The 72,089-nt window shown below is 36.4% G+C and overlaps 1 protein-coding gene across 1 annotated transcript; it reads left to right on the forward strand.

Annotated features, from left to right (window-relative positions):
* The first annotated feature begins 4,875 nt into the window (after positions 1-4,875).
* Positions 4,876-34,336, forward strand: LOC145675734 (uncharacterized). The gene is made up of 7 exons (XM_081746363.1): positions 4,876-4,974; positions 15,751-15,904; positions 23,354-23,418; positions 23,777-23,812; positions 25,388-25,553; positions 32,218-32,279; positions 34,249-34,336. The coding sequence occupies exons 1-7, from the start codon at positions 4,918-4,920 to the stop codon at positions 34,327-34,329; spliced, it is 621 nt and encodes a 206-aa protein (XP_081602489.1). The 5' UTR covers positions 4,876-4,917; the 3' UTR covers positions 34,330-34,336.
* The last annotated feature ends 37,753 nt before the right edge of the window (positions 34,337-72,089 follow it).

Here is a 72,089-nt window from a genome sequence, read left to right on the forward strand (position 1 = left end):
TGCCTGCAATCCTCTATAGTGAAAGTGGAGCCGCTAAGCAACACAAACTGTAAATAGCTATTGCATTCTTTGTAACATTTCTCACGGACACACTTCTTCAATGTTTGGCTTTATTCCAATTATCGTTTAACGAAAGTCAATAATTATTAAAGAATTGCAATTGATCGACCCCAGCCCGGCCCGACCTGAAGAGAAATCAGTCTCGGCCAGCCCAAGCCCGGCCCGGCCCAAAGAAATAACAGTGTTAGCCCGCCCAAGCCCGGCCCGGCCCAAAGAAATAACAGAGTCGGCCCGCCCAAGCCCGGCCCTTGAAGGTCTCTAACTACCACACCTAGAACTTAGAATTTTAGATGTCTCGGAAAAGCAGAAATAAACTTACGTTACACCATTGTCATAAGTTGAAATCTAGTCTTTGTTGCGATCTTCAGACACGAAGCTTTCTTTTGCTCTAGATGCCAATTTCAAGACAAATTTAAACCGAATTAAGTATATGACGCAGGCGGCAGCGTTATGATCGAATATTTTTCGTGTTTGCAACTTGGTGCGATAAGTTTTTTTTTTAAATTAAACGTTTAGTTTATTATTATTATTATTATTATTATTATTATTATTATTATTATTATTATTATTATTATTATTATTATTATTATTATTTTATTATTATTATTTTTAATCAGAAGCTATGCAAAAGAGCCATTCCGACCAAACAACATATAAGCACCTTGGAGAACATTTTCGAGGCCAATTTATGGTTGAATTAAGCTCTGATACCAGCGCCGAAGTTAGAGTCGGGTACTATCGGTATACCCATCTAAAACTTTAATTCCAATAATTTCTTTCGATTCGAGGTTTAGGTTTCCCGTCAGGAGCGATTAAAAAAAAAAAAAAAAATCACAAACAACAATTTTTCCGAGAGAAGTAGCTCAAGTGGTAGAGCGTGCCTGGGTTCTGTACCCGCTGCCAACCATCCTGATTGGGGTTTTCCTCAGTCCTACCAGGCAAATGCCGGGTTAGTACCTACTAAACAGGCCCTGGCCGATATCTTCCCAAATCCTTTCTATTATTGTTCTTGTTGTTAGATATACAGTATAAAATGGTCTCTGAGTTATATCTAGTGATTGTTAAATAAATAAAATAAATGCGCACTCTAGGAAAAAACGGAACAATAGATAAACGCAAAAAATGCTCTCCTCCTAAAAGTATTTCCCAAAAGAAATAAAAGATGTAAACTTTTTTTTCTTTTTTCGTTGAAACCGAGGAAGCAAATAAGAAAACCCGCAAGTCTAGCTCTTGTAGTTAGATTATAATTTTCGTGGTCAGACATTTTCTCAGATGGTGAAAGGTGTTTCGACTATACTGTCAGACAAAAAGATTTGAAAAGGATGTTGCCTGGACTTATAAGCTGATGGATGTACTATTCCAGCATTCACTTAATCTGTCAAAAGGTTGGAAAGACCAGTAAGAATGGCTGGCTATTTAACTAATTTTCTAAAGCCTTCTTGGACATCTTGCAAATTGCGAAGCAACTCTTAATTTGTCAACCCACAAAGAAAATTTAAATCTTTTTTGGGATTTCCACTTTTTGAGGTAAATTTTAGACTTTCACTGAAACAGTTACTGTTTCCTTACTATTTATCGTAGGATCATGGTTCATACCTTGTTTTTCTCAGAATAAAGCATCATCCTTTCCAACGGCACTACTTACTTGTCCGTATTATACATCAGAAACGAGAAAAGCAGGAAAAACTGGAAGATTTGTCGATTTTTTAAAAATTTTTTGCGCCTATTTATACATATTCAAAAAAAAATGCATCGTCATTACTACTTGGCCTAACATCATGGCTATTTTCTTCGTATTACGAGCCCTTTCCAACGGTACCATCACATGTCCGTATCGTACACCTGAACCGGAAAATTCGGGAAAGAAACTTTTTTTTTTTAAAAAAAAACACCCCTCTCGGAACATTTCGTCCCTCTGGGCCGGCCTGGGTCCACGTAGGGATTTGAAAATCTCTTGAAAAATACGTTGTTATGTACACAATGCGTGTGCAAAATTTCAATCTGATTGAAAAAAAAGAGAGCAGATTTTTTTTTTTTTTTGAAAATTTGAAGGCGATCCATTTATAGATATACAGGGTTGTCCAAAAGTAGGTATACAACCCTGCATTTATTAGGTATGACAGTTTATTAAGATAATGAGGTTATTTGCTTCGGTCTATTTTGACTTTAGGGTGTAAGTTAAAAGAAATCAAAATAATAATAATAATAATAATAATAATAATAATAATAATAATAATAATAATAATAATAATAATAATAATAATAATAATAATAAACTAGCGTAAGTTAAACCTGTATGGATAATAATAAGTGATTTATATAAAATGTCATAAGTCGATCAGTACGCTAGACTGTATACCTAGTTTTGGACCACTCTATATATACATATAATCTAAAAATTCCTACAACATTACTATTTGGCCTAGGATCATGGTTCAAACGTCATTTTCTTCAGTATTACGCGCCCTTCTCAACGGTACCACTACATGTCTGTATCATACACATGAATGCGAAAATGCGGGGAAAACCGGATTTTTTCTGAAAATCAATCTATCGAAATATTTGCACCCCTCGTGCCTGGTCCCGAATTCAGGTAGGGATCTCAAAAAAAAAAAAAAAAAAGTGAGAAATACTGAAAGGTGCACACAATCCGTATGCGAAATTTTAATCTTGATATCTTGGAAACTAAGGGTGGGATTTTTAAAAATGTCCCTTAAGAAAAAAATAATGCAGCCACACACTTCCGCCCCCACTTGGTACCGCCAAGTTTACCATCCGGTTCCAAAATGCATCTGGGATGTTCTTTGGTCCATGCTTGACTTGACCAATAAAAAAATTGGTTCAATACGTGTTATATGAGCTTAATAAGCGTTTAAACCAAGGATGTGATAAAATAGAGGATCTGTCCACACGTATCTTCATCATATTAATTGAATTAAGCCAAAAGAATAACCGAACATCGTCTAAACAGGCACGTTTGATTGGCTGCTCTCTCTTCCGCTGTGATTGTTAGCTCGAAACATTGCAATCTTAGTGGCGCGGAGTGGGCAGAGTAGGTGTGGCGAAGCAGTGACGTGTGGCTTCACGACTTTGTTGTATGGGCAGATCCTCTATTTTATAACATCCTTGGTACAATACTACCCCATGGTACCGATTCGTACCATAAATCCTCAAAGGGTTAAACACTACTAAGCAAATATTTTCGAAGTGACGACTGTATCGAAATGATCAAGGATTGCTGTGACATGCTCATACGCTACAAATCTTTCCTGACTTTTGTTTTCTACCCCTTCCTGTTAACAAATTTTCTTCAATTTTGTTTTTTCCGAAAGAAAATTACAGAACAAAGAAAAATGTTTATTTTTACCCCGTCTTTTCTTTCAGTAGGTTGAGGAAAAACTACTGCTAGTAGTAGCTGCTGAGTATTTATCGAAGTCAATCGCTCCTTTCTTTGATGTCAATTGCGACTACAAATGAGCAGTACTAATCCGAGGTTCGCTGTTGTATTTGGTGGTATTGGGAACGACGGTAAATGCTTCGAACTAGACCAACGATAGGTCATATGTTTTATTATTTTTGTGGAGGCAAACGATTTCTTGGCGCAAATATATTCATTTAATTTCCTTTTTCTTCCGCGATTAGAAAGGAACTAGTTCCATCCCATATTGCCTTGCTCAAATTGCATCCAAACGACAGACTTTGAATTTGTATTTGGAATTTGGAAGGTAGGGACAACACATGTGACATCTTGAGGAAAAATCACTGGATATTCAGAGCGCTGTTTTCCATTATAGAAGAGATGCTCAGAAAATTTGATTCCTACGCCCCGAAAACGCAAATATTTTAAAAGAATTTAGACATCATTCGCGGCAACAGCCTGACGACCAACTGTTTAGCAAGATTTTTTTTTTGTTTGTTTTGAAATAAAGTACATGAAAAGTAGTTGCTGTTTGTTCCAATGAAGTGAGTATACTATTGATCGAATGCAGTGTATACCCTCGTACTTCGTAAATTTTAGGTGGCTATACGATAGTTTCCAAAAATTAGAGGTGGGTATACGCCGTATACCCGCGTATACTCTCCATTACATCCCTGGATACTACTACTAATGCCATATCTTCCGGTTAAATATTAAGTGCGAAAATATTCGACATACAAACCAAACATCTTTACGTGGTGTACACATGTCATTGCTACTTTTTAATGTTGACATTCTACTATTGTGCTTGCCCACTTGTGATATTACTGCTCTGATGAGCAAACGAGAAGCTGACTCCCTTAAATTGGAATGACTCAACGTCCTTCCGGCCATTATAGTCTCCTAAATCGCAAATCAAGCAAAAAACATTTTTGGGATCTATGGATATTAGTACTGTAATTTGGCTTGTGCACAAGGACCTCTTAAATGACATATATTACAAATTCAATTTCTTCCGCTTAATTTCCGGTCATCAGAAAGGCCACTTGATCACTTTATTTGGCGTTTATCAAGCATGACGATGGTCACACTTTAATAATTTATCGACAGCACTTGCCAACATCAGTATTATTTTATGTCGAATAATGCATTTGGATGATACTGAATGAGTTTGCAACTCTTCGCTTTTACGCGTACATTTTGACAAAAGTGTGTTGAAGAGTTAAATTTCTGAATAGAAATTTTAAGACAAAGTATTCTTCATAGAATGAAATCTGACATGTTTAGCTGATGTAAAATTTGATTATGTTTGTTGATGTGTACTAATGTTCTGATAACCTTGATGTAGCCTGTATATATATGTAAAGCATCCTTTAAAACTTCAGATTTCAGTTGGACGTAGACTTCTGTAAAGTGTGTAGAGGAAAGTTATCGGAAAGATGAAGCAACATTTTATTCTAGGAATTTTTGTCGTATCTGTACTTGTTATTGTAAATGTAAGTACGTTAACATGCTATATTATTTATAAATTCGTTTAAATTCTATAAATACAATTATAAGGGTACGGTGGCTCAGCGTGGCGTAGTCAAGCAATAGCGGTAGCATTGCCGAGTGAAGTCCTCCCCATTGGTCTAGTAGTTAAAGCATATGCCTGTGGTGTACGTGACCCGGTTCGATTCCCGGTAGGAGTGCTTATAGACTTTAATTGTCCTTGAAATGTGAATGTTCCCGTGTTTTCGACTCTCAAATTTATGAACAGTTGAAAAAGAGAAAATAAGAATTAGGAAGTTAATTAAAAAAACAAAACAAAAAAGTGGTATCGGGTGTTCGGCTTCAGATTAGTGGTGAGTGCAAGTCTTGGTCTTGCAGTTTGTGCAAGAGTCTTGCATGCAAGACCAAGACCACGATCAAGAACCCCGATGCAAGACCAAGACCATATCTGCAAGCAGCGACGCAAAATTGTCTTCAAGATTGGGGGGGACGGGTAAGACCGTTCCCATATTTGTTTAAAGAGATCGTCAAAATATTTATAAAGTTGAAAAACAATGCTGTTTCAAGGGAGCAGAGTTGTCTTCAACATTGGGAAGTGGACAGATTTGACTATTTGAGGCTTATTCTATTATAGGGGGACATCAATTTCATCTCACTTTCCTTTGTGGCAATCGGACACAAATCATCACATTTCTCCCCCAAAACACATTTCAAATCAGATTATTGGGGGACAGTCCCCTTCAGTTCCAAGATTGGAAGGGACATGGGCTTGTGTGTAGCCCGCTCCCCCCAGTTCTTTGTCACCGGAACTGAAAGAGTCACTACTACTACTATCTACTACTACTATTACTACTGCTGCTGCTGCTGCTACTACTACTACTACCGGTACTTATATTGAGAACAGAACCCAACCAACCCCTGCGGGGCTTCTAACCCGTCCCTACTACTAGTACTACTACTACTGTTGCTACTAACTACTACTACTACTATTACTACTACTGCCGCTACTACTACCTACTACTACTACGACGACTACTACTACTACTTATACTAAAGCTTCCTTACCACAAGATTTACATCTTAAATCTTTATGAACTAATATGAATCGTTAGAATCACTATGATTCGTTAAAAATCACTGAGGGGAGCGGGCTATACTCAATCCGGGACATGTTCCCCTCATCCGCCTCGGGTTTTGCACCGGTGCCTGCAAGACCAAGACCAAGACTCTTGAGCAAGAGTCTTGGACAAGTATCGGTACTACTATTTGATTTGTTATAGAATGTAAAAAGGAAGTGGGAAAAAATCATTACATCTTTCAATTAAATTTCTTGGCTTCAGTTAAAATGCCACTGGAGTGAACGTGTTCCCGGTAGTTTATGCAATCCGTGTGAATCGATCTGCCTCTGTAGCAGGTAGCTACAGTATGTTGTTTTCTGAATCGGTTGTTCGCGTTTTCTGTAGTTATTACTCGTTTTCAAGCCACACAGGTGTCATCTTGTGCCATGTGAGCTTTTTTGGTGGACAAACACCATTGCGTGGGTTTTCTCGGGATTTTCCTGTTACCACCTACTTTCTTCATTCCACCATTTCATTCATTTCTTATCATCGCCGTCTCCCTTAGCATCGGTGCATAAACATGGGACGTTAAATTAGATATTTCATTTCATTTCATTTCAAAACTTAGTGATGGTGTTCTTCTTCCAAAACTAAAGAGAAAGGTTGTATTGAACATTGGTAATTCCGTAAGCCATATGTGTCGGCTCCAAGGCTCAAGTCCGTTGGAAATTTTTAATGTGTGCTCATAAAATTAATATCCAAATAACATTTTCATGACATTGACAAAAACTTAGTGCATGTGACCTTCAGTTTGATGGTTCATTAGCGGATGGTTATACGCTGAGTAACAGTTTATCAATATAGGTCTAGGTTTTTATCCTCCTTAGGTATTCGGCACATCCAGGGTTGAATGACATAACATTATACAACAATAAATAATTCATATTCACAAGTGAGAGTGTTTTTGTACAGTTATTTCAAATAACTTGGAGTTTAATCCATTATTTTGTATTTCTAATTTAGGTCAAAAGTGTTTATATAAATTGAGTATAGACAAGAGACGTCGGCTAGGCAGTTGAGTCGTTTTCAGTTTTCAGTCAAATTGTTCTAAAACATTAAGAGGTTTGATTATAATCATTATTATTTTAATTTTTCTCTCCCTTTTTGACCAATATAGCTGAACATATCATCATCATCATCATCATGGGACATTATTGGCAGGTAACTTGCTGGAACTGAGAAGCTTCGATGTACGGTGGTCCTCAGCTAGTCTCTTCATCTTGATGTAGCATTTTTCTTTTTTAATGCCTTCCTTCAATTATAATCTCCTTCGCCCCTCCCTCTATTTCCTTCCACCATACTCTCTAGCCCGTCTTGAGCTCCTTACGTTAGTGGCTTAGAGGTTCGCGTACGCGCCTTTGGCGTGGGAGACCCGGATTAGATTTCCGGTGGGAGCTCATGTGGTTCTGATTCTACATGAACCAGTAGGTCTCGTCTCATATAGGCTCGCTGCTGAATGGGATGCGAGCTTAAACTCAAAATCAATTCAACTCAACTCTAGCACGTCCCTCATAATACAGTTCCTCTTCAGCTCATGTCCCGAACAGTTCCCCTTCCTCCCCTTAATTACATCTAAAATTCTTCTTTTCTCCCCTACTGTTACTATTTCTAACACCTCCTCATTCGTCTTCCGTTCAACGCAGCTGATTCTCTTCTTTCTTCTCTACGCCCACGTTTCGAAATCCTCCATTTTTTCACTGCTTTTGCGTAATATCTATGTTTCTGCCCAATAGAGTACATATTGGAATTAGTAAAACAAAATCTCAATAATTGGAAGTTTGTTCAATACAAAGATTAGCTACTCGCGGTTGAAAAGAAAAACAAATCTGATGCCTTTAGTGGGCGGCTATTTGAAGCGATCGCAAAGCGCATTTATTGCTCATGCGTATGCTTGAAATACGCTGACTATGTATTTAAATCTGAGCGGCTAAACATGAACGCGAAAGCAATAAAATCGCTGAGAAAACGCCGGCTCGAGCGTATTTGGTGCAGGTCGGAACAATAGACCGCCTGCTGTTTAAAAGATTTCAAAAGGAAGGACAGAAAGGAAAGACGTGTTGCCAGGCAAGGGGATTGTAACAAGAAACAGCTGCTTGGAAGACGCTTTGTGCTGAGATTGGAACTCTGCTGTTATAAAGTATGTGTGTGTATAACAAAAGAAAATTCACAAAAATAGAAGGAAATTCCGAAAATTAGCCAATCACAGAAAAATCTATGTAACACAATAGGGTGATTTCTCGTGATACACTTGATTGACACTTAGCTGGTGCCATGGTAATCTATAAGCAAAATATTTGGCTTTAGGCAAAAGATGAAACAACGAAATAACTTGAATTTGAGCCCCTATCTCCGAAGCTCGAACTCCACCCCCAAACAGATAACCACAAGTGTAATCACAAAGAGAAATTTTCAGTTGTGTTTGAAAACGTGTCCTGTGTACATATCCAGTCATGGTTAGTGTGTTTAACATAGAGGCGTTTATAATCGAAATACAAAATAGGCCATGCCTATATGATTTAAGAGATCCGAACTACATGAATCGTGACTTAAAAATAAAAATGTGGAGAGAAGTGGCTGCGATATTTGTTCCAGACTGGGAGGGAATGGAACGGAATTCTCAGAATGAAGAAAGTAAGAATATGCTTATTTTATGATTTCATTTAATACTATTAAGTAGAGCTACATCGAGCCAAATTGTATGTTCACTATGAATAATAATAATAATAATAATAATAATAATAATAATAATAATAATAATAATAATAATAATAATAATAATAATAATAATAATAATAATAATAATAAATACTTTGTTAAAGTTGTGCCAACTTCCAATATACCTAATATATACCAAACCTTAAGGCGCAACAGCTCGAAAGGGCCAGGGTCGGCTATGCGTCATTTTATGGGGTGGATATGTTAGATGATGGAACAATTGCCCTTAGATGGTCTAAGCCATAGATGTGTGCACAGTAGAAAGGCGGAAAATGCCACCTCTAATAGTTTGGTACTTAGGTATATCGAAAATGTTTTAAACAGCAAAGACCATAATTTTAAATTGGGATTCAATATATCTTATTCTCTTTCCAATCTTTGAAATGACCGAAAAACTACGTTGCCTAATTATTTCGAAACTTAGTTTTGTAAAACAAACACATAATGTTTCAGTTTCCAGACATTTCTTTCCATGCAGCTTAGAAATATTCCTGGGAAAGATATGTTTATTTTATTTTATTTATTTATTTTAACTGTAACTGCTCGTGTTTTATCAACTTTGTTCTGAAACTGAAAATAAGGTGCTAAAATTGGTAGAGAGTAGGAATTTCAGAAGAAGCCAAAATCATGAGAGGAAAAAAATTAAAAGATTAAACCAGAGAATTGGTTAAAAATATCATGATGTAAATTTTATAGTTGGTGGCTTGGAATTTAGCGGTCCTTTCAGCACCTAAGCTATACAAGATGTGAACCTACAGTTTAAGGTGGAATCTAAACTACCTTTATGCGCTGAAACTTTTCAATGATCTCCCACAGGATTCGAATCCGGAACCCCATTCTCCAAAGGCACGTGCATAGCTAGTAAAGTATAAAGTAGTGTAAATGTTGGAATTTATTGATTGGGGTCTAATATTTGTTTTCGATACAGAGGATATCTTTAAAAACAAATGCCTCTTGCTCCGTCTCTTTCGACTATATCAGCGAGACTATATCAGACGTGAACTACAGCTCAACGTGGGACCCTAACCACATAAGCTCCTGCCTAGAATCGAATCCAAGTCTACCACTTCTGGCGCGGGAAATGAAAAGAAAAGACCTGGAAACCCTGACTGGCTCATAGTATGATTTACAACTTTGGTGAAACTAAAATTACCGTGTAGCCACTTAGGCCGCGTTCGCTGTGGGGGGTAACGCTTTGTCGACTAGCCTAGTACTAAGAGTGTAAAAATAATTTTGCAATTCATGGTATTTCAATAATCTGTGCCGTCTTAATTTTCTTTTATGCATCTCAGAGGTAACCACCCAGTTTGGGAACCAGTGGGGTATTGGATCTGTTAAATACTCTACGAAACGTTGTAATTTATCTTATAGGTAGTGAAGAATGGGCACCCATTAAAAGAAATAAAGGCCATTGCCTATGTTGTACACTATCATTATACTTACACGAAGGTATACTATATTACATGTCATAGGGGGCGCGGTGGCTCAGTAGTAGAGCATTCACCTCCGGTGCTTAGGGTCCCTGGTTCGATCCCAGCTCGCGCCGTGTGAACTTTGTGGTGGACAAGCACCGTGCTTGTGGATTTTCTCGGGGTTCTCCCGTTTCCTCCCACTTTCTTCATTCCACCATTTCACTCATCTCTAATCATCACCGCCTACTTTAGCCTAACCGGCATAACCGTGGGACGTAAAACTTAAAGATTTCATTTTCATTTTATATTACATCTAAAATTCTTGGTACTTTCGTTACTATTGGCGCAGTGTAGAATTTATCCCTTATATCCAGAGTAAAATTTACCTATGAAAAGCATAAGATTTTTAAAAGCAAGACTTCGAAAGCTCTTGCAAGCAAAACCAAGACCACGTCATTGCATTTGCTCATCACTACTTCAGATCATGACGCGCAATCCATTGGACATTCGAAAATGAAATGAAATCTTTAAGTTTTACGTCCCACGGTTATGCCGGTTAGGCTAAAGGAGACGGTGATGATGAGAGATGAGTGAAATGAAGAAAGTGGGAGGAAACGGGAGAACACCGAGAAAACCCACGAGCACGGTGTTTGTCCACCACAAAGTCCATACGGCGCGAGCTGGGATCGAACCAGGGACCCCAAGCACCGGAGGTGAACGCTCTACCACTGAGCCACCGCGCCCTCCCCCATTGGACATTCGAGTTCTTCTGAACAGCATGATTGGATTTTTAACAATCCTCGATATTTCTGTTTGTGTCCTTGTCTTTAAGCTAAATGGTAAAAAGTGAAACCAGCGAAAGAAAGTAAGGTGTTTCGGTAGATATAGTTAGGATGAATACAGTGATGTGAAACCGATTGGAGGTTCGATTCCCTCTCGAAACCATGGGAGTTATATATATATATATATATATATATATATATATATATATATATATATATATATATATATATATATATATATATATATATATCGCAAACGCTCTAGCCTTCGGTGTGAGTGGTCTCGGGTTCGATTCCCAGTGGGAGCACTCAATCATTAATCATCTGCCTCCTGAAGCTTAAAGGACATAACCGTGGGATGTATAACTAGAGATTTTATTTTGAATACAATTATGTCATTTTATGCAAATTTACAGCATAATGAATCGCGTAAAATTAAATAAATGTTATTTTTAAATTTGTTTATTTATTATGCGTTACATTAACCTCATTAAATTTTTGTTATTGAACAGAGTAGTGACAATGATATGTGTCATATAGGACACATTGAAACTCTACCAATGAAAAGTGAAAAACTATGTTCTAGTAGTGGTCTGTCCCCCTTGCCTACAACTACGTACGCCTATGTGCATTACACACTTAATATATCTATGTAATGAAACAACAATATCCACTACCTAAAACACGGGCACATGCACATAAAACCCAAGTGAAGAGATTCAAAACATGAGATATCTGTAGAAAATCATTTCTATCAATCTCCATGCATAATCATTTTTGTAATGGTTGGTTTGATAGTGTCGCATACGACACATGATAAAACAAAAGGTGTCCATTGTCCCCCACAACATAGAAGAGCAAATTATCAACTGCGTACTTATCCCCAAGGCTTTAACAAGATAAACCAATATGCATTACAAAAACTAACGCGTTAAAGAAAGAGAAGTAGACAGGCCCGTAACTATGGTTTCTGTCACCCGGGGCAAACACACAATTCGGCCCCCCCCAGGTTTAGTCGAAAAATATCACTTACTTATGGATTGCAACTGTAAATAACATTCTTAATGAAACCAGTTATATCGATTTTTAAGTACTTTAATCAAACTTACTTTAACCACAAAAATATATTACATTCGTTATGTGCTCACAAGTTTTAAGAATAATTTTGAACATACATTTTGTTTTAATGTTATGTGAAGAAATCAAAACAAAATGAACTAGAAAATATCTGCCACATTATACAGTTATTAATTGAAATAACACATTTAGTTTTAATAACCCGAAGAATAATTATGAACATACGCTTTCATATTAAAATAAGAAACTAATACAAAATAAACTAGAAAATATCTGGTATATTATAAATAGAGCAACCCAAAAGCATAAAAAGCATAATAGCAATTTAGACATATGGTTGGTACCTTGAACATGGGTGTGGTTGTCTAAGGGTTCAGAAGAAACTAATTTTAAAGAATAATAAAGCATAATTTTAGAAAATAAAGCATAATTTAAATTATATAGCATTGTATTTAACTGCAAGTTTAACATATACTATATTAATATTTTTTTAAAAAAATATTTCCAATGCAAAATCATTGAGAACACAACAATGCAACAATGAAAAGCTTATTTTTATTTCTGTTAATTTTTCGGTGTAATCCTTTGATGTGGAGAAAAGAAGAAAACTTTCCATCAACAATGAAGCACACAAGAACTCCACACTATATTGTTAGGTGTACCTCTCGAACTAGAGCACTTTCTGTACTTTTTGTGCACCTTTCTGTCTACTTTCTCTTTCTGTATATATGCACCTCTAAGGTGCACACAAGTGATAGAAAAAACTGATTCGAGCAAAGCATATCTCTTTACAGTGCATTAACTAGAAAGTTCATTAAATATGAAAGAAATTGCTTCATAAAATATTAATAAATAGATCAAGATATTTAGATTATTTAATGTATAGTAAATATTATACATTATACACGATTAATGTAAAACAATGATTGAAATTAACAATAAAGCATAATAAAGCATAAGTTGGACTGATAGATAACAATTCAAAATGCCTCGAAAAGCTCTCAAGCAAAACTAATAAATAAAACTTCATACAGCCTTCACTCGCAAAATCCCTTGGTAGGCGTACAAGAAACAATTAAATACACCGAGGCGTGTAACTTATCTTTTCCGCCACAAAACTGCCCTCTAGTTTAAAAACATTACAGCAATTGCGTAACATTACAGGGGGCGCGTCTGAGCTAAACTCTTCAACCACCAGCAAGCAACAAAAATCGGTAACTTTTCGCCCCCGCCCCTATTGATAACAGCGTTTTAAACTTCAGAGCTGTTCTCAATGGAATTATAGAGCTTCTTCGTGGCTAAGCGGTTAGCGTACGCGCCTTTGGCGTGGGAGACCCGGGTTCGATTCCTGGCGGGAGCTCATGTGGTTCGGATTCCACGTTAATCAGTAAGTCCACGTCTCATATAGCCTTGCTGCTGAAAGGGACGTTAAACTCAAAATCAACTCAACTCAATGGAATTATATAGACAAGCAGCTCCTTGTGGTAGGATAAGGAAAGGGGGCGGATTCTCTGTGGTCGCCCAAGGGAACAAATGCATGCAATATTAGGTTTTTAATGTATGACATTACACCTATTTAGATGAGACTCTCTCTCTCTCTCTAAAAGAGGTCCCATGGAAAAGGCCAAGTAAACTTTTGATTTCTTTTAACCTCTAGAATAAGTTCCTCAAGGGAAAGGGTGCGATTTTTAAAACAATTGATATACTATCTTCGTTCTGGCGCCCCCTTCAACCACGCGCCCGGGGCACATGCCCCCTCTGCCCCCTAGTTGCGGCCCTGGAAGTAGAATATTTAACGTAATCGTGTCATTTTTCGGCTTCTGCGATATTTTCTTCCCTCCAAAAGCATTAGCTAGGACAAACGGAAAGTGTTCTTCAATTGTCCAGCTTCTATCACGTGCAGTGCCCACTCTAGCGACAAGAAAGAGGAGCAAAATACATGTGTCGTATGTGCCATGTTGTCACTGTATCAGGACAAATAATGCTAATTTTTTGTGTCGTATACGATACTGGGCGACCGAGGAAGTTAAATCTAGTGTTAAAAGTGGAAAAATGTAATGTCAATATAGAATAATATTTTTACTAAATATACTATAGCCCTACGCTTTCCATGGGGTCGAGGTGGCTCAGTACTATAGCGCTCACCTCTGGTGGGTAGGGGTCCTGGTTCAACCAAGCTGCCACTAAGTTGTATTAGTTTAACGTCACATGGACAGTGCTAAAGCAAATGGTCAAACAAATCACAGCATGAATTGCTTGATTGTTGTCAAATACAAGAATTCAATTCTCGAAAAGTAGCGAACACCTGTTCCATTTAATTAATTATCACAGTTTTGATATGAAAACTATTATGTTTTTGTCACGAACAAGTTCCTTACTATTGAAGATGGAAACAAGTCTTCTTTTTCTATTTTTTAAACAGATTTAGAAAGAAAATCCAGAAATAAAGATGAAAGAGCTAGTTGGTCTGGAATTGCAAACTGGTATATTGAGATTGAAGCTCGATATTGAGTTTTCTAAAAACGATTACCATCTTTCCTCTGCAGATGTGTTTGCTTTAACTTTCACTAACATAATAGATTATTATTTAAAGAAAGAAAAACAGACACAACGAGATTATATTTGTAGTGTTTAGGCTTTTCTGAGTGCAAATGCTCTTCCCCTCCCCTTCGTTGTTCATGATGGGGTTGCATCAGGCCGGTAGCCAGCCCAAAAATTTAGGGGGGGGGAGGCTGAAGTTTGGGAGGGCCCGACCCAACCATTTATAGTTCATCACCATATTATAGTGCATTTGCAAGTCTACCGTGAAAATTTTAGGGGGGCGAGATAAAATTTAGGGAGGCCCGGCCCCCCTAGACCCCCTGGATACGGGCCTGGGTAGCATACTTAAAATCGTGCCTTTTATGATTGGTTCTTTCTAGATAAAGGGGATGACAAATGATGTCATTGCACAGGGCGGCAAATTGTCTAGGGCCGGCCCTGTTTATACAAACCAAACACCTTTACGTGGTATACATTTGACACTGCTGAATGTAATATTTAATAATAAAACTTAATTTAAGTAAATTAAACTTATATTTCATACAAACTTGTAAAAAGCAAGGAAAATTCATTTAGACTTGTGAAGGAATTCAGTGGAGTCAAACCATTAAAGTTCAGTTCATTTGAAGGAGATGGCGTCAGTACTCCATACCAGGTTAAATGAAAGCTGTACGAATAATGACAACTCATTCTCAAATTAAGAATGGAATGTCCAAAGAAGAATGCTGGAACAGACGATTACTTAAACAATTTTCAGGTATCCTCAAAATGGCTGTTATGTCATTACAACTTGTATAAATTCATTAATAATACTGAACACTATAAAGTTACTCCTAGTGTTTGGATAGTTCTCCTTTTTAAATACGTGTTTTACTTGGTTTTATGGTTCAACATATATATATATATATATATATATATATATATATATATATATATATATATATATATATATATATATCTGTGTATTTTATTACCAAGATTCGATTTGATAACATGTCATCTTTTAATTGACTATAACTTGTGCAACAAAAAGAATTCTGATTTTAATGGAAATCATACGCAAAAATATGTCTGTATGTTTCCTTCCTGTGATAAGCATAATTTTGTGATATAAAATTTCTGCTTCTGTGTTTTAGGGTAGAAAACCTGTTAATAATACACGACCACTACTTAAGATACAAACATTGAATGGATCAATTCCTTTGCAACATGCAAACCATACAATGAACGGTACCAATAATATGGAAAAAGCAGCTGAAGAATGTAATAAGACATATCCTATTCCCAAAGGTAAGTAACAAATACTTTATTAGAATGGTGTAAGGGCCACAAGTAGGACAAGTGAGCGCGGCTCTGCATCGGGCGCAGCGGTTTGGAGGGCGCCATAGCAATGACAACAGCCTTAAACATAATTGTAACTCAAAGAAGTTTTAGTAAATTGAAATTTATTAGAAGAAGCACCATGGCGCAAAAAAGACTTTCAAACTTGAGTATGACTGCTATTGAGGACAGAAGAGTTTTGATTATCTTTCACGATAACATAATCAAGCCTTTCGTTGTCAGAAAAGAAAAAAATCCAAGGTTAGATATTTAAGACAGTTATTACTCTTGCACTAACCCTTTGGGGATCCTATGGTACAATTTGTACCATACGGGGTGTTTCATGGTACATTGCGTTATAACTATCCTATTTGAGCTTTTTCGTCCGGTTTTTTTTTTTCAAGTCCAGAGGCATTGTAAAAGACCTTACGTATGGTTTCACACCTTCCTGCGTCTAGACATATGAGGTGATGACGTCATAAGTCTAAAATTTATATTTTCGTGTAATACCTTTTTTTTTGGGGGGGGGGGTATGTAAAGTATTTTTGGCGGGCTTATTTTCGCACGTAGAAGATTGAAATTTTGCACAAACATGCAGTCCACCGAGTAGTATTTAACAGATTTTTTTTTTTTCAGATTTCTGCATTAAAACAGGGGGGGATCCAGAGGGTCAAAAAGTTGAAAAAAGGGATATTTTTACCAAAAATCCCGTTTTTCCTCATTTTCCCGCCTTAGATACATGATGGAGACAAGTTAATGGTACTGCCTGAAAGGCAGTTATTCTGAAGAGAATGATGTGCGACACAACGCCCTAGGGTAGTTAGGGAAGTGTCAAGGAATTTTTATCAAAATATGCTTCTGTATAGGGGAATTTTGGACATTTTCGGTATTATTTTTTGCGGGCTTATTTTTGCACCTAGAAGATTGAAATAGTGCAAAAACATTCAGCCCACCGAATAGTATTTACCAGATTTTTTCAGATCTCTGCGTTAAAACAGGGGGGTCCAGGGGGGATAAAAGTTGAAAAAGGGAAATTTTTACCAAAAAATCCCGTTCACGGGATTTTCCCGCCTTAGATCCATGATGGGGGCAAGTGAATGGTACCGCCTGAAAGGCAGTTCTATTCTAAAGAGAATGATGGGCGAAACATGACTCTAGGGTAATTAGGAATGTCTCAAAGAATGTTTAAAAATTTCCCTCTGTATACGGGAATATGGGACATTGTCGGTATTTTTTTTTTTTTTTGGCGGGCTTACTTTTGCACCTGGAAAATTGGAATTGTGCATAAACATTCAGCCCACCGAGTAGTATTTACAAGATTTTTTCAGATCTCTGGGTTAAAACAGGGGGGTCCAGGGGGGATAAAAGTTGAAAAAAGGGTATTTAGACCCAAAAAATCCCGTTTTTCCTCATTTTCCCGTCTTAGATACATGATGGAGACACGTGAGTCATACCGCCTGAAAGGCAGTTGTGTTCTGAAGATAATGATGGGCGAAACATGACCCTAGGGTAATTAGGGATGTCTCAGGAAATTTTTTACCTGAGATCATGGTGTTTTACGGTAATTTGGGGCATGGTGGGAATTCTTGATAAAATTTCTCCCGCCCTTGGTATTCAAGATAGAAACTTGAAATTTGGCACACACATTCAGTATACCAAGTACTATTTATCGGATTTTTTTTTAGATGGCTACGTTCACACAGGGCCGCTCCAGAGGGGCCCAAAGTGCGAGAAAAAAATTTTCCCTCCGAAATTTTCCCTTTGACATAATTTTCCCCGCTGCTGGTATATGGTATGAGCACGCAAGTGGTATCATTTGAAAGCCAGCTCCATTCTGAAGAGAATGAGGTATGAACCATGATCCTAGGATAAATAATGACGATGCAGTAGCTGCTTGACTGAAAGTCTAAAAATTAGCCCAAAAACCCCGGATCCCTTAAGGGCTAATGGTTTTATTTGTATTGGATGGAAAACTCTACGTATTTGTGAAATTATAATGATCTAGGCACTTTTCATTTTGTTTCATTAGTGGTACCCATCTTCAATACAAGTATGTGTAGGGTAGAATCGGACATAATCGGGTCGAAAATTGTTTTTATTTCTTTCCTAAGTTAAATATGTGAAAGAAATAGTTAGAATTTGTATTTTGATAATAAACTGATGTGTGGGTGATTAAAAACTCTTTTAACCACAATCGTTTGATTTCTGATGGATGCACTCGGTCGAAAAAGTGTAAAACGCTGTTTCAAGCCAGCCACTCTGAATAAGGTTTTTCTGGGTTTTCCTCATTCATCCCAGGTAAATGACGGGTAGGCAGTGGCGGATCCAGGATATGATCAAGGGAGGGGCTAAACCACAGTTTGCCGCTTTATTCAGAGTAAAGCAAGATTGAAACCCGTTTTATCCAGTATATACTTGAGCGTCAAGGGGGCTATAGTCCCTATAGCCCCTCCCTTGGATCCACGCCTGCGGGTAGGTACCTAACTTACGTGTAGGTCCCAGGCCGCTTCTTCCCTTTTCCCAGATCGTGTGCTCGCCGACGGACGTCATTCCTCAAACGTGACGGGCTAAATGGCAATAGATGCCGAAAGCCCAGAAATCTAACTCCTAAATCATTTAACGACAAACAACCGTATCATGCAGAGTTAAAACTGTTTTCACAAGAATATGCGGGTACACGGTTTGGTCGAATTGGTTGTACAAAACCGGGTACATATATAGAAAAAAATAAAAACGCACTGTTGTGTTATAAATAGATGATAAAGGAGTACATTATTGGTAGTCTATTTACTACACGAAACAAACCATCTATATATATCACACATTTCGAAACGAGTTGTTCTAAACCAAGACTACCAGGCAGTGCCCTACTTTATGGGGGGAAAGAAATTAGGTCCTCTCAAACAATACAAAATAACATGTTTGAAAACCTTAGATTAATCAGCAGAAAGTTTTTACCACATGTTGTACTTATGTATACTCGAAGAAATAAATATTTTCATTTTGACTTAGATAGAGGTTAGCTGAAGACCGTGAAATATGGAAGTTTCTCAGTTGCGGCAAGTCCAATAATGACAGAAGACTGATGAAGATGATGATGATACTGTTTTAAACTATATAGCTCGAAAATTCACCTAAAAGTTAAAACAATCGACTACATATTGCAAAAGACATCGCTTAAAATAGTTGCAATTCCATTGTGGTATTTATTTATTTATTTATTTTTTGTGTGCTTGGAGAGTTAAAAATCTACAGAGAATTTTGACTCCCATATTGTTTCAAAACATATAGGTTGAAAATTCACTTAAGTGCAGCACTAGGAAGGGGAGCGAGCGGGGCGCCCGCCCCGGGCGCTGATAACAAGAGGCGCCGAAGGAGCAAGGAGAAAGAAAAAGTGTTGGAAATGAGTAAAAGACGCGTCGTCGCCAAAAAGTAGAGACGCTCTATTAGATCAATATTGTTGTCGGTTTTCAATGAAATACGTAATTTCTTAAAAAATTGTTGCTCGCTCCACTCGCAATCCAAACGCTTCAATAAGAGCCACAACAAGTTTCTACTTATTACTTGAAGAAAGTTATTATTTATGATTTGTTAATGACCATGTGATATACAAGGTGGCGAGTAATCGCTTATAGTTTACGGCGGAGCATTTTCAAAATCAGAAAGGTCAAAGTCTGAAATACGTGTTCGCCGTTTTGATGGCGATGAATTTGCTTAGTTAATCACGCTTTTCTACACGGATTAATCATGACAATGAGAATGAAGGTATGAAAACGAGAAAAATGAAGAGAGATACCCAACCTGCTGTTTACGCGGGGAATATTAAAAAGTGAAAGTAAAGAAGGGGATATTAACGTTTCCCAACTTAAACAGTTGTAGAATAGGGACTTAAGAAGTCAGAACTCAACGAATTTCGTCTTTTTCAAACACTGATCACTACCAATGATTTATTTTTAAATTCCATTGACACATGAAATGCTTCCAATTTGAAAGATTTATTAAGATCATTTTTCCACCAACTTTTTGTATCGCCAGATTATTTTGTGCATATGTATCTAGTTGTGTGATATTTTTATATATTTACGTACATACAAAACAAATACACACATTCTTTATATATATATATATATATATATATATATATATATATATATATGTGTGTGTGTGTGTGTGTGTGTGTGTGTGTGTGTGTGCTAGTGTATTTCAATATGTTAACCCCTTTCTGCATGATTTTTTTCTTTTAGCGAAAAAAAAATAATCAGTATTGGAAATTCTCATATCGGAACTTGAAAAATGAATTAAAACTTGAATTTTAAATTTTTCACTTAATTCCGACGAGAAGTAAATAAGTGCCATATATGACACACTTACGACTCACAAAGAACATGCCAGATAACACCAAAATCTCTTATTCATACACGTCAATATCTCACACAGCAGACAAAACAGTCATTTGGTGCCTTCGATAAATCACACAAAAGCTAAAGTAAAAAAAAGGCATGTGTCATATATGGCACGGCAAGCGGTAAAGTGTTAATTAATAATAAATAACCTTAAATTAAGAACTTTTATTCATTAAGAAATTAAGTCATTACTATAATTTGAAACATAAGTTGTAGCAAACTATATTTTGGATTTTAACTACAAACATTAAACATATTCTTCACCTCCATCGATCAATATTGAGAAATTCACGAAGAAGGTTCCTTCTGAATTTCCGTTACATTTCACAAAATATTTTTATCGTAAAAAAATGAAATTGAAATGCTATTGATGTGATCATATACATAATAAAATTTTAAAAGTGTACAATTATTACTGGAAATTAATGCTGTCACTCATTTCTAACAATTTAAAAGCATATAGTTTCTATAAAATATATTTCACTAAAAAATCTGTTCTCCGGACAGTGGTATATTGTACAAATATACGGAATCCTCTTGCTTACTGTAGAAATCAGTATGGAGCATACGTTATCCATATCCTACATACGCAGTCCTTAGATGTTACATCATGCCGTTGCAGGATGTCTGACATCTAACAATTTCCCGTATGTCACATGCATATACTTATGTTACACTCTGCAGCTATATGTTATATACACGTCCATTTGTATGTGAGGTCCTGACAGCTTATATTGTTTCATATGGAAAGTACGTATGGATGGAACACTTATACAGAAAGTATTATAAGACATACGTTTTCAGTTATACGTCTGTTGTACGTTAAGTCGAAAAACTACAAGAATTACGCATATAGACTACTTTTTTAAGTACGCCACCTACATGTTTTTTCAGTGTGTAATTTCATTTCTTATCGATAGTATGAAACGTTGTAAATAGTAGTAATTTTCCATAACTGTTCTCCAAGTGGATCTGCATACAACCAAAGGTAGCTTTGTCAACTTTAACAAAAGTCCAAAATAGTCTAAGACTCTTGTAAATAGCTCTTATTTGTAAAAGAATACATAATGATCCGTTTTTCGTTGTTGCAATGATCTTTCCAAGCAGATTAATAAAAATACAGCGTAGCATAACAACAAAAGCTGCTTTTCTTATATGTTAAAAAAAAAAAAAAAAAAAAAAAGCTTGTTAAGATGAGTGTAGAGGTACCGAAATCTCCAGCTACGGCTCTGCTTAAATGATATTAATCTACACCTATTGTAGAAGTTATATCTTAAGACATTGACATTCCATTGTGTGTGTGTGTTTTATTTATTTATTTATTTATTTATTTATTTATTTTGATGCGACTGGGTTAGTCAAAAATTTCCGTAGATCCTTAACTCTCATACTATTTTAAAAGATATAAGTTGAAAAATCACTTAAGTGATATCAATCGACTCCAAATTGCGGAAGACATCTCTTAAGATAGTTTATATTCCATTGTGGTTATTTTTCTTTCATCTAACCAGGAAAGCCAATAATTCCCGTAAATGTTTCACCCCTGCCCCCCCACTATCTTAAAATATATAGGCTGAAAATTCACTTGAGTAACATCAATCTACTCCACATTTTTCTGTAGATTTGAAAACAGTGTGTGGGATGTGAGTAAAAGTTAACGAAGATATTTAACTCCCACCGCAAGGTCAAAGGAAAATCCAGAGTGGGATTGGAATTAGCAATGTGGAGCAAGGGTGCCGATTTCTCTGTAAATTTGGGGGTCCCATTCAGATGCAGAAGGTATGTATATGGAGATTTTAAGACAAATTGCACTCAAATCATGCCAAATATTGTATATGCATAAATATAATAGGAAGCCCCGGCGCCCTTGATGTGGAGTCGTTTGATATTATTTAAGAGGTTGTTTTAGATAGTACATTTTAAATAGTATAGAATTCAAAAATCACCATAGACTTTTGACTCTCCCGGCTAGATCAAAGGAAAATAGCATTGATGTGATCGCGATTTTTTAAAAGGGGGATGCCTTTTTGGAATGGGGAATCGATTGATATCATTTAAGTGAATTTTCAACCTATTTATTTTAAAACAGCATGGAGGTTAAAGATCTAAGGGAATCTTTGACTATCCGGCTAGATAAAAGAAAAATAATCATAATGGAAACGCAACTAAGATATATCTTCTGCAATATGCAGTCGATTAATATTGTAGAGCGAAAAATCCATGATATTAATTTAAAAACGACAACAATGGCCTTACAGCTATTCAAGCACGTCTTGTGAAATGTGGAGTAGATTTATATAATTTAAGTATATATTCAATCTATATACTTTGAAATGATAGATAGGTTAAAAATCCTCAGCGATTTCTTACCGGGGGATAAAAAATCTTCGTAGATTTTTTTTTATCAGAGGGTCAAAAATTTCCAGTAATTTTACATTCTCCGGCATTGTTTTTTTCACGATGCAGATTTTTCCTTTGATACCGGCAAAAACATTTTCTTAAAAGTATCATCGGAGAGATGCTAATAGTTTTCTTTTGACAAACATTTGAGAAGCAAAGAGTTTTTTTTTTCTTATTGAGATTAATACTTATGGTAAACACATTTTTGAGTTGTGTATATTTTGTTAGTGCGATTTTCGCAATGTAATAGAAGTTAAATAGACGTTCAAACACGATATATCTCAACACACCTTTTATTCAGGTACTGAGAGACCAAAACTTCTGGTCTTTCTCTGGCTGTATGGTTAGCGTATATGTCTTAGGATCAGGGAACCAGGATTCGATTTTTAGAGGGAGCTCATGCGTTTCGGATTCCATGTTAAGCTGTAGGTTCACGTTTCAGATAGCCTCGCTGCTAAAAGGGATACTTAACTTAATTCAGCCAACCAAACCAAAACTTTTGATCAATTGCTGTACAATTATAGTTTGGTTGTCAGTGCCCAAACTAAGATCTGTATTTTATATCTTTTTTATGAAACGTTTTAAAATTTCCAATAAATTTGTGTTTTCTTTTCAGGGACCTTGACGAAGTTCTTTTGGAAGAACTTGACAGTAGAAGATGAAATCTTTGAAAATGAGAGGGTAAAGTAATATTTATCCATGTAATACATACATTAATTTATAAATTATTCTTGATAAAATCATTTGTTAAAATGTTTAAGTTTTAAAACTAATTCATTTCTGGCTTCGGAATTGAATATGTAATAACGATGCCATTTAACAGATGCTGTCATGAACTTCTTTACGGATACTAATCCATAATTTGCGTGATTAAATACTTATTTCCCTACAAGTGAATTTCTTGTTTAGAATAACAATTCAATAATCTGAAGAAATAAACCCAACATGATTCAAACGGTTGAAGTAATGATGGAATAGTATCTCATAAAGTAATAATTATTAAATATATTTAATTAATCCTATGTACTTTATTTTGCAGTGTTTTGTAGAGTGTGTGGCTACAAAATTGAATCTAGTAAGTACTATTTTAATTAATTTATTTATTTAGATTTCGAAATATTGAAAGTTTGTTTCGCGACGAATCTGTGTGGTTCCGTGCGGTCCGGTTAATGTAGTATTTATACATCAAAGTCGGCGTTAAGGAGTTATGGTCGGCAGGACGGGATTCTAATTCAGTTGGTTGGTTGTTTTAGAACGTTCCGGGTATCGTGCTAGAAAGTCCTTTTTCTTATTTAGTTTAATGTAGGGTGTTAACACATCTGATACTGTTATTTCTGGCATTTTAAAGCAGAGTTTACATCCTCTTAATATTAAGTATCTCCCTAATTTACTGAAGGTGTTGGTCTGCTAATCAATGTAAATTCTTACAGGTAATAGAAAACAAAGCTAACCCTAATCATGTGTTCAAGACACATGTTCACACAGTAGAACTTTATTATCATCGAAAGTTATGTATGTGCAAATTTCATTGAACACTGTCTATAAAATAACAGAGGAAGCATGTACTGTAATATCCAATTTCATACTTTTACGTTTATATTTATGACTCGAATTGGAGGAGTGTCAACAATCAGATAAAGACATTTGAACACATAACAACAGTCCGTTAATAGGAAATCCAAAAATAGAAATTGGCTGGTTCCAGTGAATAACCGGGTAAGTCGACTTTTCTTTTTTTATTTTTGAAAATTGAAATATTACAGGTATAGTCTTCTTTTGGTGGGTTCTGCATTGTGTAGAACTGACTAAGATGAATTCTTAAAATTGAGAAAGTTACAGCATTTTGCATAACCAGTTATGTCAAAATTAACTGCTGTAAAATTTATCTTTAAACTGCTCTCCTGTAAAATTTACTTTCCACGACTTAGCCGGTTATTCACTGCAACCAGCGAATTAGAGCATATAGGTTTTAGTGATTACAGTCGAAATATTGGTTTGGGTTTCATTAAATATCCACTATATGTACACATGGATATTCTGCTAAAGACAATTATTGATGTCGAACAAATGTCCATAAAACATTCTTAACTAGTGATTAATACGTCACATAGTTGTCCATTAAACAAACAAACAAACAAACAAAAAAAAATCATTGAACATACAAGTGTCCTTGTTGCTGCCTAGATTAAATAATTGAAGTTTTCACTGGAATGTAGGTAATAATTACTTGCAAAATTAAGGTCAGTATGATATATGTACGCACATTATGTCATTCAAAATGTCATTCATTTTTCACTTTATGTATTTGGGATGGAACTATTTGTATTATCTTCCTTATGGCTGTTGTTTGATTGGTTGGTCAATTGTTTTGGAGTTTAGTATTCATTTACAACATCAAGGATTACGAGACAATAACTCAGAGCTCAACACGGGATTCGAATCATTGAGCTACCATAGGGAATAGAATCTTGGTTTTCCGCATCAAGTCATTTATCTACCAAGGAGCTCAAGCGCATTTGAAATTCTGTTAATTTTAATTCAGGTTAACGCGTTATTTACAATTGTTCGTTAAGAATTTTTTCCTAGTTTTATTTACATTATTTATACGATTAATGATTTTTGATAATTATTTAAATTGTAATTGTTACAGCTTAAAGACGGAAATCTCAATATTGACGTAGTGAAAGAAACATTGGAAACTATAGGAAAACACCTCAAACGCCCAATGGGCAAAGCGACATTCGATATATTACCTGGAAATCCATCTTTTAACGTAACTGAGGAGCTCAGCAAGTTTAATGCTTGCACTTCCCAAGGTAAGTAATATCAAAATTCCTGTCAGGGAAAATAATGTAGTTTCTTTCTTTCTTTTTTCTTTAAATGTGAAAAGTACTCACATATAGCCATTAATATAAATTATTGTAACCAGCTTGGAAATTATTTATGTGCATGTTAACCTCCTCAGTGGATTTGTACGGTACAATATACTTTACTTCGAACTCAGGTATGATTTAGGGACACTTATTGATTTAATTGAGATAAAATTATAATTATTGGTCAGCAATATTTATTTTGGACCCTTAAGGCACTTTATAATGAAAATTTTAAAAAATATATACATCTACATATATTTTTCAAAATGTACACTATAATGTACATTTTCCCTGTAGCATTTGTATATAGCCTAGTACACATAAAATGACAAATTTCAGAATAGTGTACTAGATTTTCAAGTACCGGTATGAAAAAGCGTACCATAGAAAGGTCTCTTATGTGATTACACACCATAAGAAATCACTTTTGATGGAATTCATAGAAACTTTTTTTTTGGGGGGGGGGGGGTTAGAAACAAGTGTACTTGGTACTTTGACAAAGAAAGTGAGACCTGGATTTTCCATATGTCTGATATTTGCAACGGGTTGGTTCATCCTGACTATCATGATGTTTAATAAAATGAAAGAATTTTATAGTATCAGTAGTGATGAGTATCCGCCGCTGCTAATTTAAATTTTTTGATTTTTATTATTATTTTTTTTATGGAAGTAAGTAAAAGAACCGGAAGGATTATTTAAGTTAGCAAATTTTATTTACACTGAGAAAAATTATTGAGAAATAAAAGAAAAAGATTATATTGAAATAACGTAAATTTTGTAATTAAAAAATATTTTATATGAGTATAAGATGTCCTCTCACCCACATGACTCTGAATTCTCCTCTCTTCTTTGGCTGCTTCCGTCCTCCCCCTTTTGCCAGCCTGTATCCTCCTTATATCCCTCGTGTTTATTACACTTTAATTATGTTTCTAATAATTAAGAAGTCTCTCTTGTCCCTTAGGCAAGATTGTTTTCTTTAAAAAAAAAACATTTTAATAGTTTTTCTTAGTACATATTAGATTATTTTATCCATTTTTTTCTTACAAAATTTGTTTTCCAACACAATGAGTAGGAGGATGGTCTCTACTTTCTCCACTTTTACACTTCGTCAGTGAACTTAGTGGTGGACAGACACTGTGTGCCTGGGTTTTCTAAGGGGTTTTCCGTTTCCTTCTGCTTTTCATTCGACCATTTCCTCCATTTCTTATCATCACTGTCTCCTTTAACCTAGCCAGCATAATCGTGGGATGTAAAACTGAAAGATTTAACTTTTTCATCTTTACCTGCGTTTGCAACAACAACAACAATAATAATAATAATAATAATAATAATAATAATAATAATAATAATAATAATAATAATAATAATAATAATAATAATAATAATAATAATAATAATAATAATAAACACTGCACTGAGTAGAACTTCTATAGGTAAAATGTACAGTATACTGTACATGGTTTTTCTTAAATACGTTTTAACGCAAATAAAAATAATGTGAATGTTATTTGGCATATACCATTCAAAATTAGTCTTCTGCAGTGCACAAACCAGCAATTCTTTATTTTCATCATCCCTGAACACATAAATTGGGTCCGCGGTGGCTCAGTGGTAGAGGACTTGGACTTCTGTTGCATGGGGTCCCGGGTTCAAACCCTGCTCCCGCCATGTGAACTTTGTGGTGGACAAACATCGTGTGTGTGGGTTTCCTCGGGGTTCTCCCGTTTCCTACCACTTTCTTCATTCAACAATTTCATTCATTTCTCATCTTCACCGACTCTTTTAGCCTAACCGACATAAGCGTGGGACGTAAAACAAAAAAAATCATTTCACTTTTCATTTTCAATAGAAACAGTTTTAAAAGACAAGGAAAGCACATTTTTCACAAAGTACAGACAGTGCCACATTAGTAGTTCAATGATTGACCAACAAGTAGCAACACTGTCTATGCAAAATCTTCAATGAACACCGAGTAGGTATTGCAATTAAATCAGCACAAATTCATTTGAGTGACTGTTGGGCGGTTTTTCTTTGTTAAAACTAATAGTTGAAAGCAGTGCTTAAAGTGAGCCCGTATGAGCCGGTTATGCATCCGAAAGTTAGAAAATCAGCTGGTATGGCATACCGGTAAAAATAATTGATTTAAATTGTAATATAAAAAAAAAAAAAATACACATAGAAATGAGTACGACGTTAGCATTGAGTCAAAAAATATGTTTGTAATATCAAATACTTCGTTGCTGCTGCTTCAAAAGAAATAACAGTTTCCTATCACCCTATTCATTGGCAGAATTTGTGCTTTTGGTCTTTTCAACATTTGTGCGAGCAACTCCAACCCCGTCCCCCACACTAAAAAAAAAAAAAAAAAAAAAAAAAAAAAAAAAAAATTAACTACCATACCTTCCGCTTAAATTTTTAAATCAGGATCTGCCTTTGGGATTGACAGGACTTTTTTTTTAAATTCAAAATTTTAACATTGACGGGATTGACCACTAGACCAGAAGAATCTTTTGAAAATGGAAATGAGATTGGGAAGCTAATAGATACTAGAGACGAGACAAGAGTGCCTACAAAGCCTTGAAAAACAGATGAAAAAGCATATGGACATATATGTGTTTTCTTGTTTTAATCCAATTAAAGGCCGCGTTGGATCACTATGTTATTGTAAATGCGATGTTTAAACAAACGTACCATCCCTGTTCTTTCACATTTAGATCGCCGATATGTTCAAGCAAAATCTTAGGAAAGCAAAATCGTTTTATAAATATTTCTGTTAGGCTGATGATAGTGGGGAGTAAAAAATTTACTATATTAGTCCTCCCTTTCTCTCTCTCTGTCTCTCTTTCTATAGACTTTTCATGTCAAAAACGGTGCAAAAATTTCAGGAATAGCTATACTCTTTAGCGTTCTGTCAAAATTGCTGCTCTAAGTGGTCATATTTGTTCCATACCGTCATCTCATCTGATGTCACTTTAAGCACTGGTTGAAAGCTATGTACAGCACACTGTACATTTTCCTTCAATGAGTGTGAAAAGAAAACGCAAATTTTCCTCGGAGGAGGTTAAAACACAGTGGAATAGCCTAGTTGCAAACCTAGTAGTGATAGCATATTTCCCCAGATCATGCAAATTTTCGTAGTTTGTTGCAGCTACGGTTTTCCACAGCTGGATTTTGGTGTTTACTTTCATTGCAGATTTCACAGATTTCATTAACGTGAAGGTTGGCACATACTTGGCGTAACAGCTAACATGTAAAAGTTATCAGATATCACTATTTTTGATTCCCTGTGATTAAGTGCAACCGTTCTCGTCTTTGAGATCAGAGGTTCCGTGCCTATCATATAAAATTTCGTTCCTGAACAGAAAACTCCAAATGTACAAAGACCTCTCGCTAGGTTAAAGACTAGTGTGCGCGCCTTTGTGTAGAGAGTCCACGGTTGGACTCCTGGTGAGACTTGAAAAATCAGACCGTATTACCGCGGCTCGGATTCCACCCTTAACTGTAGGTCCAAATCTCATATAGGCCGGATGCTGAAATAGGCCGCAAAATTCCAATCCAAATGAACCAATGCAAAACGTCCCTGATTTCACGATTAGTGGTTACTCTTGAGTATTTAAACTCAACTTGAATCAGCTTAGCTATGGCGTTAACGGCGAAGCAATGCAGAGCATCTTTTCGTCTGAACCTATTTTGGCAATCCTTTGTTTCTGCGTCAAATACTGTTCGTATACATTTTCACGATAATGAGATCAATCAAATAAGCAATAATTCTACGACAAAAAGCATCTGTGGTTAACGTAGATAAATACAACGGAAAATAATAAAATTTTCACTATATTACTTCTAGCGATAAAATGAAATGTGAATGAGAAATAAAAGGAAGAATGGGAATTATAAAAGAAGCATTTAGGAAAAAGAGAAATATATTTTCTCAGTCTTTGGGTAGAAAGTTACAAAAAGGACATTAAATATTTCGTGTGAACTACAAAGCAGAGGGGACACTATGCAAAAGCGACGAAAAGTAATTGGAAATTTTCGAAATGTAAATAGTAGGGAAAAAGTGAAGAAAATTATGAATCAATGAAACCAATGAAAAAAGTGTTGGAAATAGTAGGAGAGAAAAGAACAATATTACATAAAACTATAAAGCGGAAAAGAAACCGGTGGGCGGAAAGAATCTGTATCTGAAGGAAGATGACAGAAGGTATCGAAGAAAAAAAAAAAAAAAAGGAAAGTGCAGGCTAAAGAGGCTACCATTTTTGGAGAGTATTAAAACAGAAAAGTGTCACGTCATGATAAAGAGATTAGCTGTTAACTCAATTACATGGAAGCTTTTCAGTTTGCCGGCAAATGATTCGAAGTGATGGAAGAATACACACACATGATGATGATGATAACCGAAGACATGATGGTAGAATATCTGTGATTCAACCCTTTATTTTTACATTCTATTAGATACCTAGTAAGACATTTCTTTCTCAAATAATGTCCAACGAAATTATTTCTTTTCCTCTTTTTAGCTCTCTCTCATAATCTGATTGAACCTCTAATTAGCCAGCATTTCCTCTTGTATTTTCTTGCTGTAATAAAATTCAAGAGGGTAAGCAAAGAATCTATTTTGGTTTAGAAATTGTATTTGAATTATCCATAAACATACATTTACTCATCAGTGATTTTTAGTTAAAGCAAAGGAAAAAGATGAAAATGACATGCTAATCATTGATTTGAAATACAATTTTAGCCCTACTTGTCCATCATATCATAATACTGCGTAGTCTTGAAAGCATTTATTCCCAAAGAATTTTAGCAGTACTGAATTTGAGGGGAAAAACCCCCTAAAATAATGTAGGGATAGTGCTTAACACTGTAAGAGAATTTAATCTGGGAGTGGATTAGTATTGCAATTTTATAAGTGAAATTTGGGATGACAATAAATAAGGCACGCTAAATTCGTTAATGGAAAAGATCCAAGAGACACAAGTAAGTTAAAGGATTTACTATAGCTCAGCCACAAGGTGTGAAACACAATCCTGCAACAGGGTTTTTAGTTTCATGTATTTCTGGTGTCCACTTGACAAATACTCAAATCTGAACCTCTAGTATGGTTGTTCATTTCTACCTCCTTCACGACACCATGAAAGAGCTATGTTCTTTGAGAATGGTGATGGTTTCTAGTCAGTATGACAACTCTGTCATAAAAGTGGTATGAGTTTATGGTTGGCCTCACGTCTTTGATGAAGGTGCCTTCTCTAGAATTATCCTTCTTGTTTCTTCAATGTGAAAAGTGTCTCTCGTGATCCCTGTCCAGTAGTTTTTTCTAAGTTACTTTTCTGTTTCTTCTGAGCTGTTCACATTTCTTGTTCACATCAACATGAAATTGTAAGAATTGAAAAAGAGGAAGAAAAGAGTTATGGCGAGATAATCATGACTGAGATTGTTTTCAAGAAGCAAACAGAAACTAGAAAGGAAAAGATCAAGAACTTAGCAATTTGAGAAAGGTGGAAGTTTCTTGTGCTTTTATAGATTGATGATTCAGTACATGAAGATTGCGTGCAGGTAGAATCCAAAATAGGCTTAATGCTTCGTTATGATATAATTCCGCTACAGAACATACTCATTCTTTTTTTAAATTAAAGCCTCGAATATCTGAAGGGAATTGAACTGGCTTTACTAGAACCAAAAATAATTTATTCAGAGCAGTTGTCTGAGTAGTAATAGGGTTGATAAATTAAGTCGAATGAAGTTCTAGTGAATTTTACATTATGTTAGAAGGAGATGGAGTATGCACAAACAAGGCCATCGTTCTTCTTTCGCCTTTCCTTCTTAACTTCTATAATCATGACAATGGAATTATTGCACCGATAAAAGAAGTTAATGCACGAATAAGAGAGTCGATTTGAACAGCAGTGTGGAAAGAGAGAAATATTAGAATTCAACTTCATTTAACCAAAAGAATGGAAAGGAATTCTTATTTGGAAACGGTTGAGAAAAAGACTGATTTTAAGGTGAGGTGATTTTGAGTTTAACTTTCCATTCACCAGCAAGGCTGACTTGGACCTACTGATTAACTGGAATCCGAACCACATAAGCTCCCGCCGGGAATCAAACCCGGATCTCCCACGCTAAAGGCGCGTACACTAACCGCTTAGCCACGAATGAGCTCTGAGTAATTTTAAGGGAAAATAAACGAATACGAGATGTTATGGAATAGGTCATGTCAATGTCCCTGTTACATCACATAATTTTATAGCTTGAAACCTGCTATTAGCATTTGCTCTTTCACAAAGCGTTGTGACACCTACATAAATAGTATTACGAATCTATGGAAAAGTACTAACGTCTGAAAAAGTTAATTGTATTTATATGTTTTACATTTCTCCTTTAACTGTTTCATCTTTCTTTTTATTTTGCACTTTAGATTTAAACATTTTACTATAATGCATTTCAAGTGTACATAGTACTGTAATATCAAATTGGGCTCTATTACTCTACCATTTTATTTTATGTTATTGTTGATACCTGGAACAAGCATTAAAAATCTAGATTATCCTTTGACTTCTGAGATGTTAGAAGTTAAATATTTAAGAAATACGTTTCTTTTTTGCAGAAGGCACAGAAAAATGTGAGAAGGGATACAATATTGCAAAATGTTTTTATAATAAAATGGCGGTAAGTAAATAGCTTTCATATCTTATTTTTAGTATTTAAGACCAATGGTTAAAAACTTCTAAGATGGCTTTACTTTTATTTTCAACTCGTTTGACTATGTAATAAAATCGTTATTAAACAAAAGATACAGTTCTTAAATTGTTTATTGCAGTAAATTGAGGGCTCAAAAATAGCAACCACACATGCACCAACTATTAGTTTCGGCACTACATAAGATTCACTACTGTCTGTGTTCAAACTGAAATTTTACTCGCATCTGTGAAGAACGACCCTGCGTGGTTAAAGAGAAAAGTTCATAGAATAAGTTGACACAATAAAGTAAAAAATTATCATGTTGACAAACAAGTCGTTGGTATTCTAGAGGCCTCAGTTTATTTATCCTCAGCGCCAGAACCGTGTTTAACATTTTGCCGGCTGATGCTTTTAAAAGAAAAACAAAAGCCCTCTCAATAACCACGGCCGTGCTCTTAGGTTAGTGTTTTCGGCTCCAGAACGAATTTCATTTTGATTTTTTTTTAATCTTACAATCAGGGTTTCCCAGAAGGAAATTTCACCATTTTTTCTCTAACACAGTATGTTAGACTTAGTAAAAAAAAAAAATTATGTAGAGGTACAGAGAGATCAGCCACCAATAATACCGTGTCAGATCGAAAATGAAATGAAATCTTTCAATTTAATATCCTACGATTATGCCCTTTAGGCTAAGGGAAATGATGATTAGGGCAAGCTAATGATGATAGAATAATTGATGGAATGAGAATGGAGGAGGATACAGAAGTACCCCGAGAAAACTTACAGACACGAAAACTTACTAAGAAATGACTGCTAATAATAAGAAAATACTTCTCCTCATGATGCTGGGGGGAAAAGTAGAGGAAGCATTCTATGTTGTCAATCAGGATGGGAACAGGACTTTGAAATGAAATGAAATCTTTGAGTTTTACGTCCCACGGTTATGCCGGTTAGGCTAAAGGAGACGGTGATGATGAGTAATGAATGAAAATGGTGAAATGAAGAAAGTGGGAGGAAACGCAAGAACCACGAGAAAACCCACGCATACGGTGTTTGTCCACCACAAAGTTCACTTGGCGGGGGCTGGGATCGAACCCGGGACCCCAAGCACCAGAGGTGAACGTTCTACCACTGAGCCACCGCGGTCCCCCCGGAACAGGACTTTATCATACATTGTACCGTGAAGTGTGTACAGAGGACTACGTTCATATGTCAAAACCATCATTTGATGATGAACTTCTCGAGATAATACGGGCAGATATTACAAGGATTGACACACCAATGAGAACAATTATTACTCCAAAAGGGAAGCTAGCTAAATGAATATTTTCACACATCTTCATACCTCGACCATTTCTTTCATAATCATTCATTTTCATCCCAATCATGATAACGATGATCCTTCCTTTAACTTAAATTAAAGCTAAAGGAAGGATCCTTTAGCCTAAAGGAAATAACCATGAGACATTAAAGTAGAAATTTAATTTCATTTTATTTTGTTTTGATAGATAAATTAGTTACTTAAAGGGGATAATTTACCATACAATTACTATAAGCATACGTTTATGCTTTGTTTCCTGCCTTGAATTTTAATGTTCCTTTAACCTCGAGGCTATGTGAGACGTGAACTTACACCTTTATGTAGAATCCCAAGAATATGAAATCCAATCCCATAGGGAATTGAACCCTGGTCTGTGCGATAACTATATATTCAATGTTTCGCGTGCTATGTAGATGAGGATAGAAATCAAAATAATAATAATAATAATAATATAATAATAATAATAATAATAATAATAATAATAATAATAATAATAATAATAATAATAATAATAATAATAATAAATAGAATAATTTACTTGATAAACAACGCATTTTGGTAATGCAACATGCATTTTCTTTTCATTAGTGAGTTTTTTGGTGGTATAATATTCTATTTTTCTCATTATATTTGTAGGAATTATACAAGAAGTTTTTGCAGAACAATAAAGGAAAACATCACAACTTCGGCAGGCATTTCACTACACCATCTCCTTAACAAGGTAAAATCAACTAGATCTTCTCAGTCTCAAGGAGCAAAGGTCTTCAAACAGTTATGGGATCGCTTATAAGTCCCATGACAAATATGCATTTGAAAGGAATTTACTGCGAAAGGAATTTACTATTTATTTACTACGAAACTAAGAAATTATTATAACTTGTATAACACCATTAAGTTAGTTACCTAAATCAACCTTTCAATTCACAAATTACATTTTTTAAGCACAGAAGAATATATTACATCAAGAATGTTGTTAGATGATAATATATCAGATTCAGATATAAAGCGTTCTTTTACATATTCTCATGAGATCCTTATGTGCTTAAGCCTTAGGGAAAAGATGACCGCTTGAAGGGGTGCCGCTATGTGCTTAAAAGATATTCGTAGGAGCAAAGCAAAAACATTTATAATATCGTTTCGTGACAGTATGGTGGCATCTTTTCTCTCTAAGGCTAGTTTTAGACGGAAACATTGTAACCATATGGTCCAGCTCATCGAATATTAATGAAGAAAATTTTAACTTTTTAAGTGAACCTCGTATAAAAGCACTTTTAAGAATTTTTCTCTCAGCAAACAGACGAATATGCATATGTATGTGTGCGTTGCGTCTGCGACGGAAGTCTTGGTGGACCCTCTCTTTTCTCCAAATACGGTGCTAAAATTCGGCACAGGGAGCAAACTTTGTCTCCAAAAATTCCTGCCTATAGGTTGTCATAGTTATTTTTAGCTCTGACATCAACAGTTTGCATCGCAAGCCTCTCTGTTGAGTAGAAACACGAAGAGGCGGGGAGAAAAGCCAAACCAGTTTGACGATTGTTTCTGGTGTGACAACATCATGTAATCAAGGAGTCAGCTCCGGATGAGCAGACGAACAACAGTGCGCGAACTATGTTAAAAATGTAATGCATACAATTACAGTGTTTAGCACACAATGAAAAAAAAAAAAAAAACTTTAAGACCACCCAAAAGAGGATGAAATGGAAAGTAAGGGAATTCACCCCCAACCTTAAGGACATCCCCCTGGAACTGCCAGAAATCATTTTTCTCCAGCATCAAAGTGAGTGAAAAGTGACAGTGCGAAATTGCGGAAACTAACGATGTAGTGAAGTTCAACCGGTAGCCCGCGACTACCGCCTTCCGCGATTGTAGTAAGAATAATTGAGTCAAGTGTTAAATTTTATAATATTCAATTATTTAAATCGAAGTGCCAAAATGTAATGTAACATGAGTTTGTGCAGTTTCAGTGTTGTTTATTAAAGTGAAAAGTGAAATTTCGCATATCCTTTATCAAAATAATTATCACGGTATAAATTTATATTTTTTAGTTTAAGAGATAACTTAATTTACTTTCCTTTCCAGCATGAATAACTAATGCCTATGCAACATAATAATTTTTGCATTATTAAATTGTATCGGCATTGAGAATACGATTAGAATCAGCTTTTATGTCAAAACCGTGTTGTCCATTGGTTATGTGGTCGGCTTTGGTAAAAAGTCCGAACTGCTATTGAAGTCTAAAGGAGACGTCCAAAACATAGAGAATCAAATCCCGGTCTATTGTAAATGCCTAAGCCCTCCTAGGGAACTGCAGGACACGAACCACATACACTCATAAAATGGCTTAGCCCGAACAGGATCGAACCCTGATACAGTAATAGAATGGCTGTTCCTTCACAGGGACTTGAGCCACTACTCTCATAGCATTTATCGTGGCATTTTTCGTAGCAGTTGTGCTGCCAAAAATCTCGTTCTATGGCATCAAAAGTATATGGTGCTTTTACACGGTAGCATTTTGATAAGCATCTTGTCGTGACGTAGCAAACAAGTTACTGGAAAAGAACGCAGTTATGGCTCCGAAACTAAAAATAGAGATTTCAATAGCTATTTCTTCTAAAGCCCTTTGTCGCATATGCTTATTATGATACAAATGACTTTTAACTTTGTGCAGACAAGGATGTTCCTCATGTTTTTCAATCAGCTTAATAATAGCATTCCTACTCCAACTCATTTTTCTTTGCTACAATTCAATTTCTCACACAAAATAAAGAGCATGGATATTTGGCACAAAATCCTTCGCTCCCTTTTAACACATCACGGCGCTGCAATCGGACCAGAAATGCTGGGGAAAATGCTGCGAAATAGAACAGGTTCTATCGACAAGAAATACCATAGTATATGCCATGGCATGGAAGATGCTATAGGACTTGCTACTTTACACGGTAGGATATTGATGATACGATTTTTGCTACGACAAATGCTACGATAAATGCTTCCATCTGAAACTAACCTAAGACCGGACATGTAGCAACTATATAGTTAGATGATCGACGTACTGTGACAGCACAGTTGTACTTTACTTATTGCTTTCCGAATGTCTGAAAGTCTCTACTGTTTCACTTTCTTTTTCATCAGGACAATGCATGGTTACACACAGCGGCGAAAACTTTGGGGTTTCTACAGGAAAGCGGAGTCCATATTCTACCTCACCTGGCTTATTCTTCAGATTTAGCTCCTTGTGACCTTGCCTTCTCAAAACTCAAGAAAAAAGCTTCGAAGACACCGCTTTCAAACAAAGAAATAAATATAAGCTATCACGGCCTATAATAATGAAATTCCCGACATTAAAAAAAAAACTATATTTGACTCGTGATTTTTAAGAATGTAAACGTTTATTGACGCTTGTGGGGACTATATTAAGAAATTGTAAAAGATTTTATGTAAGATAATTTTGTCACTTTGCTTAAAAGGAGTACGTATGATGAAATTGGTAAATCTGGGTCAAACTTCACGAATCCTCTTACGATCACTTTAATTAATTTTCACTAGATAATCGAGAAAATAATGTAACTGCCGATTTTCACCCCTCCCCACAGAAAATTGAAATGTTTAAACAGTTTTCTTTTTTATTTTAGGTATCTTGTGACGATGCCAATGACCGAGGATGACGAAATATATATGTACTTCACCTAACTATGCTAGTTTTATAGTGAATATAGCTGTAGTAATATATTGAAGTGAAATAAAGTATATGGTTTACAAATATAAGTTTCTTTTAATGTTTTAAACAACTGAAGCATTCACTCAAATCACGTTGTGTGGCACATAGTGGCTCTCAAAATCTATATAGGCTATAATGATGCAACGTCCATAACATTACTATTTCTCAAAACCCAAGATAATAATCATTATTATATAGAAATAATATATTCGATAGTTTAAACCGAGTATAATATCCAGACAAGTAGAAATTTGCTACTAGATAATTTGATGTTCACTCTTAAAATAAGGCTGTTGGTTTGTTATTCTAAACCAGTGGCGAAGGGTGGTAAGAGGCTCTGAGGCCCGGCCTACCCATTTATTTTCAGAAATTATGATTTATAATTAATTCATTTTCCTTACACAGAATATATGATATTTTCAAAGTTGAGAAAATATGGTTTTGTCCAATAAAGAAATTGTGGTTAGCACCACTGCTGGGAGGCTCAGCAAGCAGTGTCCCAAGCCAATGTCACCTGGACAGATGGCATTGCTGAAGCGACAGTAGAACGACTGCCAAGGTACTCAGAAAATCCCGCGACAGAACGTGTTGGTATTAAGCTGCGAAAGAGACCGGCCTCAGCGCTTATCGACATTCGTTTCTACATAAAGCATTTCTCTCGAGACTTTCGATTCGATATGTCAAACAAATAAAGAGCAAGAGAACGTATGTTTTTGTGAAACTCAGGTAATGTGATAGTCCATCTTCCCCATTCGATCACACCTAACTGAAACAATTAAATTGCATTACGGCGAATTAAGATCAGCTATCAGTCATGTAGATGTGAATTTCATTACGAAAATTGAGATCCGGATCGAATAAGAGCTGTCGACGGTCTAGAATTATGTTAAATTCATGTGAATTTGTCTTGTATTTCTGTAGTAAAATATTTTCGCCTTATGCAGAGGCGTTTTGACGTTTGATTAGCGTCATACTAAAGGCCTGACTATGCAGGAAACATATGTTAGTCAAACTCTTTAATATGGTACTAATAACACGTCAAAACCACTCTGCATAAGGACCTTTATGTCTATCGATGATCTGTTTTATATATTGCAAAAGAAAATATACTTCCAGTATGTCACGCTTAGCTATAAATGAGTGATGCAAACATTGAGTACGTTCACAAGAAACTGTGCATGATTTGTTAAAATATTAGTTAGTTGCAGTTCGGTGATAAGGAAAAGCAAAGCTTAAAAACTACTTTCCTACGAAATTTTGGATATACCTGAAGCTCGGGTGGATGTGATTTATTCTCTTTGGAATCTTCAGAACTACCTGACTGTGAACAGTTTCAGGATTACAAAGCGATTTTGCTAGGACGAAACTAGAGAATCTTCTTAAACTGTGTCCCACGTTCGATGGTAATCAGCTGCGGAATGAACAGACAGTCATCTTTTGCGACGGAAAGCATTATCTTCGACCTGTTAATTTTGTTCAATACATCTCATCAAACGGCCTGCAAGAAGTGTACCTATAATGACTTTGTTTGTTACATGTGTACTCAAGCATTCCAGTTATTACAATACCATGTAAGACAAGCGCATAGGTGCCCCGAAGAAAATCAAAACATTTTGGATGAATATAATGAGTAACAACAGACTTAGTGTGTTAGCTTCAATCGCTACAGAAATGAACTCTGAAGGATGTTAGTCAACGATACAGCTTTCAAGAATAAAGTAATTGATACATTTAATGAGAAGAAAAACTGGCATTTGGAATTAATTTACAAGATGATATAAGTAATGCAGATATTATTATTATAACATTGGGCCTACCCTATTGTAACTATCACCCTTCGCCATTGTTCTAAACATGGGTGGTTCAAGCATACACTGTAAAAAATTGTGTTATTTCAACGACATGCCTAAGTGTTAACACGATTGTGTTAAAATATAACACAAACAGGTGGTTAGAACAACTTGCTCTCCATTTGGAGTTATGTGTCGAATGCCGATAGTTGAAATGACACACAGCCTGTATGTTAAATTAACACAAGTGTAGAATCTTAGGTGTTGTTTTCTGCGTGATTGCCAAATATGTTGGACATTTAATTATAAAGGCTTATGTACTTAAGCTACAAACACAGTAGAAAGAAGTACTTAAACAAATCCAGGTATTCACAAAATTTCAATATCCAAACCGCGCAATGTGTTCTCAATTGTTTTACCTCTGAATAAATATGTCAACAGCGAAAAACAACACCGTATTATTGTGTCATTTCTACACTGCACTAGAGCTCACCAGTCAACACTGGGGATTATGTTTAAAAAATGGTGGAAAACGAGTAGAAACACGATTAAGAGGCAAACATACTATAAGGATATTTCTACCTAGGTATAGGTAAGAGTTTCCGATCATTCTTGAACAAGGTGTTGGGAAGGTTATGTTTCGTACCATCAAGAAATACTTCACAATAAATTTTGGGGAGGACGATAAAAAAGTTATGAAGATTTTCTAAATGAAGTGTTTTCTAGTTATTCTTATTTTAAAATTAGAATCTTCGGTAATTGTAAACATGCACACCACAAGCTTTTCCAACACAGAAAAATTGTTACATCATCAGAGCACACGGAGTTATTTCAACACCGAAATGGGTGTCATAGTAACACAGAAGTGAAGTCGAACTAACACCAAAGACGGTGTTTGTGCTGTGGTCTCACCTTGAATGTTAACACATGGGGTGTTTAATTAACACCAAAACGGTGTTACGTATATGGCTTTGACCTTGAATTATGACACAGATGGTGTGTTGAAATAACACAGGGGCTGTGTTATATTGATACATGACATGGTGTAATGTTAACACAAAATAATTACCACATTATACACTGTTATACTTTTTTCGTGTTGGTGCAACACCGCCACAAAGTAACACTCGACACTTTTCCCCACACTACTGACACTGACATGGTGTCGAATCAACACCGAAAATACTAACGCAAATCCGAATTTAACACCGCCCAACACCGGTTGTGTGTTAAAAATGCTACACACACCCTATGTTAAACGCCAACACCGCGGGTCTGTGTCGAATTAACACCGCATAGTGATAGTAACGCTGGAACCACTGCCCTGTGTTAAAATTGAGTTGAATTAATACAACAATTTTTTACTGTGTATTAATGAAATTTAATTCTTTCTACTGGTTTTATTCAGATTATTACAAGAGAAAAGTCAGCATGTTAACCGCTCATGATTACAGTACAAGAGAAATTTTGTGTAATATAATATTTAACTTCTAGAAAAGAATAACTCCCAAGCTTTATCTATTATACAAGAAATATGACATGTGGTTTACCATCAGTTTAATTTAATCCAATTTTAAAATATCATAAATCTCTAGTTTTGACTTGTCTTTTACTGCATTGTAATAATTAATGCATGAGCTTTGAATGTTTGTAAAAACCCTAAAATTAATCCACAACTGATGCAGTGAATTTTTAGTGCATAAGTAACGACGAGATCCGTGGGATCTCTTATTAATTAATTATTAAATATAAAAAGGAGCACAATTAATTTTGAAAGAAAAACTTGTTTTAATTATACATTATAGCTACAGGATATAGGGCACCATAGATGTAATAAAGAAAATAAAATTAAAAAATATAATCTAGTAAAAGTTAATTTTTAAGTTGTCCTAAAACTTCGATCTAGATTTTTAAAACTGGCTTCGTTACTGTACGTAAACCATGGGCTACAGAATCAAGTAATGGGAATTGGACCCGAGACTACAGCACTGAAAGCACGAAGGCAAATCATTGGGCAAAGCAGGAATTTGAAATAACAACAACTACAAAGTAAAAAATGGTTGTGTTAATTCAACTCAAATTTAACACAGGACAGTGGTTCCAGCGTAACTACCACTATGCGGTGTTAATTCAACAAGACCCCGCCGTATTGCTGATTAACACAAGGGGTGTGTTACATTTTTAATACACAACCGGTGTTGAGCGGTGTTAAATTCGGATCTGTGCTAGTATTTTCGGTGTTGATTCACCTTGTCAGGGTCGGTAGTGTGGGGAAAAGTGTTGAGTGTTACTTGTAGCGGTGTTACACCAACACGAAGAAAGTAACACAATGTGTAGTGTGTTAACTATTTTGTGTTAATATTACACCATGCCAATAGCAATATAACATAGTCCCTGTGTTATTTCAACATTATTTTCGTATTATGTCAACACACAATCTATGTCATTATTCAAGGTCAAAGCCATACAAGTAACACCGTTTTGGCGTTAATTCAACAGTCCCTGTGTTAAAATTCAAGGTCGGACTACCAGATTAACACTACCTTTGGTGTTAATTCGACTCCACTTCTATGTTATTATGACACCTATTTCGGTGTTGAAATAACTCCGTGTGCGGTGTTGAACTAACCATTTTTCTGTGTTGGAAAAGCTTGTAGTGTGCATGCTTAAGATTAGTGAAGATTCTAATTTTAAAACAAGAATAGTAAACTACAGAACACTTCATTTAGAAAACCTTCATAAACTTTTCTGTCGTCCTCCTCAACATTTATTGTGAAGTATTTTTTAATGGTGCGAAACTCAACCTTCATCAATATCTTGTTTAAGAATGATAGAAACTCTTACCTATATCCTTATAGTATGTTTGCCTCTCAATCGTGATTCTACTTGTTTTCTGCCATTTTTGAAATACAATACCCGCTGTTGACTAGTGAGTTCTAGTGCAGTGTAGAAGTGACACAGTAATACGGTGTTGTTTCTCACTGTTGACATATTTCTTCAGAAACATTATGTAAAACAATTGAAAACAGATTGCGCGGTTTGCACATTGAAATTTGGCGAATACCTGGATTTGTTTAAGTATTTCTTTCTACTGTGTTTGTCTGTAGCTTCAGTACATAAACCTTTATAATTAGATGTCCAACATATTTGACAATCACGCAGAAAACAACACCGAAGATTCTACACTTGTGTTAATGTAGCACACAGGCTGTGTGTCATTTCAACTATCGGTATTCGACACATAACTCCAAATGGAGAGCGAGTTGTTCTAACCACCTGTTTGTGTTATATTTTAACACAATCGTGTTAACACATAGACATGTTGAAATAACACAACGATTTTTTACAGTGTATCATCAAAAATAGCTAATAGTCCAGGAGCATATGTCAATATTTCCTAGTCCGTGGGATTTTGAATGAAGGGATGTTGCGGGTAGGTGGAATATCTTCATTAGAAGGTACCTAATCATGTGGTACCAGGTGGCAAGCCGAAAACCGTGGCAGGGGACCGGAAGGGGAGGAAAAATGGCCGCCAGTGACAGTTGTCTCTCTGGCTTTAAAGTGCTATAACTTCTACAACTTTTATACTAAAACCTTGAAGGTTGTGCAAATATGTAAATAAATCATCAAACATTCCATTTTAGAACAATTTGCTGCAATAGCAACGCCATATTTTAAATATGGCGCCCTTAAATTCCAAAATTCGGTATTATTTATTTCTTTTCTTTATATTCAAACGAAAATAACTCGTAAACTGCCACAGATACGCGAAATCACCTTGAAACAAATGTTGTGGGTCCATGTAAGGGTTTTCCAACGAGGTATACGCCATTTCTGTATCTTTAAAACTAACGGAGCTAGACTAGTTTATGTTACAGAATGTGTATACCTTATAGCTTTTAATATATAGCTAGTAAAATTAGGCGAAACCTGCAATTGTAAGTTCGTGAGTTTTGTGTGAAGGATCTTTACGGGTTGAGGGAATGCCTTCACTAGAAGGTACCTAATCATGTGGTACCAGGTGGCAAGTCGAAAAACGAGGCAGGGGACCGGGAGGGGGAAAGAATATGGCCGCCGGTGAAATTCGTCTCTCTAGTTTTAGAGTGCTATAACTTCTACAAATTATATATTAAAATTTTCGTGATTGTGCAAAAATATAAATAATATATTATAAATTTTATTTTATAACAATTTGGTGCCATAGCGACTCCATATTTTAAATATTGGCGTGCTTCAGTATCAAAATTAGATTATTATTTGTCCATTTCTTTATATTCAAAGGTAAACAACTTGTAAACAGCCACAGGTAGTCGGAATTGGCGTGAAATAAACTTGTAGGCCAGATAGGTGGCTTTGAAATGAGAGATTGATGTCGTATCTTTAAAACTAACACAAAATAACTAGTTAATGTAATGGTAGCTGTCAGAATTTGTGGGTTTAATAGCGAAAGCACAACACGAACATAAACTGAAAAGAAATGCAACATAATTTACCTTGGCTTTACGTACTTATATCTAATATCTCTAATATGATGCTCTGTGATACAATTAGTTTAGAAATATATCCTTGAATTACACAGTTTCGGATGTAAAAGAGTTACACCTACAGAAAATATTTATTCTTGTGAGAATTTTTTGTAACTAATAAGTATATACTATTGTTTATAATATGGATGATTTACTTCATTTAAATTAACCTTGGGGTTTGATTTACTTCATTTATCTATTGTTTAGAGAATCCACTTTCTATCTGACCCAATCGGTACTATAAAAAAACACTCAGTTCGTTAGTGGGTTTTTACTACTTGGTTTCTCACCTTAGCATTCCTTACACTGTATTTCTAAGGTCTCTCCCCTAAGATGTCACACCTATGATTTCTCACCTGAGCATTCCTTACACAATATTTTAAAGATGTCTACCCTATAATGTAACACTGATGTTTTCACACCTGAGCATTCCTTACATCATATTTTTAAGGATTCTCCCCTACGATGTCACACTTATGGTTTCTCACCTCAGCATTCCTTACACTATACTTTTAAGGTTTCTCTCCTATGATGTCACACCGATAGTTTTTCACCTGAGCATTCCTTATATACTATTTCTAAGGTTTCTCCCTTACGATGTAACTCGTATGTTTTCTCACTAGTCATCGTGAGTCTCATCACTGTCATCTTCTGAATCTTCCCATCGTAAGTCATGGTTTGCACACTGATCTTCATCTCCTCCACAAAGACACAGTTCTGTACATCGCATGGTCCGAGATCGACATTTGCATGTCAAAGAACATTTACTTACTGTGCAACCGCAGCGAAGCAACTGCAATACAGTCTCTGGAGCGCAAGGTAGTGTGCACATCACAGGAACAATATTATTTTCGTCACTGGTTTCTTCTTCCCATCCACAATCTAGTGGGCTTGGCAGATTTGGATGTGATTTTCCACAATAGTACTTGGAAGTTCAGCCTTTTAATGAAAGGTGTAAGAGCCGCTCTGGTTGGAGGAAGACCTGAGCCTTGAATGTCCCTTTTCGTGAATAGCCACCATCGTAGTTTCCCAATATCTTGAATTTTAGTGTTCGGCACATAAACATTGCAAATGAACTTCTCAATTAGCCTTTCATCATCGTTATTGAACTTACTAGAACCGAGGTTTCCAAGAGATGCAAGTATGTCAACTCCAGCGTTGTAAAATGCTTTCCAAAACATCTTCTTTGACTTCCTTGAAAATGCCCAGTAATATCACACCCTGAAATAGCATGGAATCCAAGTAAGACTTCTAATCTAGAAGATCCAAGAGAGATACGGATAGTATGAATATCTATCATTCTCTTATTAACTCCAACTCCAGTGACAAACTTCGTATTGGCAGGTAAGTGTCTAGACCACCACACACAAAGAACAAATATATCAGTATCTTGGGACATTATGTGGATGGTCTGAGCCTCTTGAGACGCTGCATAAAGACTGTGAAGTATTATTTTTGTATCTGCTTCTTCATGAATACTTTTAACTCATTGATGTCCTTCAATTCTGAAGATTTTGCTTCCGTCCTCCAGCTGGCAACTAAGCGTTTTCCCAATTTACTCGCATGAAGAATTTTTTCTGAAAGATAAGCAGTAAATGCATCTTTGGTTTTTGGATGAGATAAAAGATTTTTCATAGTGACATTTTTTATATTGGCAGAGTCAGATATCTTGTATTCGATTGTTGGGCTGTCTCTTGCTCTTTTCTTCCACATTGACATCTTTAATGACTTATTTCCATACGTATTGAAAACAAGGCGATTTTCATCGTATTTCAACATTGTTGACTTTAATCTTTTGCAGAATTCTGTAGACAAATCGAGACATGTGTTAACATGCGCTGGCTTTTTCAACGCTTGGAGTTCCGCCATGCTATCAAGAACAGCAACAGAGTAAGAAGTACTTGATTTGTGATTGAAGCTTCAGTGCAAGTAATTACGGGTGTTGTTGTATCTCTTTCTTCCAGTTCTACTCTTTGGTCAAGTCTTTTCATAAACGTAAGCAGAGTTGAAGCATTGGTAGGACTGCTATCAATCAAAGGTAGTCGACAAACTCTCGTTTTGGGCATGGTCTTGTTAAGAATCGAATTGTAAGCCGACCATGTCGGCACCACAGGAGATTCAGAGTTTGTTGTAGTTCTTCCAGAAGATTTCTTATACTGTTCTTCTGAATCTTCAAAATCATCAGTGTGCGATCGGAGAAATTGCAAACTTGCCATCATCCAGACTATGTCATCTCGTTCGTATCTTTGAATTAACTCAGAACTTTCCTCTGGAGACTTTGCTGAACTTACCAGAGAGGGATTTGACGGTCTTAATGATCCTGAGATGACGCAAGGTAGCATTTTAGACATTGATTCGGGTATCTTCTCGAGTGATCTAGTCGTAGGTTTTCCTGACAAACTGATTTGAGAAGATACATCTTCCTCCTGTTTCTCTTGATAAATAACCATAACAGTACCATGTAGAGTCCCTTTACCATATGGCAAGTATTCTTGGAAGTCAATATTATCTGCCGCACAATACACAAACCTTCCTGGAACAAGTTCTGATGGTATATAATGTCCACCTGAGGAATCCATACTCTTGATAATTTCATTTGCTATTTGAGTCTCGATACGAAGAATTTTGTTATATTAGATAGACACACCTGCGTGATGTAAAAACTGTACAATAAATTTACTTCGTGTTGCTGAGTGCATAGTGAGCCCAACTGCCACTTGTAATAGTAGATCATGAGTGTATCGTACATTGACTTTAGAGCTTTCTTTTATATATGCTGCTTGATGAGGAGACAATATTTCATACATGAACGTCTATGATAGTCTTTGACTTCTTTCATTGATTGCAAAATCTGCGTTTTCACATCCGATTTTATTCTCTCCTTTGCAACACCATTTGAACAAATGAAAGATCTCCTCTGGAATAGACTTCTTTACATCACTTTCACCCACAGTCCCAGTAAACGACCACTTTTCACTTTGGAAAGCATATTTTCTTAAAACGTCTGCTGCTTTAAAAAGAATCTTCGTATTTCTTCCAACATCATCAGAATCCTGTTCAGTGTTAGCTGGAGCAATATCGTTTGTAATCTTTAAAGAAATTCTTTGAGGCTCGTTCTTTCTCTTCGGATGGGAAAAAACATTTTCCAATTCTTCCTCTATCAAGGCTTTCAACTGTTTTCTAGTCAGAAGTTTATCGTCACTCAAATTATTGCTTTTAGCAATGGAATTATAAAGTTTCTCTACCTCACCCATTGACGTAACACGACCTTCATGAAGGAATTTGCTTAGTGAATAAATAAATTCTGTTTTGGTAGTCTCTTCACTCACAGAGCTAAGACCAGAATCCCTCTTGCCTTCGCTTTTCCGCAACACGTTAACAACATGAGTATTCCAGCAAGACTTGTGTGATCCTGTGCATGAGCACCTACAGGATCAATGCAGTTATTTTGAACACTTCATCCTATGACAAACTTACTGCTTCTTTCAAACGACTGCCGGATCGATCGTAGGCGATGACATACAGCGGGTTTCATCGTTTTCCTTCTTCGTCACAGAAGAAACATTTTGTTTTCTCATAAGTTGGTGTTTGTGATCTTGTAATATATGAGTTTGAACCCTCCGAGTCTTCATAATGTGTAATGGGGATTTCCTGCTGCTCTTTTTCAAACGATCTTCTAGTTCTTTCCATCATCTCCTTGTGTGTGCAGTTCTTATCAAGCAATCAGCATGCCATGGTGCATTTTTATTTCTTAGATCTTCACTTGTTACTTCACCCAAACGTCTATACAGTTCAATGTATTCTTTGTCCATCCATTCTGCTCTCAATTTTATACATTGTAGCGCTTTTTCATAATTGGAGGATTTCACAAGTGGTTCCTGTGTTTCCTCTTGACAAAAAATACACATGGAATAGTTTGTACTTAATTTTATTTTCTTCGCCGAAGGAGGTAGCTGCACTTGCAGATGACTTTTGATATTTTTCTCATGCTCTTCCATTTTCCTATTTCATTCTACTATACTGTTCATGCGTCCAACAAAGAAAAAATCTTTCAATGCCAAAGAACTAATAATAATAAAAACAAAAAACTATTATAAAGCTTCACACACACACACACACACACACACACAGAGAGAGAGAGAGAGAGAGAGAGAGAGAGAGCGGCGGCCATATTGTTTTCCCCCTCCCGGTCCCCTGCCACGGTATTCGGTTTGCCACCTGGTACCACATGATTAGGTACCTTCTAGTGAAGGCATTCCCTCAACCCGTAAAGATCCTTCACACAAAACTCACGAACTTACAAATGTAGGTTTCGCCTCATTTTACTAGCCATATATTAAAAGCTATAAGGTATACACATACTGTAACATAAACTAGTCTAGCTCCGTTAGTTTTAAAGATACAGAAATGGCATATACCTCGTTGGAAAACCCTTACATGGACCCACAACATTTGTTTCAAGGTGATTTCGCGTACCTGTGGCAGTTTACGAGTTATTTTCGTTTAAATATAAAGGAAAGAAATAAATAATACCGAATTTTGGGATTTAAGGGCGCCATATTTAAAATATGGCGTTGCTATTGCAGCAAATTGTTCTAAAATGGAATGTTTGATGATTTATTTACATATTTGCACAACCTTCAAGGTTTTAGTATAAAAGTTGTAGAAGTTATAGCACTTTAAAGCCAGAGAGACAACTGTCACTGGCGGCCATTTTGTTTCCTCCCCTTCCGGTCCCCTGCTACGGTTTTCGGCTTGCCACCTGGTACCACATGATTAGGTACCTCCTAATGAAGATATTCCACCTACCCGCAACATCCCTTCATTCAAAATCCCACGGACTTACAAATGCGCCTGGGCTATAATTATTATTAAGCATATCTTTTATCAGAAACGATCAGCACGAATTGGATCAAGGATGTTATAAAATAGAGTTTGTGCCCGTACTTCAAATTCATGAAGTCGTACATCACAGCTTCACCTCGCGATCTTTGTTGGCTCAACTTACAATCAATGCCTCGTAAGTTAAGGTTAGAAACTGCAATATTTTACAAGGTATTTCTTGAATGATAATGCCAAGTTCTAGCGCACGTGAATGATAATGCAAGAATTGGTTTAATAAGATTGTGAGAGAAAACTGGAGTACCCCGATAAAATCCATGGACACGATGTTGTCTACCACAAGCTTACTTAGCCGGTGTTAAAACCAAGGACCCTAAAGCATCAAAACTAAACGTTCTATCACTGAACTACCATGACCCTCTCAACGAGAATCACGAGCACGAACTCCACTATAGGTAATGAACCCAAACCTATTAATGCAAGCTCCACTGGGATCAGTAAGTTCAAGGTCCATTGACGGTAGTGAGCTCGAGCCTAGTTGACGGAAGTGAGCCAGTGCGAGTAAGCACGAGTTTAATTGAGATTAGTGAGTCTCAGTCCAAGTAGGCTCATGTTCGAAGAAGAAGGGAGCAGAAGCTCCAAGCACCTAGTGAGTGCGAGCCTCATTGAAGGATGTTAGACCGAGGCCAAGTAAGCGCGAGCCTCAACGAGAATATTGAGCGCGAGCTCCACTAAAGGTAATGAACCCGAATGTACATTAACGCACGCTCCACTGCTGTCAGTAAGTTCGAGTCCCATTGATGATAGTGAGCTCGAGCACAGCTGACGAAAGTGAGCTTACGCGAGTGAACATAAGCAGAGTGGGCGTGGGTCAATGAAAACTTGACCCACGACCCACTGACCCACCACCCACCGTGACCCACGATCCACTGACCTACCACCCACCGTGACCCACTCTGACCCACGACCCACCATGATCCACCACCCACGGTGACCCACTCTGACCCACCATCCACCATGACCCACTCTGACCCACCACCCACCATGACCCACTGTGACCCACCGTGACCCACCACCCACCATGAACCACTCTCACCCACTGTGACCTATTCTGACTAACCAAAATCCATCGTCATCAACTCTGAACACAATCCACGGCCTCTTCTGTACTGACAAAGAGTTTACACTTGAAATAAAACAAGACTAGGAAATAGTCACTAATCGGAGTTTGAATTTCTAGTCAATCGCTCAAGCACCACTCTGTTAGAATGACGGTGGATCTGACCTTTATGATATAAAATGGTAAAGTGTTTGTCAGTGAGAAAATTTAAATAGTTCGAGGTGGGGGGAAATTAGTGTGTGCCTAATATATACTTGTACTAAGAGAGTATTCTTGCAAGTGTTAATTTCTGAACGCATTCCAAAAGAAACTTCTATTCGCAGGAAAATACCCCTGTACAATTTGGAAAAGGTTATGGTTTCTCAGTTCACAGTATTTTTCTCACAAAAAACTTGAAAAATCAGTTTTTCATAGTTTATAAAGGTGCTCGGGTACTCTAAAGTATGCTCATAATTGTAATTTGTGTAATCACTAAAACACCACGTTAAATTTAAGTTATTAATTAAATTTAAATTATTAATTAAAAATAAGTTAAATTTAAGTTGTAATTATTATGAATATTTATTCAAAGTAGTTTACCTAAAGCAAAGAAGAGACTTACTAAAAATAGGTACAAAGTTGAATAACAGAAATAAGCCATTACTAATACAAGTATACATTTTCTATAACTTGAGATTTTCCACCTTAAAACAAATCTGAAATCGGGTTTATTTCCCGTTGGTAACTTTTTCGTGGTAAATCATCCGCAGTGGAATGATGTCCATCCTTCAGCCAAGAAATAACTAGCTCGTGTACTTTGAGCTTGTCTAGCGGTAGGCCATTAACATTGATGAACAACAAGTTAGACAATGTTTGAGCACTTAGTCTATTTCTAATATCAGTCATCTGTAAATTCATAAGGGGAAATCCCGTTCGCACTCTGTCGTGGAAATTGATAATACTTCTACCCGATTTCTGCAACTCCTCATCGACAATCTGCTTGTTAGACTTAAGTCAGATAACGATTTTTCTTAGTCAGTTTTGAAATATTCAGCAAGAAGTATAATCTCTATATCAGCAAGGTGCATTTCGCCAGCCCCCCCACCTTGGAGTTTCGAAAAAAAACCTATGCCAATCGTTTGTGCTACGTTTGTGCCGGAATGTACCGCAAAAATTTTCGTTTGTACCACTTCCGGTACGAAGTTATAATAGTTTTAAAGTGGGGGGGCTGGGGAAACGGCAGCCCCCCCACCTTGGAATTTCGAAACGAAACCTATGCCAATCGTTTGTGCTACGTTTGTGCCCGAATGTACCGCAAAAATTTTCGTTTGTACAACTTCCGGTACGAAGTTATAAGGGTTTTAAGGTGGGGGGGCTGGGGAAACGGCAGCCCCCCCACCTAGGAAATTCAAAACAAAACCTATGCCAATCGTTTGTGCTACGTTTGTGCCGGAATGTACCGCAAAAATTTTCGTTTGTACCACTTCCGGTACGAAGTTATAAGGGTTTTAAAGTGGGAGGGGGGGCTGGAGAAACGGCAGCCTCCAACTTGGAATTTCGAAACAAAACCTATGGCAATCGTTTGTGCTACGTTTGTGCCGGAATGTACCGCAAAAATTTTTGTTTGTACCACTTCCGGTACGAGTTATAAGGGTTTTAAAGTGGAAGGGCTGGAGAAACGGCAGCCTCCAAACTTGGAATTTCGAAACAAAAACTATGGCATTCGTTTTTGCTACGTTTGTGCCGGAATGTACCGCAAAAATTTTCGTTTGTACCACTTCCGGTACGAAGTTATAAGGGTTTTAAAGTGGGGGGCTGGAGAAGCGGCAGCCTCCAAACTTGGAATTTCGAAACAAAACCTATGCCAATCGTTTGTGCTACGTTTGTGCCGGAATGTACCGCAAAAATTTTCGTTTGTACCACTTCCGGTACGAAGTTATAAGGGTTTCAAAGTGGAAGGGCTGGAGAAACGGCAGCCTCCAAACTTGGAATTTCGAAACAAAAACTATGGCATTCGTTTTTGCTACGTTTGTGCCGGAATGTACCGCAAAAATTTTCGTTTGTACCACTTCCGGTACGAAGTTATAAGGGTTTTAAAGTGGGGGGCTGGAGAAGCGGCAGCCTCCAAACTTGGAATTTCGAAACGAAACCTATGCCAATCGTTTGTGCTACGTTTGTGCCGGAATGTACCGAAAAAATTTTCGTTTGTACCACTTCCGGTACGAAGTTATAAGGGTTTTAAAGTGGAGGGGCTGGAGAAACGGCAGCCTCCAACTTGGAATTTCGAAACAAAACCTATGCCAATCGTTTGTGCTACCTTTGTGCCGGAAAGTACCGTAAACATTTTCGTTTGTACCACTTCCGGTACGAAGTTATAAGGGTTTTAAAGTGGGGGGCAGGGCTGGAGAAACGGCAGCCTCAAAACTTGGAATTTCGAAACAAAAACTATGGCATTTGTTTTTGCTACGTTTGTGCCGGAATGTACCGCAAAGTTTTCGTTTGTACCACTTCCGGTACGAAGTTATAAGGGTTTAAAAGTGGGGGGGGGGGGCTGGAGAAACGGCAGCCTCAAAACTTGGAATTTCGAAACAAAACCTATGGCAATCGTTTGTGCTACGTTTGTGCCGGAATGTACCGCAAAAATTTTCGTTTGTACCACTTCTGGTACGAAGTTATAAGGGTTTTAATGTGGGGGGTCTGGGGAAACGGCAGCCCCCCACCATGGAATTTCGAAACGAAACCTATGCCAATCGTTTGTGCTACGTTTGTGCCGGAATGTACCGCAAACATTTTCGTTTGTACCACTTCCGGTACAAAGTTATAAGGGTTTTAAAGTGGGGGGGCTGGGGAAACGGCAGCCCTCCCACCTACGAATTTCAAAACAAAACCTATGCCAATCGTTTGTGCTACGTTTGTGCCGGAATGTACCGCAAAAATTTTCGTTTGTACCACTTCCGGTACGAAGTTATAAGGGTTTTAAAGTGGGGGGCTGGGGAAACGGCAGCCCCCCCACATAGGAATTTCGAAACAAAAGGTATGCCAATCGTTTGTGCTTCGTTTGTGCCGGAATGTACCGCAAAAATTTTCGTTTGTACCACTTCCGGTACGAAGTTATAAGGGTTTCAAAGTGGGGGGGCTGGAGAAACGGCAGCCTCAAAACTTGGAATTTCGAAACAAAACCTATGGCAATCGTTTGTGCTACGTTTGTGCCGGAATTTACCGCAAAAATTTTCGTTTGTACCACTTCCGGTACGAAGTTATAATAGTTTTAAAGTGGGGGGGCTGGGGAAACGGCAGCCCCCACCTTGGAATTTCGAAACGAAACCTATGCCAATCGTTTGTGCTACGTTCGTGCCGGAATGTACCGCAAAAATTTTCGTTTGTACCACTTCCGGTACGAAGTTATAAGGGTTTTAAAGTGGGGGGCTGGAGAAAAGGCAGCCTCCAAACTTGGAATTTCGAAACAAAAACTATGCCAATCGTTTGTGCTACCTTTGTGCCGGAATGTACCGCAAAAATTTTCGGTTGTACCACTTCCGGTACGAAGTTATAAGGGTTTTAAAGTGGGAGGGGGCTGGAGAAACGGCAGCCTCCAACCTTGGAATTTCGAAACAAAACCTATGCCAATCGTGTGTGCTACGTTTGTGCCGGAATGTACCGCAAACATTTTCGTTTGTACCACTTCCGGTACGTAGTTGTAAGGGTTTTAAAGTGGGGGGCAGGGCTGGAGAAACGGCAGCCTCCAACCTTGGAATTTCGAAACAAAACCTGTGCCAATCGTATGTGCTACGTTTGTGCCGGAATATACCGCAAGAATTTTCGTTTGTTCCAGTTCCGGTACGAAGTTATATGAGTTTTCAAGAGGGGCTGTGGTAACGGCAGCCCCGCACCCAGTAATTTCGAAATGAAACCTATGCCCACTCTTTGCACTACTTTTGAACAGGAACGTTTCGCTAAACTCTTTTCTGTATCACTTCCGATACAAAGATACGAGAGTTTCAAGCTACGGGGCTGCCGTTTTGATGCCCCTGTAACGGGATAGACGTACCTCCCGTAAAACATACCCCCGGTAAAAAAGTACTAGGATAGATATACCCCCCGGTAAAACAGTCCTGGGACAAACGTACCCCCGGTAAAAAAATCCTAGGACAAATGTACCTCCCCGGTAAAATAGTCCCACAGATAAACATACTCCCGGGTAAAACTGTCCTAGGACAGATATACCCCCCGGTAAATGTATCCTAGGATAGATATACCCCCCGGTAAAACTATCCTAGGACAGATATACCCCCGGTAAAACATCTCGCCAAAAGAGACAACAATCAAATTTTTCGATGAATCTTATTCACAAAAGGAAAAATTGTTCACTCACAATAGGGGGTAAATCTATCCTAGGATATTCTTACCCCCCTGTCGGTTTTCCTTAAACTCAAAGAAAATGAAGACAAAAAATATAATATTAATACCATATTGAAGTGTACATCTACATCAGTGAACATATACCGGGGGGTAAATCTATCCTAGGATATTCTTACCCCTTGTTGGTTTTCCTTAAACTCAAAGAAAATGAGGACAAAAGATATAATATTAATACCATATTGAAGTGTACATCTACATCAGTGAACATATACCGGGCGTAAATCTACCCTAGGATATTCTTACCCCCCGTCGGTTTTCCTTAAACTCAAAGAAAATGAAGACAAAAGATATAATATTAATACCATATTGAAGTGTACATCTACTTCAACGTTTAGCACTTCAGCCATGTCTAATCGGTCAGATACGCTGCCAAAACATTCACCAACAAATAAGCACTTTATATTCTTCTTCTCGTTAACAATATGAAGTTTTTACGGGAAACGTTACTCAGTATGCCATAAACAAACCTATTATTGGCGCAGCTCACAGTTATTCCACAAGACTGACGTAAACGGACGGGTTGGGTCTCACAGACCGAAAGCAATTTCAATCCTCACTCGTACACAGACTAATTGCAACTGAAGTAACATATGCATATTCCTGACATCTAGTGACATTACCTGAAAGGTATAGAGAAGGACTTAACAATAGCTTAAAATCGTTCAGAAATGCAGTACTTTTAAATATGCTTGGGTCTGTGAGACCCAACCCGTCCGTTGTAGGGTTAATACCATATTGAAGTGTACATCTACATCAGTGAACATATACAGGGGGGTAAATCTATCCTAGGATATTCTTACCCCCTGTCGGTTTTCCTTAAACTCAAAGAAAATGAAGACAAAAGATATAATATTAATACCATATTGAAGTGTACATCTACATCAGTGAACATATACCGGGGGGTAAATGTATCCTAGGATATTCTTACCCCCCTGTCGGTTGTCCTTAAACTCAAAGAAAATGAAGACAAAAGATATAATATTAATACCATATTGAAGTGTACATCTACATCAGTGAACATATACCGGGGGGTAAATCTATCCTAGGATATACTTACCCCCTGTCAGTTTTCCTTAAACTGAAAGAAAATGAAGACAAAAGATATAATATTAATACCATATTGAAGTGTACATCTACATCAGTGAACATATACCGGGGGGTAAATCTATCCTAGGATATTCTTACCCCCCTGTCGGTTTTCCTTAAACTGAAAGAAAATGAAGACAAAAGATATAATATAAATACCATATTGAAGTGTACATCTACATCAGTGAACATATACCGGGGGGTAAATCTATTTTAGGATATTCTTACCCCCTGTCGGTTTTCCTTAAACTCAAAGAAAATGAAGACAAAAAATATAATATTAATACCATATTGAAGTGTACATCTACATCAGTGAACATATACCGGGGGGTAAATCTATCCTAGGATATTCTTACCCCCTGTCGGTTTTCCTTAAACTCAAAGAAAATGAGGACAAAAGATATAATATTAATACCATATTGAAGTGTACATCTACATCAGTGAACATATACCGGGGGTAAATCTACCCTAGGATATTCTTACCCCCCGTCGGTTTTCCTTAAACTCAAAGAAAATGAAGACAAAAGATATAATATTAATACCATATTGAAGTGTACATCTACATCAGTGAACATATACCGGGGGGTAAATCTATCCTAGGATATTCTTACCCCCTGTCGGTTTTTCTTAAACTCAAAGAAAATGAAGACAAAAGATATAATATTAATATCATATTGAAGTGTACATCTACATCAGTGAACATATACCGGGGGGTAAATCTATCCTAGGATATTCTTACCCCCCTGTCGGTTTTTTTTAAACTCAAAGAAAATGAAGACAAAAGTTATAATATTAATACCATATTGAAGTGTACACCTACATCAGTGAACATATACCGGGGGGTAAATCTATCCTAGGATATTCTTACCCCCCTGTCGGTTTTCCTTAAACTCAAAGAAAATGAAGACAAAAGATATAATATTAATACTATATTGAAGTGTACATCTACATCAGTGACCATATACCGGGGGTTAATCTATTCTAGGATATTCTTACCCCCTGTCGGTTTTTCTTAAACTCAAAGAAAATGAAGACAAAAGATATAATATTAATATCATATTGAAGTGTACATCTACATCAGTGAATATATACCGGGGGGTAAATCTATCCTAGGATATTCTTACCCTCTGTCGGTTTTCCTTAAACTCAAAGAAAATGAAGACAAAAGATATAATATTAATTCCATATTGAAGTGTACACCTACATCAGTGAACATATACCGGGGGGTAAATCTATCCTAGGATATTCTTACCCCCCTGTCGGTTTTCCTTAAACTCAAAGAAAATGAAGACAAAAGATATAATATTAATACCATATTGAAGTGTACATCTACATCAGTGAACATATACCGGGGGGTAAATTTATCCTAGGATATTCTTACCCCCGTCGGTTTTCCTTAAACTCAAAGAAAATGAAGACAAAAGATATAATATTAATACCATATTGAAGTGTACATGTACATCAGTGAACATATACCGGGGGGTAAATCTATCCTAGGATATTCTTACCCCCCTGTCGGTTTTTCTTAAACTCAAAGAAAATGAAGACAAAAGATATAATATTAATATCATATTGAAGTGTACACCTACATCAGTGAACATATACCGAGGGGTAAATCTATCCTAGGATATTCTTACCCCCTGTCGGTTTTTCTTAACCTCAAAGAAAATTAAGACAAAAGTTATAATATTAATACCATATTGAAGTGTACACCTACATCAGTGAACATATACCGGGGGGTAAATCTATCCTAGGATATTCTTACCCCGCTGTCGGTTTTCCTTAAACTCAAAGAAAATGAAGACAAAAGATATAATATTAATACCATATTGAAGTGTACATCTACATCAGTGAACATATACCGGGGGGTAAATCTATCCTATTATATTCTTACCCCCCTGTCGGTTTTTCTTAAACTCAAAGAAAATGAAGACAAAAAAATATAATATTAATATCATATTGAAGTGTACATCTACAGCAGTGAACATATACCGGAGGGTAAATCTATCCTAGGATATTCTTACCCCCCTGTCGGTTTTCCTTAAACTCAAAGAAAATGAAGACAAAAGATATAATATTAATTCCATATTGAAGTGTACACCTACATCAGTGAACATATACCGGGGGGTAAATCTATCCTAGGATATTCTTACCCCCCTGTCGGTTTTCCTTAAACTCAAAGAAAATGAAGACAAAAGATATAATATTAATACCATATTGAAGTGTACATCTACATCAGAGAACATATACCGGGGGGTAAATCTATCCTAGGATATTCTTACCCCGCTTTCGGTTTTTTTTAAACTCAAAGAAAATGAAGACAAAAGATATAATATTAATATCAAAAGTAAGTGAACATCTACCTCAATGAACATACCGGGGGGTAAATCTACCCTAGGATATTCTTACCCCCCTGTCGGTTTTCCTTAGACCCAAAGAAAATGAGGACAAATGATATAATATTAATACCATATTGATGTGTACATCTACATCAGTGAACATATACCGGGGGTAAATCTATTCTAGGATATTCTTACCCCCTGTCGGTTTTTCTTCAGCTCAAAGAAAATGAAGACAAAACATATAATATTAATAGCATAGTAAGGTGTACCAGCCCAATTGGAAATATTTATTACCATTTAATTTTACGGCTAAACAACGTTGTTGGAATAAATAGATATTTTTTTATGAATCGTTAAATATTGATCACTTTTAATAAATTTAAATTTTAAATAATAGAGCGTGATATTTGTACTCTACGAACTCGGTGTGTTTTCCCTGCACTTTACACACACACGCACAAACAGACTCACACACACATACACAGAGGGAGAGAGAGAGAGAGGAAGAGGAGAGAGAGAGAGGGAGAAAATGAGAAACACTGTAAATTTTTCCTTCCCAACTTGAAATTTTAGAACATGTTCTGGTTCCTGAAATCTTATTTTAGAATTATAATTTCTTGCTAACTAACTTTACTGTACAAAAATTCAAATTTCTAGCTGAATGTGCAGTTAAATATAGTGGAAAATTTTCTACCTAACATCACTGTACAAAATGTCCAAAATTGTCCGGCTTGTGAAGAGTTTTTTCAGTTGTTTGTATATCAGAATTAAAATTTTCCGATCTATGAAAATTCCTTTCACTTGTTACTTCAAAGCAATAAAACTTTTCGATTTACTTGTTGCTTCAAAATGATGGCAATTTTCCGACCCATAAAAGGTTTTACAATTTTTTCATTAGTGATGTGCGCAAGAGTCTTGGTCTTGCAGTTTTTGCAAGAGTCTTGCATGCAAGACCAAGACCAAGACCAGGAATCCCGATGCAAGACCAAGACCAAGACCAAGGGGTGCAGGACCAAGACCAAGACCAAGACCATACCTGCAAGACCAAGACCAAGACCAAGACTCTTGCGCAAGAGTCTTGCACAAGTACCGGTTCGGTGGTAAGGGAGTCACGTGTTGTTATACGGGTCCCTGGTTGGATTCTAGCTTGTGCCATGGGAACTTTTTGGTGGGTAAACACCGTGTGCGTGGGTTTTGTCGGGGTTTTGATGTTTCCTCCTACTTTCTTCATTCCACCATTTCAGTCATTTTTCGTCATTACCGTCTCCCTTAGCCTGGATGCATAATCGTGGGACGTTAAACTAGATATTTCGTTTCGTTTCAAAACATAGTATTGTTTTTCTTCCAAAACTAAAGAGAAATGTAGTATTGAACATTGGTAATACCATATACCATAGGTGTCGACTACATGGGTATGGCCTTGGCTCCGAGACTCAAGCATCCGTTGGAAATTTTAATGTGTGCTCATAAAGTTAATATCGAAACAATATTTTCATGACATTGACAACAACTTAGTACATGTGACCGCAAGTTTGATTTCATGAACGGATGCTTATACGTTGAATAATTGTTTATCAATATAACTTTTAGCCTCCTTAGGTATACGACACATCGAGGATTGAGCGATATAACATTATACTACAACAATAAATCTATATTATAAAATTAAAACTGACTATTTTTGTGACTCATAATCTCTTGAACCACCCGACCGATCCTGATCAAATTTTCAACATAGATAGAGTTTGGGCCTCTAAATGTTTTCATCATTTCACTTTGACGGTAAAACTTAGGGGAGGGGAGAAGGAGTTATAAAATAATAAATAAAACTTAATAACTTAAACCAAACGAGCAATCTCGATCAAATTTTTAACACAGATGAGGTTCAAGCCTGGCATGTTATATCAGTTCACTTTGACGGAGCAACGTAGGGGAGGGGGAGATGTACAAAAATCAATATGAATAAAAATAAAAGTGACTAACTTTGTGACTCACTAACTCTTTAACCGATCTCAATCAAATTTTTTAACATGTATGAGGTTCTTTCCTGGAAAGTTTTTTAGAGTTTGTTTCACTTTGATGGTAGAACCTAGGGGAGGAGGAGGGGAAGGGGATATATATATATATATATATATATATATATATATATATATATATATATATATATATATATATATATATATATATATATATATTTGGTCTAGGAATTAATTCGTGCGGGTGGACAAAAGATGGCGCAACGAACGGAGCGTCCCACAGTTCCGTGTATCCACACATGTGTTGCAAACCCCTGTCATCGCGTATCGTTCATAGTATAGGGCAGTGGATTAAAGCGTCAACAACACCAGTTTGTAGTTAAGTGAACATGGCGCAATTTGTGCCTGATAAAGTGTTTTTGCGGGGTGTCCTGCTGCATTACTTTAACATGCAGAAAAGTGCGACTGAAAGTCATCGTATTTTGGTGGAAGTGTATGGTGACCATGCTCTAGCTGAGCGAACGTGTCAGAAGTGGTTTGCACGGTTTAGAAGTGGTGATTTCGGCTTGGCAGACCAAGAGCGAGCTGGACAGCCAAAAAAATTTCAAGACGAAGAATTGACAGCATTGCTCGAGCAGGATTCGTGTCAAACGCAGGAACAACTTGCAGCAGCATTAGGCGTTGATCAAACAACAGTCTCCAAACGCTTGAAAGCCATGGGAATGATTCAAAAGATGTCACATTGGGTTCCACATGAATTGAAAGACAGAGACGTTGAAAGACGAAAAACCATGTGCGAATTGCTGCTTCAACGACAGAGCAGAAAGGGGTTTCTGCATCGAATTATTACGGGTGATGAGAAGTGGATCCATTACGAGAACCCTAAACGAAAAAAGGCCTGGGTGAAACCAGGTGAACCAGGTCCATCACAACCAAAACGAGATATTCACTGTGCAAAGGTTATGCTGTGCATATGGTGGGATATGAAAGGTGTGGTGTACTATGAGCTGCTGCAACCGGGTGAAACTATGAATGGAGAATGTTATCGACGACAATTAATGCGTTTGAAGCAAGCTCTGGCTAGAACACGACCAGAATGGGAGAACAGACATGATAAACTTATTGTTCAACATGATAACGCTCGCCCACATGTCGCAAAACCGGTCAAAACCTATTTAGAAAATGTCGGATGGGAAGTTTTACCCCACCCGCCGTATTCACCAGACGTTGCTCCTTCGGACTACTACTTGTTCGATTGCATGAACAACGATTTGATTGGACAGCGGTTTACTTCTTCAGAAGATATCGAAACATGGGTCTCTGACTGGATCGCTTCCAAGGATGAGGACTTCTTTCGCCACGGAATCCGTACATTGCCTGACAGATGGGCGAAAGTGGTGGCTAGCGATAGACAATATTTTTCTTAAGGTATTTATGTATTTTGTGTTTGTACTACAGCTTCAATGTGTGCGTACCAACCGCACGAATTAATTCCTAGACCAAAATATATATATATATATATATATATATATATATATATATATATATATATATATATATATAAAATAAATAAAACTTAATAACTCTTGAACCACCCGACCGAACTCGATCTTATTTTCAACATAGATGAGGTTCGGACCTGAGATGGTTTCTGTCATATGACTTTGACAGTGCAGTTTAGGGGAGAGGGAGAGAAAAGATATTTAAAAATGATCTAAAATGACCGACATTAGAATGGAAACTATAGTTTTGGGGATCGCTGAGATAAACAATGATACTTCCGATGCTGTTTAAATCAAAATTCATCCCCGTAGCTTGGCGGAGGGGAGGGGAGAAATATAAAAATGATCGAAAATGATGAATATTAGAGTCTAATTCATAGTTTTTGAGGTCGCTGAGTTGAATACTGAGACTTCCTATACCGTTTACGACCAAATTCAGCCCCGTAACTTGGGGGAGAGGGAGATACATAATAATGATCAAATATGACCAAATATTAGTGCCGAATCCATAGTTTTCGGGGTCTCTAGCACGAACAGTGACACTTGTGATGCCGTTTAAATCCAAATTCAGCCCCGCAACTTGAGGAGGAGGAGGAGAGAGAAACATAAAAATAATCGAAAATGACCGATATTAGAGAGCGCTTTACTAATAGTAAAAAAGTGATTATTATACTAACAATATCTAAAATTCTTCTTTTTTGCTCCTACTGCTAATATTTCTAACACCTTCTGATTCGTTTTCGTTCAACACAGCTAATTCTCTCCTTTTCTCTCCATGTCCATGTTTCGAAAGTCTGCAATTTTTTCATCGCTTTTGCGTAATGTGAATATTTCTGTCTCATAGAGTACATATTGGAATCAGTAAAACAAAGTTTCAATACTTAATTGGAAGTTTGTTTAATACAAGGATGAGCTAATCGTGGTTGAAAAGGACATACTGACGTCTTTAGAGTGTAAAAATAATTTTGCAATTCATGGTATTTCAATAATGTGTGCCGTCTGATTTTCTTTCATGCGTCTCAGGGATAGCCTCCCCAGTTTGGAAACCAGTGGATGTTTGATCTGTTAAAAAATATAAACAGATTACGAAATGCAATGATTTAGGCATATCTTATAAGTAGTGAAACGTGGGCACCCATTAAAAAAATAAAGGTCATCAGCTATGTTGTACACTATCATCATACTTACACGACGTTAAATTATATTACATTTAGAAACATACATTGTATTTCCGTTACTACTGGTGCATTGTAGAGTTTATTATCCCTTATATCCATAGTAAAATTTACCTATGAAAAGCTTGAGATTTCTTAAATGCAAGACTTGCAAGACTCTTGCATGCAAGACCAAGACCAAGACCAAGACTGGGTGTGCAAGACCAAGACCAAGACCAAGCGTTCCAATGCAAGACCAAGACCAAGACTGGATGTGCAAGACCAAGACCAAGACCAAGACCACCCCGGTCTTGGTCTTGGTCTTGCATTTGCTCATCACTATTTTTCATACAGGCTACCAATTTTTCTATTCATGAAAAATTGTTTCACTTGTTCCTACATAGTACTGAATATTCTCTGAGCCATGAAAATTTTCAGATTCTTTAAACGATCTTTCACTTTTTACCATTTCTACTCATGAATTCTATCAATTTTATGATTACTGAGGAATCGTTACTTGATCACTGCTGCTTTTTAGAACGGAAAATTTTCCGGAAAAATATGGAAGAAAGCTTTCCAGCTCACATCACGGCTAAACAACGATGTAGGAATAAGTGCAGTATGTTTTTTATGAATCGGAAAATTTTCATCACTGTTCACAACATTAAAACTCTAGATGTCATATTAGCACTTATTGCAGCAACATACTTCACACTCCAACCTTTTCCTCATTTCTGTTGTTCGGACATTTGTTCTCAGGCGTTTACGTTTTTGTGAATATCTCAGATTATATTTGTTCTATCGAAATGAAAATTGCGGAATAAATCTCTATTTCAAATTTCCTTTAGATATAAGAAGCTACTGAGTCATAATGTTATAGGCATCACTTTTTTACTTTTCTAATAGAAAGAAACCCCAGACCCCCAAGCGTTACCGGACCAAATGTCCTTTGGACGAAATGTGCTTTGAACTAAACATCTCTGGACGAAATGTCCCTTGGACCAATTATCTTTTGGACGAAATATCCTTTGGAGCAAATGTTTTTGGACGAATTGGCCTTTGGACCAATTACCAATTGTCCTTTGGACGAAATGTTCTTTGGACCAATTGCCTTTTGGGCGAAATGTCATTTGGACCAATTGCCTTTTGGAGCAAATGTCTTTGGTTGAAATGTCCTTTGGACCAATTGTCTTTGGGCGAAATGTTCTTTGGACGAATTGTCTTTTGGACGAAATGTCATTTGGACCAAATGTCTTTTGGACCAAATGTCTTTGGACGAAATGTCCTTTGGACCAATTGTCCTTTGGATAAAATGTCCTTCGGTCCAATTGTCTTTTAGATGAAATGTCCTTTGGACCAATTGTCTTTTCGACGAAATGTCCTTTGGACCAATTGTCTTTTGTACGAAATATCCTTTGTACCAATTGTCTTTTGGACAACTCTAAGCGGCAAAATACTTTTTATATCTCGAATTTGTCTTTAAATCTTGATATATATATCTTCTACATCTGAATGCCCCCCCAAATTTACAGAGAAATCGGCGCTTTTTTATAAGGGGCTGAGCCCCCTAGGATATCAATACACGTGCATTGAATTATTTGCTTTCTCTGTTTATTTTTCGGAAATAAAAGTTTTAAGAGCAAAGATTTTTGATTTTCGAAGAAAATTTGTTTTTTTCATTTGCTCAACCTAATTGTTCTAATTAATAAACCGCGTTCTCCTGATATTTTTGTGGCATAATTATTAATGACGTATTTTCTCTTCATATCGTACCCATTCTTTCCTTATTCTGTGATTTTATTTTCGTATATATAGCACGAAGAGAGAAAGGAGCGCTGGGATTGGTATAAAATGTTGATATAAAAAGGTTGGGAGGTGAAGCACTATAGTAAGGACTTGGTAAACAAAATAAAAGAGCCCCGAATAAGATTCAAATCAGCCGTCATCCTCTTGACTCATTCTTCACATAGTGTCTTACTAATAATGTTATGTACAGGGAAAGTCAAAATGATGGATTTTGTTTCAGAAATTTATAATGTATTTATATATATATATATTAGGTTCATAAATAACCATATAGCATATATTCAAAGTCCCCAACATGGCGATATTTATAGCTGAAAAAGAAAGACTAGATATACCTGTATAAAGGGCCTCATTACTTTCAACAGCTTAGGGCCCCATGAATCCTAAATCCGGCACTGAGCACACTTGAGATTAGTTTTTATTTCTAAACGGTTGAAGTGGTTTAATTTTATTGTGGACAGAGTTGGACCATTTCCATGGAAAGGGAGATAGCACAGGTATTTTGAGTGAGCCATACCAGTTGGTCAGAGGGGGTGTATTGCGCCATTCATAGACATTTGCTGCTATAGACATCTCATATTATGTCTGCAACTACTTTTGATTTTACTAGTAGTAACTATAGCATAAGAACTCTTCCATCCGTACGTAGATATAAAAGAGGACAATTGAATGACCCATTATCGTTCAGGCAAAATTACTATAAGTACAGTAGAATTTACCACTCTTTATTCAGATAATGTAAACTGTAAGGATTCGTGTGGTCCCGCGTAGCGTAGTTACTAACTCTCTCGCCTTTGGTGCGAAGGTCACGGGTTTGATATTCATAGGGTTGGTTTATAACAGCTTTGTCGGGCCAGCCATCATGATGGACGTTTTTCCTGGTTTTTCCTCATTTACACAAGGCAAATAGCTGGATAATACCTAACATTCAGGTCCCTGGCTGCTTCCTTCCTTCCTCAATCCTTTCTTCCTTTCCCCGGATATTGCGCTCGCCTAGAGGCGTCGTCTCTCATACTTGACGGGCTTAAGGCCGTAGATGAGAGTAATGCTCATAAATATGTATAAATAAATAAATAATGTAAGGATTCATTTAAGTTGGAGATGTGAAATTAGGCATTTACTCTCTTACCTAAAATTATAGTTTCAACATTTTTTAAGGTGTCGCACCTAAAATTATAAAGCATATATTTTCTTGAATATTAAAATTAGCCACTATTTATTCAGAAAACATCAAACGTAAGGATTCGTGAAAATTGTGGGTGAAAAAGTTCGCATTTAATCTCTTAACTGAAAATAATGAAATCCGTGTTTCAGCGTTTTAAAAAGTTTCGCTCCTAAAAGAAGGGGCAATTTCTTGAATATTAACGTTTCTCATTATTTAATCAGAAAATACCAAATGTGAGAATTCGTTTAATTTGGAAGTATTAAATTTAGTATTTGAACTATCTAAAAATTGTGGCATACGTGTTTAAGCATTTATGGAAATTTCGAGCCTATGGGAAGAAAGGGAATATTTTTTTGAATATTAAAATTACCCACTATGTATTCAAAAAAATATCAAGTAATAGCATTCATTAAAGTTGGACATGTGAATGTTTGCATTTAAGCTCAGTAAAAATAACATATTACGTGTTTCAGAAAGTTACGTTCCTAAGTAGTGAAAGAGAGTATCTTCATGGATATTCAAGTTACCCTCTATCCGCTCAGAAAATAACAAATATAAGGATTTACTTAAGCTGGAGGTGTGTAATTCGTTTGAACTCTTACCAAAAAGAAACAAATGGAATACGTGTGCAGCGTTTTCGAAATTCCACTCCTAAGGGGAAAAGGTGTACTATTCCTATCATATTAACTCTAGGAGGACCAAGGTGGGTCAAATTTGCCCGCACTTCCTATTTCTCTTTGCTCTGAACAAATCAATTTTTGAACATTTTTTATTTTTTGTGTTTGATTATTTTTTGTGTTTCCTTCTGTTAGTCCTAACTTAAATTTAGTTGTACAGCGGGGGACACTTCTAAATGGTACAGCCATATGGAGATTTACGGCTAAGGTGTACCATTTAGAAGTGTCCCCCGCTGTACTAGAATGTATACTATCATGGTAATTTACGAAAAAAAATGTAGCGCGGGTGATTGGTCAATACATTTGTAAGCAACATAGAATTGATTAGAGAACTACGGTATTACTCCAGTAATATCTTTGTAATCTTGTATGTTCATTGCATTCATGATTAAGCTAATAAAATCTACTTTCAGATATTGATCAAACATAACACTGGCAGATTTAGTATTGTAATTTGTCCACAAATGATAATGTATTTAATGGCACTTCATATCTGCTAAACAAATGTCTGTAGCCTGTACTAAGATATATATTTGAAATATTTCGTATTAAAATAAAACTTCAGAAGATTCAATATAATTTTAAAACTCATACTTATTAGTAGGTCATTAAACAACTTGAAATTATATTAGTAATGGTTAAAATGGTTTTTACAACCTCGGGCAAAAAATTGACCCTCTTGGTTTTCCATGTGTCAGATTACACCTCGGTCTTTCTATGGTAACGTTCCCATTATGTATCGAGAAAAATGTAAAAATGTAAAAATTTCCTTAAAGCGTAAGTGCGAAATTTGGCAACTAAAAAGTTAGCTAAAAAATTTAATATGTATTTTGGCATTTTTGATACTTCGGCTCGTAAGTGGAGGAAAGTGAGCAGTATTTATAATATTAAAATTTCCCTGTATTTATTCACAGAATAACAAATATATGGATTTGCTTAAAAACTACTTTCTAAATATTGGTTAACTCATTCGAAGTATTCGGTAATTATGTTTCGAAAGGGGAAAACTGGACAATTTCTAATATATTCTCATTTTATACATACGAAATGGCTAAAGCGAGGAAGTGATTTAACCGTTTAAAATAAAGTTTTGACCAAAGTACTTGGGTCGACCTGGGATTTTTTCGGCTCTTTTTGACTGAAATGTGTATCCTAAGTGAGAAAGACAGAACAATTTTTTTCAAGGAATATTCGCTGCACCGGTTGTTACATTTGTATCATATGGGTCAATTAATAAAGTTGATTTTTTTTTTTTACATTTCACCTTGATTCAAATACTGGGAGAAAAGTTTTCATAATACCTTCCAAATATTTTTCTGTAAACGTATTCTTCCCGTGTGAGGAACGGTATTTTACATACTTTGCATGTTTCAAATAAAGATACTTGAAAGAAAACTGCTATTTCGTTTTGATGCTCGATTAAGAACGCACTAAAGCTTCCAATACATTTGTAACTTCAGATCAGTTAATCTTTCTCGCGCGGCATAACCGTGGGACGTAAAACTCAAAGATTTCATTTCATTCTTTCTCGCGCCTTGAAAAGTTATTATCAACAGATTCACGAGATACGCGAATTATTTTGTTTTAGTACAGAAAAATAGTTTAAATATATCAGGAAAATTTATTCATTTGGTTTTCATTATTAAACATTTTTCGTGGGAAATGGGTACCATAAAGTGGAAAACGAAAAGGGCATTTGCCCGGTTGCCCAGCGGACAAGTCCACCTCTGATTCAGGACATTGAAAATCATCATTCACGGAGATAAGTTTACAAGAACTGAATAAGTATCACGTAGCTACATTACACAGAAGAACATTTAAATGTATTATAATTGTAATATGCACTGCTCGTCATTACAAACGTTACATTAAGAAGAAGACAAGATAGCAGCCCAAACTTAGAAGACAGATAAATTAAGGTTTCATTAAAATATTACAGTATCCGCTTAGTATAATTAGTACAAGATAACCACAGTGAAGCAGAACTGCTAAAAGTTAATAACGTGTGAGCAAAGCATTTGCTTTCAGAAAACCTGCAGCACGACGAATGCGTAGAGGAGGCAATCAACTGACAAGCAACGACAGCACATCTCATAAGCAATAACTATAGGAGTTCACTAGCGTGAGAGGAAACATAAGATAATATATTAGACTTGTTCAAACGGCGAGAGAACTGTTGAAGGAATTGTCCAAACAATCGGATACATTACTCTAGCTGGACAGTGTACGTATGACCCTGCTGGAATGACGTCCACTTGACTATGCACCTGAACTAAAGAAACCAAAATCACGAAAAAAACACCTAGTTGGATGTCAAATTTTAACGTGTATAGGAAATACAAACGTCCAAGGAATCAAACAACACCACATAATACTGAAAGAAAAAATGAGATTTGTTTTATCTTCTTTGAGTTCAAGAAAAACCGACAGGGCGGTAAGAATATCTTAGGACAGATTTCCCCCCGGTATATGTTCACTGACGTAGATGTACACTTCAATATGGTATTAATATTATATCTTTTGTCTTCATTTTCTTTGAGTTTAAGAAAAACCGACAGAGGGTAAGAATATCCTAGGATAGATTTACCCCCCGGTATATGTTCACTGATGTAGATGTAAACTTCAATATGGTATTAATATTATATCTTTTGTCTTTATTTTCTTTGAGTTTAAGAAAAACCGACAGGTGGGTAAGAATATCCTAGGATAGATTTACCCCCGGTATATGTTCACTGATGTAGATGTACACTTCAATATGGTATTAATTTTATACCTTTTGTCTTCATTTTCTTTGAGTTTAAGGAAAACCGACTGGGGGTAAGAATATCCTAGGATAGATTTACCCCCCGATATATGTTCACTGATGTAGATGTACACTTCAATATGGTATTAATATTATATCTTTTGTCTTCATTTTCTTTGAGTTTAAGGAAAACCGACAGGGGGGTAAGAATATCCTAGGATAGATTTACCCCCGGGTATATGTTCACTGATGTACATGTACACTTCAATATGGTATTAATATTATATCTTTTGTCTTCATTTTCTTTGAGTTTAAGAAAAACCGACAGGGGGGTAAGAATATCCTAGGATAGATTTACCCCCCGGTATATGTTCACTGATGTAGATGTACACTTCAATATGGTATTAATATTATATCTTTTGTCTTCATTTTCTTTGAGTTTAAGGAAAACCTACAGGGGGGTAAGAATATCCTAGGATAGATTTACCCCCCGGTATATGTTCTCTGATGTAGATGTACACTTCAATATGGTATTAATATTATATCTTTTGTCTTCATTTTCTTGAAGTTTAAGGAAAACCGACAGGGGGTAAGAATATCCTAGGATAGATTTACCCCCGGTATATGTTCTCTGATGTAGATGTACACTTCAATATGGTATTAATATTATATCTTTTGTCTTCATTTTCTTTGAGTTTAAGGAAAACCGACAGGGGGGTAAGAATATCCTAGGATAGATTTACCCCCCGGTATATCTTCACTGATGTAGATGTACACTTCAATATGGTATTAATATTATATCTTTTGTCTTCATTTTCTTTGAGTTTAAGGAAAACCGACAGGGGGGTAAGAATATCCTAGGATAGATTTACCCCCCGTATATTTCACTGATGTAGATGTACACTTCAATATGGTATTAATATTATATTTTTTGTCTTCATTTTCTTTGAGTTTAAGGAAAACCGACAGGGGGGTAAGAATATCCTAGGATAGATTTACCCCCCGGTATATATTCACTGATGTAGATGTACACTTCAATATGGTATTAATATTATATCTTTTGTCTTCATTTTCTTTGAGTTAAAGGAAAACCGACAAGGGGGTAAGAATATCCTAGGATAGATTTACCCCCCGGTATATGTTCACTGATGTAGATGTACACTTCAATATGGTATTAATATTATATCTTTTGTCTTCATTTTCTTTGAGTGTAAGGAAAACCGGCAGGGGGTAAGAATATCCTAGGATAGATTTACCCCCCGGTATATGTTCTCTGATGTAGATGTACACTTCAATATGGTATTAATATTATATCTTTTGTCTTCATTTTCTTTGAGTTTAAGGAAAACCGACAGGGGGGTAAGAATATCCTAGGATAGATTTACCCCCCGGTATATGTTCTCTGATGTAGATGTACACTTCAATATGGTATTAATATTATATCTTTTGTCTTCATTTTCTTTGAGTTTAAGGAAAACCGACAGGGGGGTAAGAATATCCTAGGGTAGATTTACCCCCCGGTATATGTTCTCTGATGTAGATGTACACTACAATATGGTATTAATATTATATCTTTTGTCTTCATTTACTTTGAGTTTAGGAAAACCGACAGGGGGTAAGAATATCCTAGGATAGATTTACCCCCGGTATATGTTCACTGATGTAGATGTACACTTCAATATGGTATTAATATTATATCTTTTGTCTTCATTTTCTTTGAGTTTAAGGAAAACCGACAGGGGGGTAAGAATATCCTAGGGTAGATTTACCCCCCGGTATATGTTCTCTGATGTAGATGTACACTACAATATGGTATTAATATTATATCTTTTGTCTTCATTTACTTTGAGTTTAGGAAAACCGACAGGGGGTAAGAATATCCTAGGATAGATTTACCCCCGGTATATGTTCACTGATGTAGATGTACACTTCAATATGGTATTAATATTATATCTTTTGTCTTCATTTTCTTTGAGTTTAAGGAAAACCGACAGGGGGGTAAGAATATCCTAGGATAGATTTACCCCCCGGTATATGTTCACTGATGTACATGTACACTTGAATATGGTATTAATATTATATCTTTTGTCTTCATTTTCTTTGAGTTTAAGGAAAACCGACAGGGGGGTAAGAATATCCTAGGATAGATTTACCCCCCGGTTTATGTTCACTGATGTAGATGTACACTTCAATATGGTATTAATATTATATCTTTTGTCTTCATTTACTTTGAGTTTAAGGAAAACCGACAGGGGAGTAAGAATATCCTAGGATAGATTTACCCCCTATTGTGAGTGAACAATTTTTCCTTTTGTGAATAAGATTCATCGAAAAATTTGATTGTTGTCTCTTTTGGCGATGTTTTACCGGGGGGTATATCTGTCCTAGGATAGTTTTACCCGGAGGGTATATCTATCCTAGGATACATTTACCGGGGGGTATATCTGTCCTAGGACAGTTTTACCGGGGAGTATGTTTATCTGTGGGACTATTTTACCGGGGAGGTACATTTGTCCTAGGATTTTTTTACCGGGGGTACGTTTGTCCCAGGACTGTTTTACCGGAGGGTATATCTATCCTAGTACTTTTTTACCGGGGGGTATGTTTTACGGGAGGTACGTCTATCCCGTTACACCCCCTCGGAATTTCGAAACGAGACCTATGCAAATCGTTTAACAACATTTATGTCGGAATGTATCGCAAACATTTTTGTATGTATCACTTCCAGTACAAAAGTATGACAGTTTTAACTAGGGGGCTGCCGTTTCCAGAACCCCCCATCTTGGAATTTCGAGATAAGACTATGTCAATCGTTTGTGGTACGTTTTTTACCGGAATGTACCGCAAAAAAATTACGTGCCTGAAGTTGGCCCCCCACCTCTCCCAAATCACACCAAACGTTGCACATCGTTAATGCATCGTTAGTGCACGTTAGTGCATTTGGAACTAACGTTAGTGCATTTAGAACTAACGTTAGTGCTATCAGCGTTTACGAGATATTGAAGATTTTGGTTTGGGACCTACTTCATATGAAGTTAGCCCCCCACGCATCTTTATGCAGACAGATTTTCACTAAACTTAGCGCATCGTTAGTGCATCGTTAGTGCACTTAAACACACTAAGCACTACCGTAAGTGCTACCATATTTTGGGATTATTCAAGATTTTTGGTGGGGGGGCCAACTTCAGAAATATCAAATTCTATACAAATAGAGGTAGAAACATGGGGTTGACGGTTATCGTTAGTGCATTGTTAGTGCACTTAAACGCAATAAGCACTAACATTAGTGCTACCATATTTTGGGATTTATTCAAGATCTTTGGTGGGGGGCCAACGTCAAAAATATCAAATTTTATACAAATAGAGGTAGAAACATGGAGTTAACGGCAATCGTTAGAGCGTGATTAGTGCACTTAAATGCACTAAGCACTAACGTTAGTGTTACCACATTTTGAAATTTATTCAAAATTTTTTGTGGGGGCAACTTCAGAAATATCAAATTCCATACAAAGTGTCAGTATTTTCAGGAATCAGTAACGAATGCACTAATTACTTTGTTAGTGCTTGAAGAGGGCGCAAATTCACGCTGACCACCAAAGATATTTTACTTGTAGCACCTACACTAATTAAGC

Source organism: Thermobia domestica, chromosome 18 (genome assembly GCF_964235325.1).
Source record: "Thermobia domestica chromosome 18, izTheDome1.hap1.1, whole genome shotgun sequence".
Lineage (NCBI taxonomy): Eukaryota > Metazoa > Arthropoda > Insecta > Zygentoma > Lepismatidae > Thermobia > Thermobia domestica.

Excerpts from the sequence above, each read along its gene's own strand:
- LOC145675734 (XM_081746363.1), top strand. The coding sequence starts at position 4,918 with ATGAAGCAACATTTTATTCTAGGAATTTTTGTCGTATCTGTACTTGTT. Across the intron at positions 15,905-23,353 it reads GACATATCCTATTCCCAAAG|GGACCTTGACGAAGTTCTTT; the intron begins GTAAGTAACAAA and ends TTTTCTTTTCAG. Across the intron at positions 32,280-34,248 it reads GTTTTTATAATAAAATGGCG|GAATTATACAAGAAGTTTTT; the intron begins GTAAGTAAATAG and ends TTATATTTGTAG.